We start from the raw sequence: 72,089 nt of genomic DNA, 5'->3' as shown, positions 1-72,089 counted from the left end.
TTTCTGGTTTTACTTATATTTTTGTTTGTTTGTTTTCAAAAATAATTCTGGCTTTAGGGAATTTGCATTAGGGCATCAGCTCAAAGACACACGTTCAATTGCTGGCTTTGTGACAGTGGGTCATTCTCTCTGAGCATCGATTTGTCGTCTGGAACAGAAACCTCGCATACAGCCTTTCTTCTGCCCCTATAGGACATCATGAGGACCAAATGTGCTGAATGGATGTGCTGGTAAGAGTTTTAAAAATGTAAACTTTGTGCAAATGTAAAGAAGGGAGTTGGTGCCCCAGGATACTCTCTGAGATAGCACACTACAGTTGTAGGGACACAGGCGTTGGATTTCAGATGTGCAGTTGTCCCTCGCACACAACAGGTTTCAGCTGCACTTACACGCGCGTTCCTTCCCAGGAAATGGTACTTTTCTCCCCCTCCGGTTTTACATCTGCAGGTTCGATCACCTGCCAGAAACTCTGGTGGAGAATATGAAAATATTGGATCCACAGATGGTTGAATTTGGGGGTGCCAAGGGCCAGCTCTAGTTTAGTTAGGGGGGGTGTTGGAAGTTACACATGGACTTCTGACTATGCAAGTGTTGGCGTCCCAATTCTCATGTTGTTCAACAGCCAAATGTATTTGGGTTCGAATCCTGCCATTGCCATGTGTTAGCTGTGCAAACCTGGTTGAGAAATTGAACTTTCTGAATCTCATTGCCTTCATCTCTGTCATGGATCGTTTGAGGATTGGTTGAGACTCCGTATATAAAGGGCTAGTGCATTAGCAAGCTCTTAGCTCACTAAGCTCTTTTTATTAACCATTCTTTATACTGCAGTTTGGCTAAGAATGCCCTACAGTAATCAAATGAAGAAGCAATCTTGTGCCTAAAATTTACTCCAAAGGGTCACAGCAGAAGAGAAAAACCACCCATGTTTGTATTTGTGTCCCTGGCTTAGCAAGATGATTTGAGGACAGCTTGAAATGTTAAAGTACAGACAAACAATATAAAAAGGCAGAATTACCCCAAATTGTGCCCGCAACATATGCAGAAAGCAGATAAGCCTTATCACTTAACATTTAAAAGGGAAGATTTATTAAGTTAGATAAGGATCTAGAAATTATAATAAATTCTCTTTGTGTTTCTTACCCAACCCGTTTTATGTTTTTGATAATTTACACCTTTTAAGTTACATGGGCCAGTAACACTTTCCTACCACCGAGTCTCCCCTTTCAGAAGACACCTAACAAATTGCAAGGTCTTGCAGACACCCAGAAACAATAGCAGGAAGCCGGAGAATTTGCCTAAAAATTGAAGGTGAGTCAAATAGGAAAAAGCCTTTGTAACCAAGAGCAACCAGACAGCGTCTAATGTGACTTTACCACATAAAAGACTCTGTTATAACAAAAAAACCACCAGTATCCTAAGATGTAGAGTTTTGCCAAAAACACACATGAAAACACATTTCCTGTCTGTCACTGAACTACCTAGTTGCTATAGCATTATGTCTCTGGTGTGACTTTCAGTATAGGTAAACAATTTTACTTTCTTTTCAAAGACAACACTACCAACAGGATATTAAGGGCTGAAAATCTGGTTATTTTGTTATTGAATATTTATTGAAATGTTACATTTTGTTATAATTGACCTCTCTTTTACATATGCATATGGATATATGTATGTGTATGTATGTATATGTATACCCAAACATACACATGTTAAGTAGAAAGAATTCTAGACCAACAGAGCTAGAAGAAAACTTAATGGTGACATAGACCCACCCTATCTTTTAATAGATGCAAATACCAAGCCTGAAAGAAGGCAATAATTTGCTAAAGAGTTCACAGTTAGAGGTAGAACTTGGATGACCAGATCTTTTTATTTCTATAACTTTTTACCTTTCTGCTATCTAATGCAGCCTTTAAAAAATAAAGCCATCAAGAAAAGTGAAAAATAGAAACAAATACCTGAGTGCTGGAACACTAATGCTAGGGACATCACATGTCCTAGTTTGCAAAAAATAGACCAGGTTTGCACCTGTTGCTCTGTTGTAAGAATCAACAGTGCCCCCATTCACTTTCACAAATGCACGGTTTGGAAGATAATTTATATGGTCCCCTTAGTTAAAGCACAAGTTTCATGTTGAATGTAAAGATCCACATTTTATCTGGGAAGAATCTGAATTCTAAATTGGCTTCCTGTAAGGAAATATATAAAAATTATCTTAAAAGTTCTGAATTCAGTAGCAAGGTGGGGGGTAAGGGGGACAGGAGACTATGTACTTGAAAATAAGCGAGATCGCATGCACTGGCCACAGTAGAGCTAACCCCTTGCCAGAAAGACCCAAGCACGTATGTGTGGCTTTACAAGATATCTTCAACGAGAATCTTGGTTCAGTTTTTATTTTTGTTGGTTTTTAACCAACAAAAATGAAAGTACACAAAAAAGTAAAACTATGTTGTGGCTGAAGAAACCGAATGAGTAGCTGAGGCCCAAATTCATGTCTTAGCAAAGTGTAACCTGAGGTTATCTCAGGGTTTTATCACTTCTATCATCTATAAATTAAAGGGATTGAATGAGATTACCTTTGTTTCTTTCCAGCTCTAATTTTTGACTCCTATAGACTTGTTAATAAATTTCCATAATGTTACCCTTTCCCAGGAGAATGTATTACCTACCCCTACCCCCACCAATTCATCCCAAGTTCTCAATGATGCAAAGTATTTCCTCAGAGATTTCAGAAGGTAAGAGAAATGGGCACTATAAACAATTTCTCCTCCTGGAATTGGCCTCAGGCATTAGTATGATACAATCCAACAACATAAGGTCAAACAATAAAGGTCCATCTCTCCATTCCAGTGTCCTGGCTGGAAAAGATGGCACTTGCTTATCTCACATTCTTATTTTATTAGCTCAGTGGCAAAAACTTAAGACTCTGCCTGTATGTATGGAATAGATCAAATGCATCATGGTCAATCAGCTCGATGCTGCTTTTTCCCTCAGCTGAGACCACAGCCTAGCAACTCATGTTGACAATAAAGCTTAAAACAGTGGGATTAGATATGCTATAATCCTATTTGATGGCATGAATAGATCCAGCTTCATTTTTCCAGCCCCAATTGCTAGTTTTAATGAGAAGTCCAAAGGTCAATTACTTTTTGAAGGCATGTCTGAAGAGAAAACTGATAGCTAGGGAAAGTTGATTGTATTATTCACTCCCTGCACACATAGCAAATTGGCTTCTATTTATGGAGAACGTTTTTAATTAGTGCTCAAATTCTGCATTAAAATCAGGCATGTATAAATACTTAACAGATGTGGTATTTCATACCTTAAGATTGAAAACTTTCCCCCCCCTCATCTGATGAATTCTAACCCATAGCTCTCTGTTTACATGTTTGCTATTTTGGTTCTGTGTAATTCTAGAAATAACTAGTTTCAGACAGTTATGGTTTAGTGAACGCAGGGAATTGCTTTAGCTAAAATTGTTGTTGCTTGTTTCTAAAACTCCTACAGAATAAATCTACAGTCTTCGGAAAAGCAGAAATTATTTCCAATGACACATACTATTTGCTGAAAACTTACGGTAGATTGACTCATGCATCTTTGCATTGTACTTAGATTAAAATACTATAGCTTTGGTTGAGGGCTGGATGTGTCAGTGGCCTCGCTGTGGCTTAACGGTTTGTTTTGATAGGGCAGAGAAAGTTTACCTAATTATAGGAGGCTCATTATTTGTTCTGAAGGAGGAAAAAAGTCATCTCAACATTGATTTCTCCTGGAAATGAATCATGCTGTTGTATAACTTTTAGCACTGCTGTCTGTCTCCAGCAATGATCGTCTTCTTTTTCTCTTGTAGTTAATGTGAAGTTTGTCATTTCAAATAATGTCTGATGTCTGGCCCCAGGCTATTTGTAGATTTATCCAACCCAACATGTGTCACTCATCTTTGTTTAGAATCTTCAACCTTCATCCTAGCAACCTCTTTTTAGTTTCTCCTTGCTTTTGCTTCATCGGCGGCTATGTACAGATTATAATGGCCTCTCTCAGTAAGAGTGTGATTAATGGTGGGTATCATAAGTCCATAGATGTAGAGTAAATTGAAGTTCTTGACATGAATTTATCATCCAGATAAATATTGACTGCATCTTGTTTCAACAGTTGCTTCGCCCATATTTTATGAGGGCCAGCCCATCCTTGTAATGGTGCCTCTTAAAGAAACAATAGAAAGTTCAAACAGTTGACCCCACACATCTCATCTCTAAATTGAAGCTCGGGATATCAGAATTCTTCCTTCCAAAGATGGAAAAAAGCTTGATTCGTTGAACAATTGTAATTTTTATTTTAGCCTTTTATGACTTCTATGTGATATTTGCTTTAATGGTTTGTAAACAGCAAATAAAAAATGGATTCCAAGATGTTGCCTACTTAGGAATCAAGTTTCTTTTCATTTGAACCTAATCCTGAACCATAGACTATTTTCCTAAGGCTTCATGGGCTAATTAGTGACCTCACACATATTGAACCATAGGATTTTCTACCTCACTTTTAGCATTAGTATGAAATGATGGCATGAAGTTGAACATAAAGAAGTCAGCTAAGAATGTGATGAGTCCTTAGGAACAGCATTTCTGGGGAAGCCCCTAAATGCTGACTTGCTCTTCTAAGTATCAAGCATGCTTACCTTGGGTTCTATTCAAAAATGTATTTTGGGGGGAAATACATACCAACAGATGTTAATAAATCCCATCACAAAGGAGCAGCCACCTTCAAGTAAAAAAGAATATGGATCAATGTACAAGGTAAACATTTTGGATACATTTAAGCCTTGGTGAGGCTGGTTTACCACTTTGGCTCACTTGCCACATGGGTAGTGGATCAGGCAGCCAGAAAATCATGGAATAATTTCAGCCTCGGAAGTTCAGGGCACAACTCCAAGCCAAAAGCGTGGCCCTGGCCAGCTGTCTCAAGCCTCTGTGTGTACTCAGTAACCAATAGTATGTTACAACATATGCTGTGTCAAATCCAGCCATTAGCCTTCTAGATCAAGTTAGGAGAATCCTTCTTTCATTTGGTGCACCAGCAAGGAAGCATCCGTTGAATTATAGGGATCAGGAAGTAGAAAGGCAGAGTAGCTAAAGATCAAAAGGCAATTTGGGCTTTGATTTTCAGGCTCTTAATAGTAGTCAACCCACTTTTATTTCCTTATAGAACTAACATATATGTGCTATGTACATGTAGATTTTCTAACACTCTCCCCATCAGTTGGAGTGCTAAAGAGGTTTATTTCTGAAAACTGTGGGAAAATTGGGTATATTTACTCTTTCAAGCATAAACTTCAAAGAGGTATTTGTATATTTCTGTACTGACACTCTCCAGTTTTCAATATTTTTCCGTAGGGATATAATTGCCTACTAAAGAAAATGTAAAAACTACGAGGATAAAACAAATGGTGTTCAATATCAAGGATGCCATGCAAATTACAGTAAAAAGCTTAATTAAAGCACAGCTCTCAGCAACAATGCAAATAAGTGGAATGTCTGAATTTCCTTCTTTTATTAAAAATAAAAGAAATATCAGGAAAATAAATTTATGTCATAAATGTTAGAAAAGTATGATTTTCAAGATAAATTCTGGAGTTTGAACACATGTAATCTATCTCCATACATATACCTATCTATTACAGGATAAGAGGCATCATTCCACATGAGAATCCCCAATCCTTGGGTGCTCAAAGAAAGATATTAATTTTTAACATACTTATTTACTAAGGCACAAGAATAACAAAATAGTATTCAAGTTTTGTCTCTTTTATTGATTGGTTCTTAACAAAAAGGGATACTCAAGATGAGTGGATTAAAAGCTGTAATATTTTTACACAACAGAATACTACCTGGCCATAAAAGGAAGGAACTCTTACCCTTTGGGACAGCAGGGATGGACCTGGAGATTATTATGCTAAGTGAAATAAGCAAGTCAGAGAAAGATAAATACTATATAATTTCACTTAAATGTGTAATTTAATGAACAAAATAAGCTAGCAAAATAGAATCAGACTCATAGATACTGAGTTCAGACTAACTCTCATTCATTATACTATCTCCAGTGATTAGGTTAAGTACATGGCACAGAGTAGGTACTCATAAATTCCTGTTGAATCAAAGAAAATTTCTTTTAAAACCAATTATAGGAGAGTATATAACTGGTTCTGAAAAAGAAACAAAAAGTCTTTCAGCACTGATTGTACATGGAAAAGAACCACACTATAACTTCTAGCACTACTCTCTGTCCCCATCAATAATCTGAGAATTCAATTACCTAAAAATTTGATTTCCTCCATTTTTCAGAGAATACACTATTAATATTGCTGAACCAGCTTTTGCCAAGAGAAGCAGCATGACTTTCAAGGCTGAAGTTGAGACTCTTGACAAATCATGGTCACTCGCCATGGAAGCCACCTAAATACCTGCTTCCTGGTAAGAAGAATGCCTGCCTTCCTGGCTTTTTGTGAGAATCTTGTTCATATATATAAAGCACTTGTAAAAGTGAATGTTCCCTAGCACTTCATAAGCCTTGGCTAGTCTATTTTTTATGCGATTACTAAAAGTAAAGCATTTGATTTTAAAGCTCTTGTCATGTATAATTTTGAAGTATTTCTATAGTAACTTAAAGAATAACGGATTTTCACAGTTACCTCTTGAAGTCATCTTATGGTAGCCTTAAAGTGATGTGATTTCTTCAGAAGTTTGTCAGTGAAGATCTTTTCTCTCCAAGAGAATCTTATAAATCATTACAGGCTGCAAGAAACCGTATATACACATTTACAGTCCAATTAAATGTCTAGATATTTTTTCTTAGGAAAAAAATTTTTTTTTGGCTTGGTAATTTATTTTACTTTAATAAGGCTGATAACTTTTAAGACAATGCAAAATTAAATAAAATGACCATATGATTCTAACACCCATGTGAGGAAAAAACAAAACAACAACTTTTGTAGATTAAAAGGCCAATAAATCAGTCTATATCCTTGTCACCGATGTGAAGGAATTCACGACGACTGTGAGAGCACATCTGAGTGATTCTGTCCTGGATTCACTGACTTGTTTATAGATAAAAATGACAACTCTTTCCCTTAGCCACATCATTATCTCATTTAATTTGAAAGCTACCACAGCTATTATTACTGACCTTCATTTCTAAGACCTGAACTCGCTTATTAGTTATACAAATGTGTTATGTCACGTAAAGTCCTTGTGTCTTCATTTCCTCACAGTCAGTGAGAATCTCAGATTAATATAATAGCTCTGGGAACAGATTATAAATAGCGAAGCGAGCCAATTCTCTCTCCCAAGGTTACTTAATGTTGTTTTTGTGCACATTCCATTCTCAGAGGAGAGAAAAATAACTATATTTACATTTTAATTTAATGAAAGTAATGTTGCTGATGGCAATGAGCATTTGAAGGGGAAAAAACGGTCCTTGATTTTAGAAATTATTGGGCAAATTTAGTGGAGGGCACACAGCAAAAATACCCACGAAATGAAAACAGAACAAAAAATTATTTTGAAGCTCATTGGGTGGCCCAAGAAAGAGGGAGAGTGAAGGCACCTGGGATCAAGAAGGAGGACCAGAGGTAAAATTCTAGAGAAACATGTTGAGAAGAGAAGGCCTGAGAGAAGACAGCAAGAGGGAAGTCCTACTATGTGATTGGCTAGACATCTTGGAAGAAGAGCAATGCCTAAGACTCGGTTCTAAGTGGTTGGATGTGCTCTTGAAATAATCACCCTCTTATCCTCAGCATTTCAGTAGAAAAAATGTGGCATATAACTAACTACCTTGTGTTGGAAATCAAAGAAAAGGACTAGGTTCTATATGTGGTGAAACGGGACACAGCTACAGGGGCCAGAGGCAAGAGGCTTAAAGAGACAGCAGCAGCAGTTCAGGGAGCAATGAGAGACTGAGAAGGGCCGACCTCTGGAATCCTCAACCGTTTCCCTGAGGCAATAAGGCTGGTGGAGTTTGCAAGATGGAGGCTCACAACATTATTTTAAGCATTAAAGAACACTGTGACCCCCACAAAGGAGGTAAACGTGAGGCCCTTCAGGTGGCTGATTTCTAGGCTCCATATTTAATACCCACAGTAGGACAAATCACGCCTGAGCCAGCGTGCAATTGTTCTCAGCAGGCGCTTTGCAGTCAACAGTCAGGGTTTGAACCCTGACTCCACCACTTTTCCCTGAAACTTTAGGGAAGGTGCTAAACCTTTCTAAAGTCAACCTCCTGTTTGTAAAGCACAGATAACTATCCACCACTTAGGACTGCAGGTCATAAAAATGAAATAAAGGTCCCTCTGATGATGGCTTATACACACTTGAACTTACAGAGCGGGATCTATTCTTTCCTTTAGTCTTAATTTAATGGGTGAACTGCAAATAATTTATTTCAAGAATGCAACTTGATCTTTTGGAAGAAAAAGTAACTATATGAGCAAAAGAGACAGCAATAGCTATGCATGTTATGAAGTACAAATTTTAGAATCACTTTTTGAAACTTAGAAACTGAAGGGTATGTTTTTGATAATTAAATTTAGATCCCTTCAAAAGTATTTGAGGGAACTATGTTTTGAGAATTATATATGATGTAAGGGACCAAACTTCATGATATGAAGTCTAAAACATAAACAGACCATTAAAAAGAAAAGCGTATCATTTATTAGGCAATGCTTCCCAGCAGAGCTGGAATAAATATTTATCTCCATAGTTCAGAAAATCTTTTCCCAGGAAGGGCTTGTATTCTGTGTTTCATCAGTTATACACCCGCCTGATAGCCATCCTTAACTCTTCTGTGCTGGGTGTCAGCCAAGGATGGCAGGTCAACCACATACACTTCTGTCTGTGTGCAAACCCTGCTGCTTCAGGCTTCTCAGAGGAAGAAGTAAAGTGAGTGTGGGCAGTAGAAATGACCTTGAAGAATACTCATTCCAGACTTCCAGGTACAGCAAGAAGTGAGGCAAAGAGGTCCTTTAGTAACTCAACCTTATCTAGTTGGTGTCTGTCTCCCAGATCATAGGTATCATGAATCGTTTTTTGACCCCTCTCCACAAGAAAAGCATGAATCTTGGTCTCCATATTTGAGAAACAGAGAGCCATGATGTAGAACAAGTAAATAATCTTCCCAGAGGCAAAAAAAAAAAAAAACTGTGAGGGAATATAAAGTTGAACTCAGGCCTCTTAAATGTCAAGTCACAACTAGTGTTTAACACAGTTTCTATTAAACATATTCAATTTAATCATCTATTTGTCCTAGAGAGCATAAAGCAATTTAAAAGAGATCATGTATTAGAACTAACTACAAAGAATAAAAATGCCTTGTCAAAAAGAAAAAAAAAAGTGCTATGAAGCATTAATTTCCTTTTTGTGCTGCCAAAAGCATCAAAGAATCTCCCAGTTATAAAATGTGAACTTTCTTTCTCTGCACAGATTTGACTTATCAAACTGTACTGATTCTTCCTTAAAAAATACCTTGACTTTTTTCTTCACAATTTTTATTCTTTCAAGATCTCATCCATTCCAATAGCTTTAATTATAACCTATGTGTGAATGACTTTCTAATCTTTGCCTTGGCTGAGATTTCTTTTCAGCCACCAGATACCTCTGCTTGAATATTCCAGAAGGATGTTGAACTTAACATATCCCAAATTTAATTAATCATCTTATCCCCCAAATTAGCATTTCTTTTGCTCAATAAAAGGCACATGGGGATTACCCTGACTCCTTCCTCTCTCTTGCCTTCTATTCTCCAACAATCAACAAGTTCTTATTACTTCTGCTTTTTAAAAAATCCTTTTGCTTCTCTGTTTTTCCATTGCCACTGCTAAAGTTCAAGGCACTCATAGAATGAGGCAAAACAGTTTGCCTATTTAATATTTTTACTTCCAAAGCCCCAATTTACCAATTAAATATTCGATCCCTTAGTCTCCTTTGCAGCTAGCAGAGGACATGATCCTGGCCAAGGAGATGTAAATGGATTTTACCCCAGAAGTTTTCTAGGAAGATTCTTTTAAAAGGTGACTTGATTAAGTTAGCTGTCTTGTTTTCTTAGTCCTTTATCTACAGCCATTTCCTTCATCCCATCTAGAATGGAGGTGCAGTGTTTGAAACTGTAGCAGCCCTTTTGTGACAATGAGGAGAAAAGCCACACGTGAAATATGGTGAGGCCAGAAAGTGGAAGTCTTGGTCCCTGGTTATAACATGGTTCTACTATGTTAAGATTCTCTGTCTACAGATTTCTTATTATCTCAAAAAACAAACAAAGCATGTCTTATTTCATTAAGCCAGCAAGTCACTATTGCTGGGTTTCTATTACACAAGGGTAGTTAAGTTTTATCTCTGCCATAGCTCTCATATTGTGATTCAGGTCTAATAGTGACCTTCCCTTTCTTAAAATCCTTCATGAGCTCCCATCACCCTTAGAATATTTTTCAGCTCCTATGCAGCACATGAAATGCCCTTTGGAGCTAGTCCTTACCTTCAGCTTATGCCTTGTCTATTCCATCAAGTTCCAAACTTGAGCATTGGTGGTCAATTTTCAGTTCCCCACACACATCATTCTTTCTCTCAGCAAGACTTTGCATATGCTGCTGATCTGTTTTTGTGAAATATCTTCCTTTGATTCCTTTTCAACTTGATTTGCCTAATTTGAACAGGTTTTGGAAAACACTGCTAGGAAACAACCCCTAAGGCAGTGGTTCTCAACCTTCCTAATGCCGCGACCCTTTAATACAGTTCCTCCTCTTGTGGTGACCCCTAACCATAAAATTATTTTTGTTGCTACTTCATAACTATAATTTTGCTACTGTTATGAGTCGTAATGTAAATATCTGGCATGCAGGATGTATTTTCATTGTTACAAACTGAACATAATTAAAGCATAGTGATTAATCACAAAAACAATAGGTAATTATATATGTGTTTTCTGATAGTCTTAGGTGACCCCTGTGAAAGGGTCGTTCGACCCCGAAAGGGATTGGAACCCACAGGTTGAGAACCGCTGCCCTAAGGGAAATGTTTCCTGAGTCAGGCACCTCTCCTCTAGGTCCTCATGAGAACTGGATATCTGGTATTTATTTCTAGTAGAATGGCAAAAAAAAAAAAAAAAGAAGAAGAGAAAGGAAAAGAAAAGGAAGGAAGGAAAGAAGGAAGAAAGGAAGGAAGGAAGGAAGGAAGGAAGGAAGGAAATAAGGAAGGAAGGAAAAAAGGAGGAAGGAAGAAGAGAACTAAATAATGGCAGCTACTTTTAAACTTCTCTGTCTTCTCAACAGATGATGATAAATTCCTTAAGGAAAAGACTGTATCTAATGAACTATCGCAATTTCAGATATTGTACCACAATACCTGATAAGTAATATATAGTTGTTGAATGGGTAGATGAATGAATGCATTTTCATCACACATTTCTATCATTTAATCTCAAACTCCCATTATTATGTGCCTATACAATTATTCATTCTAATTCATCCAATATTATTCAAAATATTGCTATATATAATTAATCACAGAGCAAAAATAATGAAAATCAAGTATTTGCCACTAACTCTGTTAGGGTCAGAAGATGGTATTGATTCCTTAGTAAGTAAAAAAGTTGAGGATATCTGGGCTCTTTAATATAATTAATTTTGTAATTAAATTTATACTTAGATTTTTAAAAATAACAGTTATGTATCTATATTAATATTTTTTTATTTTCTCTGGTAATTTTCTACTTATTGCTTTAACTGAAAAATCCTCATATCAAGACATTCCTCAGGTATACTAAACCAATACATAGTGAATTGGAAACAATCTTAAGATTAATGAATTATTGAATCTACAAAGACTGCTTTCCAAAGTAGAGGCAAAATCATCTCTGCCTAATGATTTCCAGGCTTATGAAGTCTTCTAGAGAATTAAAATATTCCCAGAGTTTTGGAATGCAATTTTAATGTTAGGTGTTTTATACAGTTTTGTGGAGGTATAAATTATATGCCATACCATTAACCAATTATAGGTAAAGACTTGGATTGTTTAGTATATGCCTATGGTTGTCCAACCATCACTGTCACCAGTTTTATAACACAACCATCACCCCAAAGATCCACTGTGCCCATGTGCAATCAACCCTGGCTTCCACTCCCAGCCCCAGGCAGCCACTCATGTCCTTTCTGTCTTTAGAATCTTGCCTTTGCTAGAGATTTCACATAAAGGGAATTATATAATCTGTAATCATTTGTTTCTGGTTTCTTTAATTTAGCATAATTTGGAGAGAAGACATCATCCATGTTGCATGTATAGTTTTTTCTTTTATAATAGAATCATACTCCACTGTATGGACAAAATCCACTCACCACTTGATGGATATTTGTATGGTTCTCAATAAATCCACTCACCACTTGATGGATATTTGTATGGTTCTCAATTTTTGATTATTATAAATAACACTATTGTGAACATTTATGTAGAGATATTTATATGAACACATGTTTTAATTTCTCTTGGGTAGATATTTAAAAGTTGAATCACTAGGGTGTATTTCTGTTTATACTTAAATTTTTAAGAAACTGCCAACTGTTTTCCAAAGTGACTGTACCATTTTACATCCATATCAGCAATGAATGAGGATTCCAGTATATTACATTCTAGTCAATATTTACTACTGTCACATGTTCCATTATTATGGTAGTCTTTTCTGTGTGTGGTGGTATCTCAATGGAATTTAATGAATAATGACATTGGGCACCTTTTTATGCATATATTAGCTGTTTTGTCTTTGTAAATATCTCCAAGTAATTAGCTTATGTTTTTATTTAGTTATTTGTGTTCTTAATATTCAATTGGGTGCAAGTTGTCTATTGATACATGACTTATAAATATATTTTTTTCAGTCTGTGACTTGTCTGTTTATTGTCTTAAGGATGTGTTTTTGTTGTTGTTGTTGTTGAAGCACAAATGTTTTAAATTTTGAAGTAGTATAATTTATCAATTTTTTTATAAACCATGACTTTGGTATAAAATCTAAGAAATTTTTGCCTAACCCAAGTTCACAAAGATCTTCTCTTATGTTTGCTTCTAGAAGTTTTATAGCTTTGTCTCTGTAATCTTTGATCCATTCTGACTTACTTTTTGTATATAATGTGAGGAATGGTTCTAAGTTCATTTGTTTTCATGTGGTGATCAAGTTTTCTGGAGGCACCATTTGTCGAAAGCCTACCATTTCCGCCATTGAATTGCCTTGATACCTTTGTCAAAAATCAATGTGAGGATTTATTTCTGTACTCATCAGTCAGTTACATTAACCTGTTAACGTGTTTCCACACCCCGCTGCATATTGAGTCAGCCAATGGCAGCAAAGCTGCTGGATTTTGTGACCATCCTTGTGCTCATAACACTGCTATTCTCACTTACCTCTGAGATGGGGAGAGGAATGTGTGGCTTCGTGCATGAAGGCCTCATATTTCCCTGTTTTTACAAATAGCTATGGCATCTTTCACGAACTTATTGTTTGCTTTGGTCAATTGCCAGAAACTTGAAATGGATATTTTTAATATTTTTAATAATTTTTGTCTGGTTTTATTTATGTTATATAGAAAGAATGCTCTGACCTATTCACATCACCATACCTGGAACTACTTCTCCAAGAGTCATGTTTAGGGGAATGAATAGGAATGTTGAACCTCATCTTACCACATGTACACACGAGTTGTTTGAAACTATATTGAAAGGTGATCTTTGGAATATCTGAGTCAATATAGTGGATTGAATCTACATGTTTATGCTCTGTTCCCTCAAGAATATCACCAAAATAAATAACAATAATGATCTACAATGACAGAGAGGAAAGAAGAAGCAACAGAAAAGTAACTACAGATAGTCCAATGTAGTGAATGCAAAAAAAAAAAGCCAATATTAAGGACACATTACTAAACTTTCAGAAAATAAGCTATAAAGAATGCTCCTAAAAGCTTTCAGAGAGAGGAAAGAAAATTTCTGTGCAAAGTGTAGAGAATTTAAATGACATTGAACTTCTCAACAGCAGCACTGGAATCTAGAAGAAAATAGAACGACATTCTTACATCATAAAGTGAAAATTATTTTCAACCTGGGATTCTATACCCAGCCAAAATATTATATAATTTGGAGGTAGCAATATTTATTACATGTTTAGATATGCAATGTCTGAAAAATGTATCTGCAGCTTCATTATCTTTCAGAAAATTACTGAAGGAAATACTACAAAAAAAAAAAAGAGGAATGGAACCAAGAAAGAAAGAAAGAAAAGATGTGATTACAGGAAAAGGAGTTGTAATCCAGATTCCCAGACTATGGTAAAGACAAGTCCTAAGAGAGTATCTCTACACAAGCCTGAAAAATACCGGATCTACTTGGACTGAGAAGCCTGAGAGTTGCAGAAGAGAGATTTCTAAGAAAAGCAATGGAAAATAATTAAACATTTTATGTTTTCCACAGAACTGACAGATCTCAAAGAATTAGTAGTTATGATGGAGTTTGCTCATAGAACACTATGCAAAAGGAAACAATACAATTATTAAACCTTGTGAAAACAAAATAAGTACAAGAAACAAAATGTAATTATAATGTCTATGTGAGTCAGCTATAAATTATCTTTATAGCATCATTATAATATAAACATTGACTTGTATTAAAATGATAGTATTATTAAATTGCAAAGAGAAATAAAGAAAATGTGTAAGGAGGGGAATGCAGGACTAGGGATGAAAGAGAAAGAAATAACCGTCATTCACATTAAGGAGTCAATGATTATCTAAATTGAAAAAATTAAAGTCAAGAACATGAGTATAAATTTATTACATAAAAATATGGAAGAGATAAAAGAAGCACTAAATTATTGAAATAGTTTCCTTATGTGAGTAAAAGTCAGAAATAGGGTGGGAACAGCAGGAGGATTCTATTTAATCTCATATGCCTGTTAAAACCATTTAATTTTTTAATAAATATGCTTTTATAACTATGTAACTTAAAACAGAAAATAGAATTTTATGAGTGTGTTTGTTACCATGTTGCTTTCTAAATATGTGTCATTTTAAAAGCCATCCTACAAATTTGCAGTTTTTACAAACTGCATTTATTTAAATTAACTCACAAAAGAGAACTTTAATCCAATAAAATACTTAACGTGCATGGACAGAGACAAAACCAAGGCCAAAATGGAGTTATATCAATTTGTCAAGAAATTCCTTCAGGAGGTGAGGCTGTTGTTTTGCAGCTGTACTGTTTTAACTGGTAAACACTTTTGCCTTAGGAAACGCTTGTTTCATGTCCTCTACTTTATTTCCCTCCAGATATCTTCTAAGCAGGATGCATAATAATTACAACGCACAAGAACAGATGCTGCTGGGCCTCCATCAGGCACTAAGTTTTTTGATGTGTCATTCCTTCCAGTAACTGCGTAAGTATCAGAAGAACGGTGTATTAGTTTCCCAGGGCTGTCGCAACAAATCACCACTAATTCCGTGGCTTAGAACAACAGAAATTTATTATCTCACAATTCGGAAGGCTGCAAGTACCAAATCAAGGTGTCAGCAGGCCTGAGCTCCTTCTGAAAGCTCAAGAAAAGATCCATCTTTGTCTCTTTTAGTTTCTTGTGGCTTCAGGTATCCCCTAGCTTGTGGCTGCATGGCTTCAACTTCTGCATCTGTCTTCATATGACCTTTTCCTGTTATCCCCATGTTTCTCCTTTTGGTGTCACTTACAAGGATACTTGTCATTACATTTAGGGCCAATCTAAATAATCCAAGATTATTTTATCTTGAGATCCTTAGCTTAATTATGACTGTGGAGACATATATGATCACAGTCACATGTTCCAGTACTTAGAATGTAAACACATCTTTTATGGAGCCACCCCTCAGCACATGAATAATGGGTAGAGGAGTAACAGGGGTGGGGAATGTCACTTGTTATTCACTTTAGTGGCATGTCATCTTTGGACAAATGCAAGCTAAGTTTGGAATTTCAATGCCTTAGAAATGGAAAATTTTTAAAATTCAGAAAAATGTGAAATTGCAGAGACAATTTCATAAACCAGTCAGTGATTCTTGTCTTTTTAGATTTACCATTAACCTCTTCCAATTTTACACTAGCTGAAAACTTGGTTGGCTTATTTTCTATTTCAAATTTTTTTAAAAGAAAAATTATATTGGTTTATTGTCTATTTAAAAATTGTGCTTTAAAGAGTAATCTTGTAGTTCTTAACTACTTCATTTTCTAGATAACTTTTAAGTCTCAATAGAAATCTATCTGGTGGGCATTCAATGTTTTCCACATACTGAGAATAATACATTTAACATAATGTGACAACTTCCTTTTATTTATTCCATTATCTCTCCTATTTTAAAGTTTATGTTATTTACTTGTTCTATCTCATATTTATTGGGATATGAAGAAACCTCTACAAATTTTTTAAATAACAGCAGCAGGTTCACAATTTTTATCCCTATATACCACCTCTCCCATGAGACACAGATAGGGTTTTATTAATATTTTCTTTACCTTGTATTTCTTTTCTTTATCAATATATTTCTTAAAAAACTAGTCTCATTTCCATTGTCTCTCTGGCCATGCCATTCAATTTTAACTGCACCCTAGTTTAAACACTTAAGGAGATATATAGCACCACTCTAGGTACTGATCATAAGTAAGTGAGACTTAGGTCAATAAAAGTATGTTATTATTAATTTTTAAAAAATTATTGTGATTGTTCAATACTGACTTTCCCAGTGAACATAGGACTGTCACACCTTTCCTCTTACCTTTATGAAATCTCTCCCTCTCTTTCATTCTTAAGGTTCTACTTAAAAATTATTGACTCCTAAATCCCATGATTTGTTCTTCACCATCATTTTATGCTTTCATGGATTAATTGGCACTGATTAGATGTTTAAACTTTCTTGTCTTTTTGTTACTAGTCCAAAGTTGGTGTGCTCGATGCTTTCAGAAAGCCAAAACTCAACAGAGTTTGGAGAAAGCACAGGTTTGAGAAGGCAGCAACTTAGAAGATGGGAAACCTAACCCTCAAATCCATCTTACCAAAGTACAAGTTCAGGCTTCTTTTATGTCAATGGAAGGGGAAATGGGAGGGGCATGAGGTGACTGACCACTGCAGACCTCTGGATGCCAGCAGGGATCCAGCAGGGATCTGAGGAAGACTGTGCTAGTTGATATGAGTCCTATCTTGAGAGGTTCCTGCAAATCTTTGATAAACAATACATACTTCCCTTATCTCCTCAAGCTACCAGCAGAATTCCTCTAATGATTAGCATGTCTATGTGCAAGACTAAGAGAAGGTATTAACCTGAAGGCCATGGGAACAGAGCAGGCTTGAACAAGATGGAGTCAGAGAGATAAGACTTGGAGTATTGCACTGTGACACTTTGGCTTCCAAGACCTTTGGATCCCTCTCTGATTTATTTGCTAGTTCTTTCTTCACCTCCGAGCCCCTGAATATAGACTCTCTCAACAATTATAGTCTTGAACTTCTTTTCTCACTCAACATTCTACTTTTACTTATACTCTTCATTCCTATGACTTTCAAATAGAAATCTCAGCTTGTAGATTTTCCCCTAGAATCAAGCCCTGCATTCCAATCTGCCCGACTATAATCTCCATCCTGTTATTTCCCTGACCCTTAAATTCACCCAGCCTCATTATTTCCCCCTCAAAACTAGTTTTTTCTTGAATCAGAGTTTCTTATTTGGCAATGGTATTTTTCTAATCATCTAGATTGAAACTGAAAAGTGATTTTTAAGATCACATTACTCCGTAAATCTTAGCTAAAAGTAGAGCAGTCCTCTATAATCTATGAAAATACTCATCTTTGAATATCTACCTATTTATAAACTCCCCATTAGTGTGGAAGAGAGGGAACTGTAGTTTCTAAGCCAGATGAGGGGAAAAAATCAACCTTAGAGATCATGGTCTCCTGAAAAATGAGAGCACAATACAACTACAATATTTGAGTTATTTTTTAAAGTTTCTTTTTTATCTGTTGCCCTCAACATTCGGTGAGTTACCAAGCAATATACATTTGTTTTCTTCAATGCTCAGAAAGAATGGGCACATAGATTGACCTCTAAAGTTTTTCATCACAGCTTTATTTATATTAATAATATTAGAAAACTTAAATTCCCAACAATAGAGCATTGTTTGATTAAGTAATGTTTTACATATAAAATATGTGATGAATAATCTATAGCAATTTAAACTTTGGTATAAATGTCTATTCATTAATTTAGAAAGCTATTTATATCCATTGTTGAGTTTTTTTAACCAGTTGAAAAGAACAGTAACAGGAAGCCCAAAGATAAATACCAAAGACTATTATTTCCTTCAAACTGTTACCAGTGGATTTCTATGTATAAATATAATTGATATATTTTCATCATGTGCCAGGGAATGCTTTAAAAAATAAATGAAAGAAGTGACATAGATTTAGAATAGTCTAAACAACTAAAAGAATACCTATTTTCAAAGAATTGTAGAATTCAAATGTCCAGTGAATATCAAGTCCCAATTCAGTTTGTATATTCTGTGGCAATTGAAGTTGAGTGATTTGCTCTAGATTATATACCTGGTTATGACAGATGTGGAATTTGAGGCTTCTAACACCATTCTACTGATTTTCACTATTTTCCTATCACTGTTAACATGACAAATGCATCTACTTGGGACATTTTAAGCATGTGTAAATATTAATACATCCTTAAAACTTGAGAATATTGACCTTTATGGGAACCAAATAACATTTTAAAGCAGAACTTTTTGAAATATATGATTTGTACTCAAATTGCTTTTTGTCCCTTTTTTGATGGGTAACTATAGGTCAGGATTCTGCAGAGAAACAAAACTAACAGGATATATCTATATCCATATCAATATATATTTCTATCTGTCTCTATAAACCTGTATCTATATCATCTACCTAGAAGGAGAAAGATTTATTTTAAGGACTTGGCTCACATGATAATAGAGGCTGTGAAGTCCCATGATCTGCAAACTGGAGCCCAGGAAAGCTGGTGGCATACCTTCAGTTCTAGCTCGAAGGCCTGAAATAAAGCAAAGCAATAGTGTGAGTCTCAGTCCAAGTTTAAAAGCCCCCAAACTAGGGGAGATGATGCTGTAATCTCCATTTCAGGTACCTTGGAAGACAGAAGTCTCAGTTCCATAGTCAGGCAGAGAGCAAATTGTTCCTTTTTCTGCATTTTTGTGCTATTCAGGCCTTCAAAAGATTGGAAGAGGCCTACTCACATTGGGGAGGCCTATCTACTTTACTCAGTCTATCAATTCAAAAGCTGCTCTCATCCGGAAAGGCCTTCACAGACATGCCCAGAAATAATGTTTAGCCAAATATTTGACACCCTGTGATTCACTCAAGTGGACATAAAATTAGCCATTACAATGCCCTTAAGTCAATTACTTAACTTTTGTGAGCCTTGGGTACTTTGTCTGAAAATTGTGGGGATGACTATCTATTCCACAGTGCTAGCACCTTCAGAAGCAGCGTGGACCTGCCAACACCCTGATCTCTACTTCTTGCTTCCAGAGTGTGAGATGATACATTTTTCTCGTTTAAGCCACTCAGTTTGTGGGCCTTTGTTACAGAAGCCCTAGGAATCAAGTACACCTGTATTTCTTTGATGGAACAGTATATCTCCTAGGGATAATTATTTACTAGGCCTTACCATGGTCAGTAAAGTCCTATACTTTGGAAAGTAGGTCCAAAACTACTCTGGCCCAACTCCTTGTTAACATGCCTCTTCAGGAATTGAGAAGGTGAGGCATCTCCCTACTATATGTGATTCTAGTTCTGGTTTTTCAGTATCTTACTACACTTAAGCTATTCATACAGGTGATGGGTTGATGGAACAGATAAGTATGAGGATGGATGGATAAAGAGAGAAAAATCTATTTCTATCATGATATATATACACCTGTATCTGTAGCTATCTTATCTATATCTACCATGCTTTTTAATAAACACAATACCACAAGCTTTGTTCCCATTTTATTAAAAACTTGCTACAAACATTATTTCAATAAATTGTCATGTTGTGCTCTCTCATGTTTGCATTTACTAAGATTTTCCAACCATTACTGTATTTTTAGGCAATCAATGCTCCTTCCCCTTTTGGTTACATCTTTTCAAATAAAGCTTTTTCAACATTTCAGAATATGTTTTTTTTTAAGATAGTGTACCAGTAGGTCAATTACTATGCCAAAAGCTATAAACATTTTTAATGTTCTTGGTACTTAATGCCAAATTATTCTTTCCTTTGGGGTTAAATCTCAAGAAAGTTATTTGTTGCGAGAGAAGGAAATAAGGTCATGGAGAGCAGTGAGTTTTGCTTTTTTACTGCCATAAACTAGTAATGAATATTTCCTTATGAAAAAGCTCAAAGCCGTGCATACTGCTTACATAATATGAAGGTAATTCAATAAATTGCTGGCTTAATCTTTCTGGAACCCCAGGATTTAAATGCAATATAGAATTACAACTGATACCACAGAAATACAAAGGATTGTAAGAAATTACTATGAACTATATGCCAAGAAATTTGACAACCTGGGCAAAATGGACAAATTTCTAGACACATATAATCTTCTAAAACTGAATCAAGAAGAAGCAGAAAGCCTGAATAGACCAATAACAACTAGTGAAGTTGAAGCAGTAATCAAAAAACTCCCAGCACACAAAAGCCCCGGACTGGATGGCTTCACTGGCAAATTTACCAAATATTTAGGGAAGAGTTAACTCCTATCCTTCTCAAAATATTCCAAAAAATTCAAGAAGCGAGAAGACTCCTAAACTTTTTTATGAGGTCACTATTATCCTAATTCCAAAACCATGTAAAGACTCAACAAAGACAAAACTGCAGGCCAACATTGCTGATGAATATAGATGCTAAAATCCTCAATAAAATATTGGCAATCTATATCCAACAATACATTAAAAAGATCACACACCATAATCAAGCAAGATTCATCCTAGGGATGTGAGGATGGTATATTTGCAAATCAATAAACATAATACACCACATAAACAAAATGAAAGACAAAAATCGCATGATCATATCAATAGATACTGAAAAAGCATTTGATATAGTACATCACCCATTTATGATAAAAATGCTCAGCAAAGTAAGAATAGAGAGAGCATACCTCAACATAATAAAGCCCATATAGGAGAAACCTATAGCCAACATCATACTCAATGGGCAAAAACTAAAAGCCTTCCCTCTGAGATCAGGGACAAGACAAGGGTGTCCACTTTCACCACTTTTATTCAACTTAGCATTGGAAGTTCTAGCCACAACAATGAGACAAGAAAAAGAAATAAAAGCCATCCAAATTGGAAAGGAGGAAATAAAATTATCATTATCTGCAGATGACATGATAGTGCACATAGAAAACCCTATAGGCTCCAACAAAAATATACTCGACCTAGTAAGTGAATTTGGCAAAATAGTGAGATACAAAGTCAATATTCAGAAATTGAAGGCATTTTTGTACACCAACAATGAAATATCAGACAAAAACTAGGAAAAATATCTCATTTACTATAGCAACAAGAAAAATAAAATACCTAGGAATAAACTAAACCAAGGTGGTAAAAGACCTGTACTTGGAAAACTACAGAACGCTGAAGAAAGAAATTAAGGGAGACACAAAAAAATGGAAGAATATACCATGTTCATGAACTGGAGGAATTAACATCATTGAAATGTCCATACTACCTAAAGCAATCTATAGATTCAATATAATCCCTATTAAAATAACAATGACATATTTCACAGATTTAGAACAAATATTTCAAAAATTTATATGAAACCAGAAAAAGACCCCAAATAGCCTCAACAATCTTAAGAAAGAGCAAAGTAGGAGGAATCACAATACCTGATATCAAACTGTACTACAAGCCCACTATAATAAAAACAGTCTGGTATTGGCTTAAGAACAGACACATAGATTAACGAAACAGAATAGAGAACCCAGAAATAAACCTGTGTCTCTATGGTCAATTAGAATTTCACAAAGGGAACAGGAGCATAAAATGGAGTAAAAATAGTCTCTTCAACAAATGGTATTGGGAGAACTGAAATGGTACATGAAGGAGAAGAAGACGAAGACGAAGACGAAGAAGACGAAGAAGACGAAGACGACGACGATGACGACGACGACGAAGAAGAAGAAGAAGAAAGAAACTAGACCACCAACTTACATCATACACCAGAATCAAGTCAAAATGGATAAAAGACTTAAATGTAAGCTGTGACACCGTAAAAGTTCTAGAGGAAAACATATGCAGTAAAATCTTATTTATCCCACACAGCAATATTTATGCCAATATATCCTCTAGGACAAGGGAAATAAAGGAAAGAAAAAACAAATAGGACTGCATCAAATTAAAAAGTTTCTGCTCTGCTAAAGAAAACATCAGCAAAATGAAAAGGGAACCAACTGTATAGGAAAATATATCTGCCAATGATATCTTGGACAAGGGTTTGAGCTCCAAAATATATAAAGAATTCATACAACTCAACAACAGGAAGACAAACAATTCAATTAAAAAATGAGCAAAGGGAATGAACAGACACTTCTCCAAGGAGGACATACAGAGGGCCCATAGACATATGATAGGATTTTCAACATCACTAGCCAGGAGAGAGATGCAAATTAAAGTCACAATGAGATACCATCAGAATGGCCATCATTAACAAATTAACAAACAACAAGTGCTGGTGAGGATACGGAGAAAAGGGAACCCTAATGCACTGTTGGTGGGAATGCAGACTGGTGCAGCCACTGTGGAAAACTGTATGAAAATTCCTCAAAATATTAAAAATGGAAATGCCTTTTGACCCAGTGATTCCACTGCTGGGATTCGTCGGCAGCCGTCCGTCTCGAGAGACGATGGTGTAGCTTCTTAAGAGTCTATCTGCACCGCGGAGAATGGTTGTGCGGTCCGACTCGGGAGTGACATGGTATCTGTCTCCTCCCATGTTGAATCGACATCTTGCGATGACACTGGAGTGTCCTCTCCAGTGAAGCTGAAGCTACAGAGCCTGGGCAGGGTGATATGGAGGGTCTGCTGTTGCCCATGCAGCAGAACCCCCCTCTCTTCGCAGCTGAAGGGTCCAAGGGAAAGACGGAGTCAATACAGCTTGGCTTCAGGTGCGCCGCAGGAGTTGCCAGTGTTGACTACAACGTCAAACCGCCTTAGGGACTCCGGCTCCGGATTTTCTGTCGGGGTTTACTCCCTTAGCCTTTCCCCTGAGGAGGTATGCCGCAAGGCAGCGGAGGTTTTTTGGAGTCAGAGTTTTCCTTCTCTGATGTGCCCTGACTGGAAGATCGAACCAGCGACACTTAGCTCGCAGGCCGACACTCAATCCACTGAGCCAAACCAGCCAGGGGAAACTGCTGGGATTATACCCTAAGAATCCTGAAACACCAATTCAAAAGGACCTATGCACCCCTATGTTCATAGCAGCACTGTTTATAACAGCCAAGTGCTGTAAAGAGCCTAAGTGCCCATCAGTAAGTCAGTGGATCAAAAAACTGTGGTACATTTACACATGGAATACTATGCAGCAGAAAGAAAGAAGGAACTCCTTTCGTGACGGTATAGCTGGAACTGGAGAGTATTATGCTTAGCGAAATAAGCCAGGCAGCATAAAACAAATATCATGTGATCTCACCTATAAGAGGAACCTAATGAACAAAACAAACAAATGAGCAAAATAGAACCAGAGGCATGGAAACAAGGAACAGACTGATAGTGACCAGTGGGGAAAGGGGAGGGGAATAAGTGGGAAAAGAAGGGGAAGGGACTAGCCAAGGAACATGAATAAAGGACCTATGGACATGGACAAGAGGGTGGGGACTGACTGTGGGAGAGGGGGTGGAGGGTGGGCAGGGGAGAGCAAAGGGAAAAATTGGGACAACTGTAATAGAACAACAAAAAAATTTTCAGTAAGAATAAATAAATATTAAATTTTCAACTCATGTACTGCTCAGAAGGCACCTCTATTGTCTCTGTTCTCTGGAATGTTTCTACTGACCTGCACACTTGGTTGTTAAGTTCAGAGATAATTTTCAATAAACTGTTGTCACTTGAAACTAAACAGTCTGGATAATGTATGGTCCATTTGGAATACTGGGAAAATAAACAAGCTGGGATGTGTCTTCCTGTCTTTGCAGGTCATTTTGGAATCTGTGCTCCAGAGACTTGACTTTCCTCCCCAGAGCAGAAGATTTGATTTCAAGTAAAGCTATTTATTTGGCACTTCTGGGCAACCATTTTTTTTTTTTTTTTAAGAACCACAGCGATGGGCAGCTTTGGAGTCTCCCTTCGAAGACATGAGTTCATCCTTCTGGTGTTCTTCCTTCTGCAAATTCAGAGCCTGAGTCTGGATGTGGATAGTCATCCTACCACTGAAGTCTGTGCCACACACACTATTTCACCAGGACCCAAAGGTGAGGAAAGGAAAATAGAATTCTCATATCTAATAAGTAAGTTCTCTTCCATCATCTTTCAACCCCGTGCTAGCTCCCAATGACTTTCTCTCCACCTGTCCGTAGTTCCTCCCACTTTGCTTCTGTTTTGGAAATTTGATGGCCTATCACTTATTTTTAAATCTCCCTTGACATGAGGTAAGGAGAGAGTGGAAAGCTAGCGAAGGGATGTGATAGAACTGGTACGGGGCAGGAGGAAATCTCCTTTTCCATGCTGCGCTCGAGGGCGACACACAAACAAGACATTACTCGTCAGGAATCCTTCCCTTTAAAGCATCTCGGGCTGTTTTTATCCCAACTCCTTTCCCATACTGTTTCTGCTAAAGCTCAGTTAAGTAAATATTAAACCTTCCGTGTATTTCATAGATGAATGGGCTGCTGGGTTCCAATGCAGAGAAGTTTTGTCAAGGATTGGAGGCAGTATACAGATGAACATTTCTTTATTTGAAAGGAAAGTCTTTGGGCCAAGTGCCTTTAGCTGAAGGATAATAGAACACTGCAAAAATTTTTCAAGTGGAGCCAAGGTCTAAATGTGCTTCAAGCAACTGGTTGATAAAAGATGCTGCTATTTTCCTGGTTTCAGCTCTGACCCTTTTGTTCTGAAAGTGGTCGCTGCAGTACAAATTGGTGCTCCCTCATTAGTAATTCATGCTGTTTCTCCGGGCTATGGGGGTGGAAGAATTACAGCTGCTTAAAATGTAAGTAGAAAAGGAGTCTTTCCAAAAAAAATACACCCTAGGAATATATCACCTTATGCTTGTCAGTTATTTAAATGTGTATTGCTTAAAGTGCATTTTTCTTAATCAGTGAATTAATTTCCTCATAAGATTGCAATCCAAGTTTTAACCTTTGATACCACAAAATAAATGCAGGCAGAACAACGAGACCTTGGGGCTTCCTAATAATTTCTTGGGTGAATAAATGAATAATGTGAGGGCAAATGTTTAGAAAAGAAAAGTTTTCAGGAGAAATAAAGTGTTTACTTAAAACCATTACTGGACTTTCCATAGATTGTAGGAAATCTTGGATTATTCTTTGGATTATTCCTAAAGTATTATGGAGAATGCCCAAAATTAAAGTTTTCCCTGTTCCTGCAAATAGGAGAATCCATTTGAAAACAGCACTGTTAAAACAATTTTTCTTGCAGAGAAACTGTAATTTGCAAACTGGAAGAAGAATGGACAAAGCGTTGTTAAAATAATATCCAAAATATAATGTTCAACAATTCTAATTCGTTCCAATTCAGCGAACATATATTGCATGCTTCCTAAGTGCCAAGCACTGTTGTAGCACTAGATATGCATTAAATAATATATATTAATGGCATGAGCAATGGAAAGAGAAATGATTTAGGAGGGAGAACAGAGGGCATTTAATATGTGTTAGATGCTAGCATAGTGTCCATCATGAGTCTTCCTACCCTCCTTTCTTTGCTCAACAAAAAGCTTTTACCTTCCCATTGGAAACCCTCTTAAGCTTCCGAACCATGGAATCCTCTTTAACTCTCTTCCTGAGCCTGGGTAGAAATCAGGAGATGATTTCAAACCAGAAATGTGACAGAGTGAAGAAGTGCGTGCTCCTGGGGAAGACTGGGGAGTTCTCAAGAACCCCGGGCTCCAGAACTCCGTCTGTTATGAATCTAGTATTTATTTTTCTTCCCCCAGAGCTTGGGGACTTGCCATGCAATGGATTCTAAGTTCCTTTTTCATTAAAGAGATTCCACGATTCTGGAATGTACTGACTACCTGCTAAATCTCAAGCAGCATGTGAGATGCAAAAAGTTTCCAGCTAAGGAAGAATTTGTCCTAGAATTTAAATCTACATTTCCAGCTGGGGATTAGATTGCAACTCCTGGGGGCAGGGCCCATTTGGCTCATTCTTTTTGTCTTTGCAAACTTCCTGTCTGTGCCCCAGGTGCAATTTAAGCATATTCCCCGCTGCCTGGCCTCTGCCTTAGGCGCTGGGCGTACAATGAAAAGCAAGATACTGTTTGTCTTCTCTCAAGATATAAGGGGCCATCAACCCTCCCTAACTCCTACTTGAGCATGATGACAGCCACTCCCCACCCCGGAACAAGGCAGATTTGTATATTTCGCTTTACAAAATGAGAAAAACAAAAACACAAAGCTTGATGGCCAGGTAAACATTTTCAAAAACGGTTGCTTCTGTTCAATTTTTTTTTTTTCTAAGACGATGCTGGTCTATACTTTTCTCCATGACTAATCATCACAATATCGTATTTACTAGCCCTGTGCTCAGAAATTTCTAGATACTCTGAGAAATAGATAATAGAAGGAGTTTTCCTTAAATTCATCTGGGAGACTGGGAATTAAAGAAATTATTTAGAGTTGCAGGTGCCACACTAGTTATGTTAAGCCATCATAAAATATGTTGTCCACTGTAGTTTTCTGCCTTATATCCCAAGCTTGACTTAGAAGAAAGACATTAGATTCAATCTGTTTGATTTTCACTATATTATTACATCTATTTATGCCTCAGTGTTTTGTTTTTGTTTTTATGTTGTTGTTTTGTAAAATGAGACTTAATCATAGGCCTGTTTTAAAAATAATATAAGATAATCAATATAAATGTTAGGCTGTGTCGTCGTCGGCAGCCGTCCGTCTCGAGAGACGATGGTGTAGCTTCTTAAGAGTCTATCTGCACCGCCGAGAATGGCTGTGCAGTCCGACTCGGGAGTGACACGGTATCTGTCTCCTCCCGTGTTGAATCGACATCTTGCGATGACGCTGGAGTGTCCTCTCCAGTGAAGCTGAAGCTACAGAGCCTGGGCAGGGTGATATGGAGGGTCTGCTGTTGCCCATGCAGCAGACCCCCCCTCTCTTCGCAGCTGAAGGGTCCAAGGGAAAGACGGAGTCAATACAGCTTGGCTTCAGGTGCGCCGCAGGAGTTGCCGGTGTTGACTACAACGTCAAACCGCCTTAGGGACTCCGGCTCCGGAAAATCACAAATAGGTACTTAAACTCTATTTATCTTTCCTTCCTCTCCCTATTTAAGTCTGGTGGGTAACAATTTTGACAATAAGCATTGTTCCAGTTATCAAAACTTCTTTGTGTAAAGCTACCTTTATTTTTCTTTCTTTGCCTTAAATTTATTATTTTATTCTGCTTTTTTTTCCCTCCCTACCTTAAGGAAATTGTTCTTTAAGCAATTTGTGTGAAATTCTGACCTCTAGTGGTTTTACTTAAAAACAACAAGAAATTTTAACAAGATGTGTTAAAAAGAATTTTTAAACCGATAAGAAACATTGAGGTGATGCTTAACAATTTCTAATGACTTTTGAAATACACTATCTTGTTTAATTTTCATGATTGCCCTATTTATTAGAAACTACTCTAAACTTAAAGATAAAGAAACAGTATTAAGGAGGCCTAGTGGAGTGCCCAAGTTCCTTTAAGTAAATACAGCACAGTCATGCACTTGAACTATACCCCTACCCTCGTGGCTGTGGGTCCACTGTCATTCCATGGCATCCACTGGTTTCTATTAGAATCAAGTTCGAAAATACTGTCCACTGACCCTTTTTTAATAAGATATGGATAAGGTAGTGCCTAAGAACATGGAGTTCATATTAACCTCCCAGACCAACATTGTACTAGGTACCAAAACATGCTCAAGTGACGACATGCCTCCTCTTTCATAATCAACTCCCCAATTTCACCAGTTTCTTTGCAAATTCATGATATCTTACCCTCTTGCTTATTTTGGCTTCTGCCAGCTTTCTCATTGAGGAGCTCTTTCTTTCAATGACATTTGTGCGTCCTTTGTCAAACCCCTTTTCCACTTGCAGTTTGCTCCTGGCATTCTTGCTTTGTCTCTCATTTCTGACCCAGGAACTTTGCCCTTGACATTCCCTCCATGTGGCGTAATCTTACCGCAGGTCTTCCAAAGGATAGTAGTCTTCATTCAGTCAGGTTTTAGCTCAAAAGCCATCCGCACAGGGTGGCCCTGCCTGACGACCCTGTCACTCCCTGTCATAGTTCCCCAGGCAGTTTATTATTTTCAAGGACTTACTCCTAAATGAAACATCTCTTGTGTATTTATATATTTATAGTCCCTCCTAGAATGAAATCTTCTGGAATGTAAGGACCCTGTCCATCTTGCTGAATGTGGTTTCGTACTGCCTAGAAGAGTTGCTGACACCTAGCAGGTACTCGGTAAATATTGTTGGTTAAACAAATGAACCCCAATTATCAAAGATCCCCCAATATCTTAGCTGATGGCTCTGACCTATTCATATAGTCCCTTGAAAATGCTCTCCATGTCTGTCCTGCACGTTTAAAGACAGGACTGCTCCTTTCATGCAGATGATTCCACCACCAGTGGCCACCAATTTTCTGTAAGTGCAGAGTGCCAAGGCTTCCCTGATGCCCTGTCTCAGCCTAGCCTGACCGCTGACTCACACGACTTCACTCGGGAAGGAAGGCTTTCCATTCACTGCTTCTGAGGTGACCGCAACTCCTACAGGTCGTGCTCATGACTCCTTCACACACGTGGCCTGTGATGAGCTCACGGGACCAGAACAGCCTCTCTTCCATTCAGCATGACTCTAGTGAAAACCTCACTCAGAGCAGTAGGGACAGTAATGCCAACACATTGAACAGTTGCCATTTGCCTTTACACTGTGTGAGTGTTTCACAGCCATTTTTAAATTTAATTACCTCAACAGACGCATTAAAAATACACTATAATTATCATTTGACAGATGAAGAACTGAGGTTCAGAACTATTAAGTCACTAGCAGAAGTCCACACAGTGAGAAGGTGGCAGGTTGGAACTTCATCCTGTTTTACAGTCGTTGGACTCCCTGCCCTAATCAGCCCACTCAACCCTCAAATCAGCCAGAGTGGGCCCTAGGCAGTGTTGACAGCCCGACAGCATCTTATGGGTTTGCTTAAAGCTCCTGTTGGTCCCGATGGGGCTCACGCATAGGTAGAGCAGGTGACACACGCGAGGGCCAGACGACAGGAGGTGCACATGGCTTTGCCATGAGGGAAGCGTTATAGAACTCCCCTCTGTCTTCTGAAACAATTTCTTCCTCAGCAAACCCCTTAGCCTCCAGAAGATGGACTTCTATCTGGCCACCCAGCTTATTGCTGTTCATGCTCTGGACCCCAGCAACTGACATAACCTGCATTATTTCCCCGGAGTCCTCTCAGCCTCCAAACAGGGCCTCTTGTGATGTCCCCAGACGGACGGCTACACAGGCCCAGATGTATCTGGTTCACATTCACACGCACATCAAGAGTCTCTCTACCTGTCAATGAACTCTCAGAGATAACTTGGTCTCACCCCAATTATTTTTATGTTTGTGAAAATTAAAGCCCAGAGAAGTAAAATAACATGTTCTATCTACATCACACAGCCACTAATTGGAGGCAGGGCTAGATCTAGAGCTCATGTCCCGGATTCTCCAGCCAATCATTGTTCCCTTCCACCATGTTATAACGCTGTTCTCATGGGTTTTTTTGTTTGTTTGTTTGTTTTTTAATTTTTTTAAAATATTCTTTTTTATTTATTAACTGATTTAGAGAGAGGGGAAAGGAGAAAGAGAAGGAGAGAGACATCACTGTGTGGTTGCCTCTCACGCGCCCCCAACTGGGGACCTGAAGTGCAACCTAGACATGTTCCCTGACTGGGAATCTAACCAGTGACACTTGGTTCGCAGGCTGACACTCAATCCACTGAGCCACAGCAGCCAGGGCTTCTGTTCTCATGTGTTAGCATTCTCACTAAGTGAAATGACCCTTCCTTCAGTTTTATAAATTAACATTAGAAAAGAAGTTCTGTGAGGTCAATGTATAAACATGCTAGAGCTGTTTTAACTCGGTCACCTTGTTATAAATTAAGCTTCTAATTTCTTTCTGGTGCCTTTATCATAGAGGTTAAGTAAGTAGGTATTTCCCCAAAACCTTTATATTAATTGTAGTAACTGACTGGATTCTTTCATTATGAGTTTTAATACGCATTTAATGCGTAAGGACAGACCAAAATTTTAAGTGGCTTGTCTTACTTTAACTTTATATTTCAGTGTGTGGGTGCTCTGAATCATTTTCCCCTCTTCTTTTCCTTTTGGATAGATGCCAAAAAACATTTCAAAGTTATGTCAGAAGAGGAAGATTAAAGCTCTAGTCAAAGTGTGGGCAAAGAAGAGTCAGGAGGTACTGGATGGTAAATACACAAAAAAATTAGCTTGTTTCATTTAGAAATGTCATTTCTGTCTTTTACATAATAATTTCACTACATATCAGTTGGTACTAAGGACCATACGAATAGGAACGTGCAGGTCATGAGCCTTGGAGACAAAGCGTATGGTTCTGAATTTGAGCTCTGCCACTTCCTCTCTGTGTGATCTTAAGCTGTAATGTCCTTATTTATTAAATGATGGCAATAATATTGCTCCTCTCAAATGCTTATTTTGAGAATTATAACATGTTTACCATATAGATTGGCTATCATTGTTTTGCTTTTGTTTGTTTCATTAGCTTCCATTGCTATTACTGGTGACCATAAGCTTCCTCTATCCCCACCTACCTAAAGAAAGGCTCATTGATCGTAAAGATGACTCGACAAATAGAAATCTCCCAGGGAACTGTTCCTTGCTGCAATTTCCTGACTATTTTTAGTCTCACTGCAAAGTCAACTTGTATTCATCGAAGGCTCACACACTTGAGAACACCCCTTCTCTTTATTAACGTTGCCTTCTTTTTGTGGCTCTACAACTGAGCCTGGTGTTCCTTATCAGTAAAATGGGAACAATAACCTTATCAATACCGCTAGGGATGTAATCAGATTAAGTGAGTTAAGACACACAAAACCAAGCCTCAGTTTTCTCATAGTAATATGAGATGATAATATAGCAGGACTACTTCATAGAGTTGCGGGGAGGAAAAATGAGTCAAGCCACATAAAGTACTAAACACTGTCCTCAACACATTGTCAAGGAGTCTTTCAATATCAGCAAACCAGACATTAGCAAAATCCAAGGGAGAATGAGAATATTTTTCCTGGTTTTTTGTTCCTGCTATTGTTGTTGTTATTCTTCCTTAAGGAATATTTCCCTTTAGCTACTGTCTGTGCCCCAGGCAGACAGTTCTGTTGTCCTTGGGTCGTTAACAATATGTGTAGATGCCTCTCGCTCTTTGAATTTGTGTTTATGAAATTCCACTTCTGGAAGCTATCTCAATTCTGTTAGAAATGATTTTATTTGGCCTCTCCTCATCTTTTTAGGATATTCCAACCCATAACCAGCCTGTCTGGTTTTTATACCACATATTTGATTTGCAATACCCTATAATTTTATAAAATTCTTTACATTGTATTTTATAGCTTTCTCAGCTTTATAAAAGAGATGTAAATATGCACAGTAAAAATCTGACACTCAAGTGAAGTAGCATCTAAATAGTTCCATTGTTTTCAAATTATTTATCATGATTGTTCTTGATTTGAAAACCCTGGAAGCACCATTTCAGGTCTCTTGTGGCCACTTGGCAATACCTTTATCTGTTAAACAAATTGTACAAATACCCATCTTTAGAATTTACAAAGGGTTTATCCATTATTTTGCTTTAGTTCCACTGACATGCTATAGGAATTATTATCCCTGTTTAAAGAGAAAGAAACTAAAGTACACTACTCTTGCGTGTGATCTGACTGCACAGCTATGAGCAAGTATTCTGAGGATACGTCCTCTTCCCATTCTACTTTTCTAACCATGGAGGAAGTAGCCCTAATCCAACTCAGCCAATGAGAGGAGCTAAGGTCCCTTAAACAAGACATCATCTCAGGCAACATCAGCCTTGCCTTAATAAGACAGGTTAGACACACTGATAAAACCAAATTCCTTAAAGAGGTGCCTCTTACCGTTCTCTGTATTTGAAGAACTACTAGATTCTGGGGGTCATTTGTTTGACCTCACTCAGAGAGGAGTATGTGTGCAAAACATTTATAATATTGGATGCAGTCAGGAGTAGTTTAAATGGCATTGTTTTGTTTTGCCTGGCCTGAGAGGACAAATACCCAGAAAAGAATTGATATTCATAGCCAGAAGCTGACAAAGATGTCAACTTTCTCCCCTGAGACCACCTGCTGAGTGACCAAATGACAGGATAACCAAAAGGCGGAGGCCTGAATGTCCAATGAGAAGTTGGGAAATGAAGTGTGGTAATAAGTGTGACAATATGCTCCAGACCAAAATGAAAGTCCTCAAAGAGCCTGGGAGACTTTGATATACCTTAGAGGAGGGTCTTTAGAACTGATGATATCAAAATGGTTTATAGCAGCTGAAGGGCAAGGCTGGACCGTGCCGCCAGTGGTCATGGGGCAGAGCTTGTACTAGACCACAGACACAGGCCAGATACACTGGAACAAACCTCACACAGAGTGTTCAAAGGTAAGGGATATGACCTGCTTTCCTAGATTGGAGCACCTCTAAGGCGATGTTCTATTTTTCAAAGTAAAATGGGCTCAGAATTTTGGTTAACTTTATATATGTATAATCTTTTCATGATCAGGAAAGCCGTGTTGTTATTAGTCTATTGTGGCCCAACCATATGCAACTTCCTCTTGCTCCCTCTTTCTGATTCTATAATATTGTAAGTCTGAACAGATGAGTGCATGCAAAACAAAAATTTCCAGCATTTTCTGCTGCCATTGTATTCCTGTACCTGCCTATAAGTCTTTACTAGTGGAAAATGGATCTCCCCAAATGCATCATATCACTGCCTGTTCTCCTACATCTCTTCCTGTCCAGCTTTTTTGGAATTAGCAATATGGGTGGGGTGGGGGCTTAGGACACAGTATTCTGCAAGGTCAAAAACCATCATTCGTGCAGCAAAGTTATTGACTCAATTATCTGGTCAGTACAGACTGAGTCTTAGAGCAGGGTTGTCCAATGGAAAAGGAACTGTTATTCTACCTTCCTTTAGGTAAATAGAAGTGATCTTCTAATAAGGTAGAGCGTAGACTTATTTTCCCTATTCTAGCTCTAATGGCTTTAATGTAAATAGAAACTCAATACACTTTGTTATCCCAGTTTTCATCGTACCTTGGGCTTTCTTTTCTTCTTCTTTTTCTTCTTCATCTCCTTTTTCTTCTTTCTCTTCCTCTTCTCCTCTCCCTTCTCCTTCTTCTTTTCAGTTTTCACAGCTATTTTACAGAAGTTGAGAGATTGTATCAGGTCTGACCAACCAAATGATAGTTTAAACCAAAGAAGCCAAAGAAAAGTTTTTGAGTAGGAGAATGAAATAATGAGATTGCTTTTCTGGCAAAATAAATCTTTTGGCAGAGTTGAAGATAGACTGAAGGATGTGAGAAGCTCCTGGTATGACATGAATTAAAAACAAGAGATAGGGAGGAGGTAAGGACATGATTAGAGGGATATTTCAGAAACAAAATTGGTAGGTTATAATGAGTTCTAAATCTTGTTTGAGCTGCCTATAAACATTCAGATGGGAAAGTCCATTAGCAATTGGAAATATTTCCATAAATAAATATTTCTGAGGCATTTCTTCTCTATAAAAGCTAATCATACAATCTATAGTCTTGATCCATAGTTTTTCTATTTTATGACAGTCATCAGTCAGGACACTTCCATTCTCACTGAGTGTTGGGATGTCCATGGATTGGGATATGAGTGTACACTTATATTTAATAACAATACTACTCTTTTTGAAAAAAATCTAAATAGTTCCATTGTTTTCAAATTATTTATCATGATTGTTCTTGATTTGAAAACTCTGGAAGCATCATTTCAGGTCTCTTCTGGCCACTTGGCAATACCTTTATCTGTTAAACAAATTGTACAAATACCCATCTTTAGAATTTACAAAGGGTTTATCCATTATTTTGCTTTAGTTCCACTGACATGCTATAGGAATTATTATCCCTGTTTAAAGAGAAAGAAACTAAAGTACACTACTCCTGCATGTGATCTGACTGCACAGCTATGAGCCAAGGTATGGGCTAAAAGAGGCATGGCTTCCATGGGCTTCTTTTTTTATCCCTTTGATTTTGAGTGACTAGAAATTTTAAGTAGCCTGTTGGATGGTATGGTCATAACACAATGTTTCTGAAGCATGCACTGCATGCTAGGCACTGTTCAACCCTCCATCTGCTCCTCTCAACAGCATCCTGAGGGAGGTATTTCACTATTCTGAATTTTTGGTGGAGAAACCAAGGCTTAGAGAATTTAAATAGTTACTAAAGTCTCTCAGCCAGTGAGTAATGGAGCCAGGTCTTGAAGTGAACACCACAATCCCAGGTCCCATGCTCCTAACCACTGCATTATATTGCAGAAGCATGCCACTTAGCCCCAGATGGATAGATTTTTCCTTGCATTTGTTTCTACTGACTTGGCTGCGAATGCATCTTAATAATGAATGATATGTAAAGGCAGAAGAAAATCTGCCCAACAAAACTTAGTGTTGTATTTTTCATTAAGTACAATGTTAGTTGTTTTTTTTTTTTCCCTTCCCTGTTACTCAGACATGCAGTGACTGCAAAAGGCTTGCAGGCCCGAAGTACTGATTCTTTTTAAACCAAGTAAGCCTGAAGACAAAGAGCAGGTGCTTTGTAATTTAAATAGGAAAGATTGTAGGATTCTTGAAATCTACACTTCTTTTGCAAGGTTGCACAGGGAAAAGTTGAAGGGCAAATGAAGTTCGTGTATCCCTAGAATTGAATGGGCACAAATAAGGAATTGGTTGACATCATGGTCATGCACATGAATGACCCAGCTTGGGTCATAGTAAGCACCCGACAAATATTAACTGTTACCATTATTGACAGTGATATCACTGTTAGAAAAATCAATCACAATGTATCTCCTTACAGATTGTATCTTCTTGCATTTGCTTAGCGCATTAATATTGAAAAAGTACTTTCATTTTATCTCCTTATTTGAGATGCTATCTTGTCATCTGAGAAGACATGAGTAAAAGCCTAGTCTTTTCAGCCTCACATCCACTGATACTTCCAAAGCTCACCTTGTAGACACAATGAAACATACGGCAATATCCCTTTTGAAACACTCATGGCATCGATAAGATCTTGTTTGGTGCTTCCTTCCTGCAAACTTTTAGGCTTAGATCATGTCTTATGGGATATATGTAGTGCCATGTCCCTAGAACCCAACCAGAACTTGATAGCTAGTAGAAACTTGACAAATATTTGTTCAAGGAATGAATAAGTGAGCAAACTGTGAAGTTTTGAACAGGCCTTAGGAATAAATAATGCGCAGAATATTTGCCCTTACCACAACTCTAACTAGTTGGAATTAATACCAAAAATTACACAACGATGCATTTTTAAATAATGCTTTAAAGCAGCAGTTAGGAAGCAGTCACGAGGACCCATATGGTGACTTGCCAAGAAAATAATTCTGTCAATAAATTCAGAGAGTTTAGACTCATGGGTAGTATTTATAAGGAGAAAGAAGAACACAGTTTCTTTATATAATTTATGATTTCTATTTTTTACTTGTAAGAATATTTCATGCTTGTTGTAACACATAACATTTATAAATATGTATAAAATATATACAAAGACAAAACTAATTATCTCTCTTTTCACTAGAACCACCCCCCTTTCCAGACACACTTCTTTCCTGTAACTGTCATGAATAGCCTGTTATTAACACTTATCTCTATATTTATTCTGCTTACTTATTCTTTGTTCTAAATGGGATCATACGCATGTCATTCTGTAAGAGAAGGTCTTTTACATAGTATAACATGGAGCTCACTCTTCATCCAAAGATTTTTCTCTAACTCATCTCATTAATTTTAGTAGCTGCATAATATTTCTCCTTGTATTTTTATTGTTCCCATGGTGACACACTTTAAGGTTCTTAACAGTTTTTGTTTTTGCCACTACAAACAAATATTCTCATATATACATTGGTTCTTACAGTTATTCCCATAAAGTAGGTTCCCTAAAGTAAAATACGGTATGTGATTTTTACTTTAATCATTACTGGCATTTGATTATTTTCCAGAATTATTGTACCATGTATATTGCTAAAAATAATGACCAAGTGATTTCTGTATATATAGCATATTTGGATACAATTAGTCTTATAAAGTTATTAATAAATCTGATGGAAAACTACAACAGACATGACATATATATGTATTTTTCTGAGCCTGGGAATTTTTCATCTCTCATTGTTTATACTTGCATTGCATTTTTAATTTCATTTATTATCTTTCTGCAAAGTGACTTAAAAAAGCTCTTTGCATATTACAAATATTTATCATTTTTATTTCTTAGTGTTTGAATTTTTTTGGTTATCATATATTTGTTTATAAACTTTATCAGGGTGGAAAAACAGTCGGTTTACAGTTGTTCATATGGAAAATAATATAATAACTAATAACTAATAGTACAATTATAAACTCTATGTTTCACATACAACTGTAAACCTACTTTTGTCCTACCCTATATGTTTATGCAACATCTTTTATCATGTGAAAGACATTTCTCATGTGGTCACATATGTCTATCTCTTCTTTTATGACTTCTGGTTTCTTTTTTCTCTGAGGAGATGACTTTTTTTCAATGGAGGTGCAAATATAAAGACATTTTAATGAACAATGAATAAAAAGGTCAGACAAGAATAGATGGTTATGCAGGTCACCATCAGAAAATAATGCCAGGAATTTATGGGTCTAAATGCTAGACTAATTAGTTTGGACTTGGCCTGTAGACACAGAAGAAATGCTAAAATGTTTTGAACAGGGCAGTTTTATGATGAATACATGACTTTATAAAGATCAGTTTGCAACATGCTTTGGAAAAGTGAAATTCGGATCCAAAGAAACCAATATGTCGGCAGCTATTTATTGAACAGACACTCTCCTGGGCACCTGGAGTCAGCAGTGTATAAAATGCCATTGAGACCATTTAGGCATCACCTGCAAGAAACAGAGGTTACAGTAAGGGGACTAAAAAAGGTAAAATAAAGGCAGCAGGGATGGGAGGAAAAGAAAAGATGGACAAAAGAAAAAAATGAGACTAAAGAGGGGAGCGAAGAAGGAGGAACCGTCAAAGCTGGTTTGGGAATCGAGCCTGAGAGATGAGAGCTCACAGCAGTGCCATCGGTAGGTAGACTCGGGCAAACCAAAAGAGGAACCAAAAAGTCCAGGGTGGAGGGAGCAGTAGAGACAGAGGTTTGTGTATCTGCCTGCGCTGTCTTACTAGATTCTAAGCCATCACTACAGCTGTCCTAGCAAACTAAAGTCGACTCATTAATCAATCAGCTGTTATTGAGAATGACATTTCAATCAATTGCTAATTTATTTGACTGTATGGTCATTAAGCTCACATTTATCCATCTTGTCTTTAAGAATATCATTCCTTTTATTTGGAAAACCTTTACTGAGAAAGCCCCTATTGCATCTCAGAACCTGTACCAAGTGCCAGGGAGACAGAAAAAAATCATGTATCATCCCTGATCTGTCCCATCATTTATGACACAATATGGTGGATGCTGTGAAGAGTGAGGGGAGGTCCCTTCAGAGGATGAGCTTAATTCTGACCCTTGAAGAGCAAGATGGGGGCAGGAAAGTCTGTACTGAGAAGATTCCTGGGCAAAGGAGGTGACTCAAGAGTTGAACATACAGGGGGCATGGAGATGAAGAGAAGATAAAAAACCATGTGGACTTTTATTGATGAGGACATTTTAGTACTAGCCTGACCAAATAGAATGACAACTTCATATTTGAGCTCATTCTCTTTTTCACCTACCTCCTCTTGTGGAGCTCAGTACAAGAGATCCTATTTATTTCTTCCTGAGAAAGAATTGGGGAGAGTTTTAGGTGTGGGTGGGTAAAGTGAGTGTTTCCTTCTTTATGCTCCCATAATAGCTTCACTTTCAGCATTTGGCACAATAATTATAGGATCACATGCCCATCCTCTCATGCCCATAATAGGGAGGGATTCAAGCTGAGCTATACACAGGTTCGAGTGAGAAGTTGAGGACTCAGTCTTCACACCTTGGTTCTGCTTTTCTGTACGAAGACTTCATGTTAAGGAAGGCTCACCCTTTGTAGTGCTTCATTAATGAGGTCTCTTCGGAGTGATACTCCAATAACAGTCTATCCTTCTGCCATCCATGCAGATAGAGCAAGTCTCCATTTTTCAAAGTTAAACTACTTGAGTTACTGAGAAGACTTACCTATAAATTGAGACTTATTGGCTTTTATTAAACTGATTACTGTGGCTAAGGTTCAAACCATGTGGACTGAGAATAAGCAAGTGTGGTTTCCTATGGGAAATTGTGGTGCTGTTACCAGAAGCACAGGTAGAGGATACCAGATAAGCACAAGCAATAGATGCCCACTGTACAGTCAAAATTTAGTAGATCAATAAGGACACAGTTGATGTCAGGAACTCCCCTATGAATTTCACCATCCATAATATCACTTAATCTTCAGGTAACTCTATGAAAAACTAATATCTCAATTTTCCAAAATAATAACCAGAAGCACAGGAAGAAATTATTTGTATAACATAAAAGAGCTGTTACTGTAAATTACTTCGCTAGGACTGCCACAACAAAATACCACAGACTGGGTGGCTTAAACAACAAAAATTTATTGTCTTACAGTTCTGGAGCCTGAAAGTCCAAGGTCAAGGAGTTGGCAGATTTGGTCTCTCTTAGCTAAGACCTCTCTCTTGGCTTGCATATAGTTGCCTTCTCACTGTGTCCTCATGTGGCCTTTCCAAGGATGTGTGTACACATCCCTTGTGTCTCTTTGTGTATCCAAGTTTGCTCTTCTCATAGGGACAACAGTCAGATTGAATTAGGATGGCCCTCACAGACACAATTTAACCTAATCACCTCTTTAAAGGCCTAATCTTTAAATATAGTCACATTCTGAAGTCCTGGGGATTAAGGCTTCAACACATGAATTTGGGGGGAGAGGACATTATTCAACCCATAACAGACTATAAAACTGTTTGTCCATTGTACCAAGCTTCTGGAGAGAGCTTGAATGAGTGTCCTGTCACTCATTCAAGTTGAATAGGCCAGGGGTTCTGAAGGCTGAGACCCTTGGCAAGTGGTATCCTGGTTAACAGCTGCTATCTTTTGCATAAGCTTATTCCTAGGACAGCCTTTCTCCTTCAAGGCATGCAGTGTCCTATTGACTAAGATGAACTTGTGTGTGTGTGTTGTAATCATATCCATACTGTAGAATCAAAATAAACAACATTTTGTGAATGTATAAATGTTTTTTCTATTCATGAGAAGCATATTGTTTATTGTTCTTAAACAAGTTTGGCCAGGGTCAAGAGCTCCCTTGTCCACAGATAGGCCACCTCAGGACAATGATGGTGGCAAGCTTAATCATTCCTCATTTAGAGCTATGCTTGCTTGCTTTTCATTCTTTCTTTTTTTTTTTTGACTTATTATTTTTTTATTCTTTTATTAAAAGAAATATGAAGAAAACTTCCCCCTCAGTTCTCAAATGAGGAAAGAGGGCTATGATAAAGTGTCACTATGAGTCTGTAATCTATCTGCAGTGCACACCCACTGCTACCTCCGGGGGCCAGTGATCCAGGCTCACAGAAGCCTGGTTTTAAATTCCAGATTGCCTTTTTCTGTTGGTTTCCATTAACCAAGTGATCAATGCAAGTTTTAGGTATAGGACCATTTAGACAGTGAAGAATTCCACCTTCAGGCAGTGGGCAAGAGCAGTAAGGTGACACTAGCCTTTAGTTGGCAATATGTTTGACAGTAAATAAGGAAGTGAGAAACCTTTTTATTGATGTCTTCTTCTACCTACAATTTTCATCACAAAACCATTAAAATAAATCAAAGTATCGTGGGTCTCAGTATAAGAAAACAGCCCTCAATCTGGGAGATTTTAGAATTGGTAGACTACTTATTTGTAGTCATAGATAAAACAGAGACTTTGAGAGGTTAAATATCACACTTAAGTTCACAAAGCTAGAAAGCAATATAATTAGGACTTGAATTCAGGCTATTAAGAGTGGAGCCCAAGGTCTTCATCAATATATCATCCCAAATTACCAGCAGCTACTGTCTTCTGTGAGCGACCAATGGCAATTTGTCTTCTTCCAGCAACTCTGGTCTTGGCAGTTGCTTGATGCATTGGTAGTCCTTTCAGAAGAGGAAATAGAATTATTTGTCATTATTTGTTTTCAGATAACCTAGGTTCACTCCTCTGAATGTCTACTTCTCTTTCTTAGTGCTAGCAGAGCAGTAGGTACTCAAGATAAAACAGATCACAGAACTCTATGAAGGTGACTTCAGCAAACCCTATAGTCCAATGAAAAGTAAGATTGATAAAATGATATTGTATTTACATAGGAGAATGTTTCTACCTTTTAGAGACCCTTGCTGAAATATTTAAGGAAGCTTTATCATGATGTCTATAATTTACTTTTTTAAAAAAATCAGTAAAAGTAAATATACGAAGCAAGGACAACAGGTTAATTGTTAAATCTCAGTAATGCATTTATATTTATCTCTGTGTATCATTAATTATGTAAAATGTTTATAGTAAATATTAAAATACAAAGTTGAATAAAAAGTAAGCAATGAATATAGGATAAAGAATGAGGTACTGAACACAAAGTAGGTTTAAAAGAAGATGTCATAGACTTCTGGCCAAGATGAAGGTATAGGTAGACATGCTTCACCATCCTCCAAAGCAATAAGAAGATATGCAACTACCTCAAAACTAAAAACAACCAGAACTACCAGAAAATTGAACTGCATGGAAGTCCAACAAACGAAGATATAAAAAAGCAATACTCATCCAAACAGGTAGGAGGGGTGGAGAAAGGGCAGAGAGTATGCAGTACGGTGGTAGTGGCGGTGGCAGCAAGGTAATGGCTCTAGCCAGCCAGTGCAAAGAGCAGTCACACATTATAAAAGTTGAAAGGGACACCTGGAGAACGATCCTAACCCAGATCAGGCCACATAGCTCATGGCTCCAGTACCAGGGAAAATAAAGCCTCGTTGCTTCTGACTGTGAAAACCAGTGGGGGTTGAGGTGGCAGAACAAAATGCAAACCCTCCCACTCTGGGAACCTATCTGGCAACAGCTAGAACGGCGCTAGTCCCACACAGGAAGTGGGAGAAGTGCCTGGAAAGAGGGAAAGTGCTGAGCAAGCAGTATTGTTCCCTTTTGACTCCTCCCCCACATACAAGTTGCCCACACTGATGAATACCTGAGGCTTCGCCCCTGACAACATAACAGGTGTAACAGCTCTACTTAAGATACAGGCAGACACAGGAGGTGGTCAAGTTCAGGAAGCAGAGAAGTATGGCCCAAAAGAGGAAGCAGATCAAGGTTCCAGTGGATGAATTAAGCAATGAGGAGATAGCCAACCCAACAAATGTAGAGTTCAAAACACTGGTGATAATGATGCTCACAGACTTGACAGATAAGATTAAATATGACAAATGCATAAGGGAAGAAATGAAAGCTATACTAAGTGAAACAAAGGAAAATCCACATAAAACCAATGGTGAAACGAAGGAAGCCAGGGTTAAAATCAATGATTTGGAACATAAGGAAGAAATAAATAGTCAACTAGTACAGAATGAGGAAACCAGAATTGAAAAAAACGAGGAGAGGCTTAGAAACAAACCTCTGGGACAGCTTTTAAATGTGCCAATGTTTAAGAAGAGGAAGGACAAGAAGTTAAAAACTTATGTGAAAAAATAATGAAGAAAAACTTTCCTAATTTGGCAAAGGAAATAGACATAAAAATCCAGGAAGCACAGAGAGTCTCAAACAAGCTAAGTCCAAAGAAGACCATACCAAGGTACATTATAATTAAAATGCCAAAGGTTAAAGATAAAGACAGAATCTTAAAAGCAGCAAGAGAAAAGAAGAGAGTTACCTACAAAGGGGTTCCTCATAAGACTTATCAGCTGATTTCTCAAAAGAAACTTTGCAAGCAAGAAAGGACTGGCAAGAAGCATTCAAAGCAATAAAAAGCAAGGACCTACAACCAAGATTACTGTATCCAACAAAGCTATCATTAAGAATGGAAGGGCAGATAAAGTGCTTCCCAGTCAAGGTAAAGCTGAAGGAGTTCATCATCACCAAGTCATTATATGGAATGTCAAAAGGACTTATTTAAGAAAAAGAAGATCAAAACTATGAACATTAAAATGGCAACAAACTCAGAATCAGCAACAACACAACCTAAAAATCAAAAACAAACTAAGCAAACAACCAGAATAGAAACAGAATCATAGGTATGGGAATCATTTGGAGGGTTATCAGCTGGCAGGGGGAAGGGGGAGAAATGGGGAAAAGGTATTGGGATTAAGAAGTATAATTGGTAGGTACAAAATATACAGGGGGGTGTTAAGAATAGTGTAGGAAAGGGAGAAGCCAAAGAACATACAGGCATGACCTATGGACATGAACTAAGGGGGGTGGGACTGCTGGAGGGAAGGGGATATTGGGTGGAGGGAAGCAAAGGGGAAAAAATTGGGACATCTGTAACAGCATAATCAATAAAATATACTTAAAAAAAGATGTCATTGCTGGTGATGATGATGATGACAATAATAATCCTTAAAACAGGAACAGATGAGATTACCAAGCACTAGGCACTGTGCCAAACACTTGTCATGCATTCTCTCTTTCTTCATACCAGTCCTATGAAGTAGGATGATTTTCTCCATTTTATGAATAAACAGAGACTCGGAGAAATGAAGTCACTTGCTCCAGAGCTGTCTTCACCAATTTCATATATTCCTTTTTCCATAAGGAGAACTGTGAGGCGGTGACCAAGTTGAAAGAATACCAGATGGGTGGGGAGGCAGGTGAGGACACAGAGGGACTGATAAACTTGAGGAATGGAGAGAAGGCAACAATAGCAAGTCCCAGGGAGGCCTGGATATTTAAGGGAGGTTGTGTCTGGGGCAGGGAACGTGCTGGAAGGTGATCCACTTTAAGACTGTACTAGTGTATCTGGTATACATGAGAGGCCTGGGGAATAACTGATGACTATTGAAATTTCCAACAACGAGGATGCAATGGACATATATGGAGAAGGATGTAAGCAGGGATGAGAAGGATATATTTTAAGCAGGAGTCTGGCCACGTTGACAAAGGACACTATACTACGTATCTCACTCGATTCTAAGGCTGATTAGAAGAATGATTGCTAACAACTTCCCCCAGTCCATAAGATTATTTTGACAGTGGGAAAAGAATAGTTTCCAGTGAATTTTCTTTAGCATTTCCAAAAACCAATTCACTAATTTTTAGTAATTACTGTCTTTGAGCAGGCGTACTGACCGAGGTTCAGCCATTTGATTTCAAACTAGATTTAATTTTAAGACTTTGTGCTTCTTGAGGGGATAAAAATGCTGCCTAGAAAATACGGTCAACTATGTGTTCTGCTGGAATTCTGCTGGAGAGATTATCACAGCAAGCTGCTGGTCTGAAGGGGCTAAGGACACCATGTCTGTGAAATTGAAATTAGTTTATTCTAGTGGGTAGATTTTTATTTGATTTTAAAATATAAGTAGGTGTTTTTAAAAGAAGAAAAGGAAGTCTAAATTGCTCTACTAATCCAATGAAATATTGCCAAGAGGATAAAAGCAGAAAACTGTGAGCCACGTGGGGGATCCTTTCCAAAGCCTGCTTTTATACTTCTCTTCTGTTCTCATTAAAGCAAGTCCCAAAGATCAAATGAACCGGGGACCCAGGCTGAAGGCAAGGGCACAAGTTGTTTGCTTCATCTCTGCCAGCAATCTGCTCACCACCAGGCTGGGATGCAGGCACACAGGTCAGAAGAATAATAAATCCTATTTTTACCTCCCCGGTCTCCATCAGGAGCCACCAGGGAGCAGCAGATGACCAAGTCACTCATCTGATGGCCTCCAGTTACATACTTGCTTGAAAATAAATGGAAAAGCTTATAAGAAGGGGGAGAAGGATCAGAAATAATAATGGCACCAATAATTCACATTCCTGTGGTTTTAGGATCCACAAAGTGCTTCAGATACACGCCTGCCTTTCATCTTGCCTTTTGCTGAGCATCTTTAGTCCTATTGTACAGAATAGCAATTCTAAACCCAGAAATATTTAGACAGGAATTTACTCCCAATCATATAGCTTGTTCAGAACATGAACTTTGATTACGAATGCCTCGGTTTGAATCCTTGCTTTATTAGTTATGAGCTATGTGACCCTATGAAAATTACTTAACAACTTCTCTTGGACCCCACGTTCTCATCTGTAAAATGGAGCTAAGAATATTATCCATTGCAGAGGTGGCTGTGGGGATCAAATGATAGGATGCAGGTCAACTAGTAGGAACCCTCTGGCATATAGTATTCAATAAATATTATCATTATATTTAGAAAACATTTTATGGCTCACAAAATATATTCGGTTCAACTGTATTTATTAGACACCAGAGCCAAATACTGTGCTCAATTCTGGGGATGCTAGAATAAACCACTCCTGATCCCAGCCATCATGCAGCTGGGTAAGCACAGGCACACCCTCAGCACAAAGTGGTATTTTAAACAATGAAGGTAATTAGGGGGAGAACTGAGCCTGGCCTAAGGGTGTTAGAAAGGGCTTCCTGAAGGACGACACTTTTCTGGCTTTACTTTTACTAAAACCCTCTGGAAAAAAAAAAAAAAAAAAGTATTATTTTCGTCCAGTCTACAAATGAGTGAAACAAGCCTCAAAAAATGTCGAGAACTTCCCAAATTCCTTCAGCAGGTTAGTGGTAAAGCCAGGTCTCTGTTATGCTAAACTACCTCAAGGGTATATTCTCTGTGAATTAAGTCATTGAGATAATGGCTGTTGTTCCCCTCCTCCCCCACTACTTCTGTTGTTTAAAAGGAAACTGTCATTCTTTCTGAATCTCTCCTTTTTTCTCTCAAAAATTTAGCACAGTGCCAAGTTCTCTAACACAGATAACCTGCTAAGAGTTACAGAAGCTTAGAAGGGGCAGGGCAGAGGGTCCAATCCTTTACATGCAGGGATCTGGGGGGGCAGAGACATATGTGGTTGAATCTTACTTCTGCCTCTCATAAGCTCTGTGCCAGTAAGGCAGGCAAGTTAACCTCGTTGAGTCTGTTTTTTTCATTCATAAAATGGAACAATAATAATTTTCACCTCCTAGAATTGCCATGATGGTTACATTAGCACAGTGCTTGGCACACATAATAACTGCTCAATAAACTTGCACTGTTAACTTTAGAGAAATGCCAATTAGTGCACCCACTTCAGCCCTTTGTTCCGGTCACACAAATCATCTGTGCATTGTATTTTGAAAGCCTTTCCCAGTGGAGATTCTGGAGCTCCATGTGTGCAATGTTCCAATGCTTGACCAATCTCACTACCTGAAATCCAACTCTTCTGTATATTGCTCATGCTTTCATTAATATTATTAACATTCTGTTCTCAGGAAAAACAAAACAAAACCGAGGAAGGCTGGTCATGCTTTTTCTGGATAAATAAATGAACATCTCAACACTCTCTGTCCCAGTGTCTAATCCCAGAACTTAATTTTTTGTCTTTAGAAGTCTTTTATTCACTTCCTTCCACTGGTGATGGGCAGGACCCCTCATGTCCTGAGGCTGGTGTGCTGATAATGCAGGTAGTTGCTCATAATGTTGTGTGTGCTGTGCTTTTTATTTTCAAAGCACATTCCATGCTTACCTTGTTGATCCTAAAACAACTGAGAGAGGTCAGGGAGACACATACTAGCCCCGGGTTAAGGATGAGGAAACTTAACTATAAAGGAGGAACTAAAATTAGCCACCATGGCTAAGCACTGATTAGGTCCCAGGTCTTTTATGCACAGTATCTTAAACTTCTTAAGAGCCCTTTCTAATAGGTGTTTCTAGTAGTTCATTTTGCCGGACAGGAAAATGAGACCCAGAAAGGGAAGTCAGGTATCCAACTTTCTCCAAACAGTAAATGGTAAAGCTGAATCTCAAGGCCAGATCTGTCTTACTGCAAAGCTAACAAGTTCAATCACCAGCTTTTAAAGTTTTGCTCGACCCATCGGTGACTGCCATGATATTAAAATCAAGAACTCCTGATTCACAGCCCAGGGCACCTTTCATTTAAACCACTCATTCAGTCCTTCTTGACTGGGTGAGATGGAGGAGCTGGACACACCTGTGGCTCAGACAGCTGCTGCTCACACAGAATGCTTTGCACCTGTCCCATTCCCAGCTGGTCTTCTGTTCATAGCTTCCTGGCCCATGCCTATAACGTTGGGGTTCCCAGGCATTCAGTCAGAAAGTAATAAATTTATATGCCTATACTTCTATAATTTAAAAAATGTAATTTATATTATTATATTAAATAATATACTGAGGTAATATATTATATATACAGTAGTCCCTCTCTATATGGCAGTTCACTTATCGCAGCCTCACTGTATCATGGGATTTTTAAAAATATTATATTTAATTCTTTATTGCTATGTTGTGGGATTTTGCGGTACTGTATATGTATGTTGTTAGTATGGTGTTAAAGTTACGTAGATTTAAGAGTGCAGAATATGTTTAAGAACATAAGTAGTGTTTATAAAAGTGTGGAAAAGGTCAATAAGGGAGTGGGAAAGGTTAATAAGGGACTGGGAATGGTTTATAAGTGTGTGGGAAGGGTTTATAAAGCCTTAAAATATATATAAATACTAAAATAAATGTAAGGTTCCTACTCCATGGATTTTCACCTGTTGTAGGGGGGTCTAGAATGTAATACCCACGATAAGTGAGGGAATACTATAATGTTATATTATATAATATTAATGAAGCAATAACCATTATATTATTACAATTATATTATATATAATTTACATTATTTATGTATAAAACAATATATTATTATATGTAGTGTTAGGTATTTATATAATTTTTATATTTATATTAGACATATATGTTATATGGGACATAATGTATACAACATATAAATACATATATAACATATAAACATGTTTATATATGATATGTCTCTATCTACTGCATGTATTTAATGTTTATATATATAAATGCTTTCAACATTTGCCAGATTCTCCAGCAAAAATATAGGTTTGTCAGGCCAAACAAATTTATCCAAAATTTACCAGCAGGATATTTCTTTAAACATAGAGCTGGACATGGAGAAAAGTGAAAAAGAAAAGGCACTGGGAGTTTCTTCTCTTCCCATGAATGTCCAATGCAGGTGGAGATATATATGTTATATGAAACTCACATGAAGGTGGTAGACAAGCTCTGAGCTAAGAGATGGGTTCCAACCATGTTCACCTTATCATGGGGAGTGTGTCCTTATGTTACTACTTGAGCTGCTTCACTCATTCATTTTCCATTTCATAAGGAGATGATGGTGAAAAAGGAGATCCAGGAGAGGAGGGGAAGCTTGGCAAAGTGGGACGCATGGGGCCAAAAGGTAGGTAAAATGGTATGAACTTGACCCTGTGATGTTAGAATTGCTCTTCTCTTTCTCCTGGACTTGCCCTAAGAATCAGCAGCTTTCATAACAACCTCTGCCCCACAGATGCCTAAAATGTATTTCAGATTCAAATTTACTGGCCGCAAGAGAGTTCTTATCAGATCGCCTGTCAACAAGGCTCAGACACATTTCTCAAATTTCATCCTTAGGGTCCCCTGGAGTGGGACACCCTGGGAGACCCAGGGAATAGAAATCTCTAAGAATATCTAAGAAACTGAATTTTGGAAATGCAGCTGTGTTCATAGCTGGGTCTTCCCTTAGCAGCCAACGCAAAGCAACTCTTTTTTGGCTGGCCTAGAGCTTAAGGAGGAAGATAAGAAGGAGCAGGAAGTTGTTTGGTCCTTTGACTTACTGACCTTTCTCCATCATCTGGTGGGTGTGGAAAGAGTAGGAGCAAAGAAGGAGAGAACAACACACAGACTATTAGAGAATGTTTGTACTCACAAGACCAGAAGTAAGTCTCACCAAAATAGCTTCTGGATTGAGATTCGCAAACATGTGTCCTCTGAGCACTAGAAATAGTCCCTGCCAACCGTTTACAAAGTGATGGCTCTCGACCACTGATTTTTAAATCTTCATAATTTAAAAAAAGAAAAACAAAGGCCTCTGAGACCTCATTTTGAGAAATTCCAATTTAAAATCTTCTTATAATATAAATATGTATACTATTCTATACATCTGGAAAATCAGTTGAGAAATTATTATCACAAAAATATAGACTATCATAGAGAAAAGTTAATAACAATTCTGGAGGAACTTAGTGATCCCCGATCTTGTTCTTGGAGAAAAACTCAGTGGGACAATATTTGATGTTCCTTTGATGACTAGGTTTTATGACTGTACATTTCCTCCCCCTTTTTAAAGAGCTAAGATAGTCAAATCTGGTTTGTAAAACAGGGGAGAAATAGATTCCCAAAGTGAAGCTGAAATAGATTAACGAGAACAGAATTAGAATAAAATGCAAGAATTCTTTCACTCAGCCCCTTATCTGACCTTTAGATTAAACATCCTTTTAGAAATATCATATCGATAAGCATTTTAATATCACCAGGTTCAGGACTGTCATTAATTTTAATGAATACATTATAATGCTATTAAAATAGATAATATAGCACAGGATTTATAAATATACCAGATAGGAGAATGCACTTTTTGCTATTTCCTTCAAGTGGATATCATATATTGGCCACATCTTTCAAGGGAAGATAAAATGTTAGGATATAAAGTTGACATGCTTTGCTTTTCAGGGATTAAGGGAGACCTGGGTGATATGGGAGACCAGGGCAACATTGGCAAGACTGGGCCCATTGGCAAGAAGGGTAAGCCACATTTTCCTATTCTCCATCAGCAATTTCAAGCAAATTGAGCACCTCTTCGATATATTTGAAAGGTTCTATAGCATTAAAATGATTTCTTTCTTTTCTTTTAAAATACAAGTTTTTTTTCGTATCTTGGCTGTTCACTAGTAGAAAATAATTATTCATAAAACCCAAGGTAGCAAAGGACAATATAATTTTATTTCTTAATTTGAGTGGAATAATTGTAATTCTATGTCAGGGATCTTTTAACAGGATGGGAACATCTTTTTGTTTTCAGTCCTATCCTGATCCTGTGCACAATTACCCTTTCAATACTGCAAACACCTTTGTTACACAGATAGAGGTAATAGTCTTTTTCTTACCTAAGCATTGTTTTCCTATCTCCTCATAAAGCCCCACAATGGTAGAAGGCTCTCATTGCTTCTATATTCAGTAATTCATACAAGCATTGTTCCATCTTGTTCGAAGATACAAAGCTTAACGTGAATCAAAAGTTTATTGCAAGAAACTCACAGACCATTTAGAAGCCATTTTTCAGAAAGAATTAAAATACTGAATACTCTATGGCTCCTTTAGGAACCATCTGGGGGAGTAGACAAGATTGACAGGAAGCCTTGACCTAGGTCTGGAAGAACAGTGAGGTGTTTCTGGGAATGGGGAGAGGCATTTGGGGGAGACACAGGAGATCGTTGTGCAAAGGTACAGGTCGGGGGAAGCTCAGTGCCGCAGCTGATCGGATTCTGCAGCCTTGTTGTACCCGCCAGCATTCCACACGTCCTTGCCCAGCTGCGTTAACTACACATGTGCCTCACGGTGGCCACGCTGTGTTCCTGTGACCCGGCTGACAGATGAGGTCTGAGCTGAGGTCCTGGCCCCTCTCCTGCTCCCTGCGCTCCAGTACTTCTCTCCTTACCCTTGTCCAACTCATTCCTTTGAGGGCAGGGATGGGGGGCAGTGCACTGTAAAGAAATTGCTCTGTTTATGTTGATGCGGTGGCTTATGGTACATTCACCTGTGGTTGAAATCGTCACAGCTGAGGAAGAGCTGCATGGACTGCTCAGAGTTCGTGAGTCCTGCTGCAGAATGTGCCTGTGGTGGCTTTACCGTGAAGCTCATGAAGCTTTGGCTTCAGAGCCTGCACTTGTTTGGGTCCGTCCCAAAACCCCAAGAGGATTCTTAGTGATAGGTGCACATGTCTCGGTAAAATTGAAAAGTAAGATATTTTAACCTCAACTGGTTAAAATATTGCCTCTCAACATCTTCAAAAACTAGTGCTCCACCTCCAACAAAATTTTTTAGACGTATTGCTCCCTAACAAGACTTTTAGACATATTTTTCTTAATTCCCCCCACCCATGAAATTTTAATATCACCTATGGGCAATATATTTGTTATGGACTGTGTTTAGAGTAAGGTTTTATTTCCTCTTAAGAACTGACCGCTGCATCCTTGAGGTGATATTGTCCTCGTTGGGAATGCATAGGTTAACATTACGCTCTCCTTTTGCTCCAGTTTCTCTCCATCATACTTCTTGTAGTAGGTGGTTTTGGGAGTGGACGTTAAGTATTTGGAGAGCTAGCTAAGAAGAACTTGAGTGAGAGAAATATTTAGTTTGAACTTATTTATGTAGTTTGCAGTTAATTTCATGTACAGCTAACAATTCCAATGAAGGAAGAGCTCCCAGGATTGTGCCTACCATTTATTGTCCAGATCTATCCAAAGTCATCTTGAAAACATTGATGGGGCCAGGGGGAAGAGACCAAGTCATCATATGAATGTGTCCTGTGCCACCCAGCACAAGAAATGTGTGGATTGTGGAAAAGAAACAAGTTTTGAAATGTGTAGGGCCAGAGCTAGTCCGTAGAAAAAATTTCCAAATCTAACAGCCTCTATATGAAAATGACTTTATAGAAGTGTTCTTATATTTTGAGAGAATTGCTTGCATTAATCCTTCTGATAAGAATGACTAGCTGTGTCCAAAAAATAAATAAATAAATAAAAAGGCCCCAAACCTACTTAAAAGCAGGAGTAAGCTGCCAAATCAAATAGGACTTCAGCGTCCACGATCTGGAGGAGAAGGGAACCACTCCAATGTAAGCTGTACACTCTATACCTACTACTTTTCTTCTCAAATCATTCACCAGTTCATAAGTAAGGAAGCACCAGGAGTCTGAAAGCCGGGTCAGAAAGTCGCTCAAACTGCATTGGAGGCTGCCAGAGAAGGCTGGCCTTGGAAAACGCCACTTCTTTTTTATTTCAAAAATGGAAATTTCCAGTCAGAACTCCAGAAAATTCTGAAAAACATTTCATTAAGAATATACTCATTCATGTTTCAAAAATCTCAGCAAACTAGGAACAGATATTAAATATTAAATTTAATATTTAAAGAAGTATCAACATCAACAACAATAAGAGATTATTTAAAAATCATATTTAACAATAAAATATTGAACACTTCTCTCATGAGATTGAGAATAATGAGCACAGCCCTCATCACTAATTATAATCAACATTATAGAAGACATTCTAGCCAGACCAAAAATGCAAGAACAAGAGATAAAAATCATAATAGTTGGAAATTAAGGAACAAAAGAATCATTATTTGCAGATGATATGATGGCAGCCCAGAAAATACAAAACAATCTAGAGATTAGCTATTTGTATTGTTAAGTTTCATAGACAGCTTAATAGACAAAAATAAATTTGGTTTCTATATACCAGAAACAATTTTTAAATGAAGTTAAAAAGATGCCATTTATTATAGCATCAAAGTTATCAAATATCTAGGAATAAATTTTATAAGCTGTGTAAGTCCTGTACAACAAATGCTACATAATGATAATGAGAGAAATTAAAGACTATCTGAGAAAATGGAGGTAAAATTACATTCACAGATTGGAAGACTCGATATTGTTAAGATATCAATTCTCCCTAAATGAATATATAGATTCAATGCTATCTCAATCAACATCCCAGAAATACTTCTTTTGAAGTTTAATAAGCCAATGCAAAATTTGTGTGGAAATGAAAAGGAACAAGATTACCCAAAGAAGCTCTTGAAGATAAATGAAGTTGGATGACTTACATCACCGAGTTTGAACATTTATTATAAAGCTACAACTATGAAGATAGTATTGATTTAGTGCAGAGACAAATAGATCAATGGAAAGGACTGGAGCATGCAGAAACAGACTCCCAAACTTGGCTTTTGCAAAGCTGACATTACTTTACAATGGAAAATGATGAGCCTCTCAATAATAGTGCTAGGTCACTTAGATATTCATGAATGCAGCCAAACAGATTCAGCCCTTCATGTATGAAAGGAGAATTATAGCAGCACAAAATTCATTTATTAATTAAAATGTTATGATTTTCAGTGTAGCTTGTAATGGGTTGTCTGTTTTTAAAACGTAGTGATTTGTTTTTATTTTTATTTTTTAAGTATTCATTTATAGAACCCCTTTTCCAAAGACAATTTGGTATTATATCTCCTAATGAGAGCTCCTCAAAGCTTTAGATAAAGTTCATCCTGGATCTGTTCCTGACTCCATCAGCTTCACTGCACAATGGGTTAAAGGGCAAGAAAGATGTAACCAAATAGTGGAATGTTGGACTTCAAGATCTCTGAGATGCTTCCATGGTAGATGAGGTTAAGATCCCAAGTACTGTCCTGGAAACCGGCAGAAGTGGAGGAGGCAGGTAATTACTGCCATGAACACATCCAGAATTCAAGAACTTCATTTTCCAATGAGTTATTCAAGATGTTCCAAGATCCTAGATTAGAAGTGTCAAATCTAGATAAAACTCCAATTAAGAAAGATGGAGTTAATGATCCTGAGCCAAGTCTTAATCCTTGCATCGATTAAGACTAGGTAACTTGGGAAGGTGGTAGATGACAAAGACAAGGAAGGGTCAAGAGTTTTAGCATAACTTTCTGAGTGTGCAAGTGGCTGAACTTCCACAAATGTTGGCCAGGTAATTCTGGACATGATAAACTAACCGTATCCTCCTCAAGACAATTCTTCACTCACGCTCAGGTGCACACGCTCCGAGTGCGTTCCTCTCACTTTGCTCATTGCCTTGCCTTATTAGCGTGTCTGCTTTGCCCTGCAGACTATGAACTTCTAGAGGGAACAAATGAACAAAAGATTTTGGGGGTCAATTTGCTTACATAAATATAACCTGTATGAGGGTACCCTACTTTTTAATCATTTTATCCTAGTGCTTATTATATAGTAGAAACTTTTAAATGTTAGTTGCATTAAGGATGAAAAAAATGATAAATATATTATCTCTTATAGTGTTGCTCCTTTTTCTACCCTTTATTTCTTTAAGTACCGCTTCCCCTTAACATCAGTTTCCACCACTGACTAAGATTTCTTTCTTCTCCAGAGATATGCCATCAAAATTTATGAGCATGTCCTGAAATTTCAAAAAAATGGAGGTTCAGTGTTCTGGCTCACCGGGATTAATTTCATTTTTAATCTGTACTTTGAAATTTATTGTCCTCATTTTGTCAATGGCCCTTCTAAACTTTTCACTGACTCAGATTAATCTCAACTTTCTGAACTGACCTTAATGTCACTTGCATGGACAGGTAGGTTTCCGGATGTCAATATTTCATTTCACGAATAAGAAAGAATAATTTATTATAGGTAAATTAAATCTCATAGCAAAATAAATGTTTTTACTTAAGGTCACTAATCTTTTTACAGTGAAAGCATTATGATTTTTTATTTGTTTAAATGCAACCTCTAATTCTTCAACTTTAAGACAGTTATTACAAACATGTTTCCACTCGTGGATCAAAATAGGGCTTTGTGTATGGCTTTACACCATCATTTGTTTGGGGAAAATGAACATTATAAGTTTACATCCTCCATCAAGTGGCTACGTACTTGCTATACTTACCCTTACCATTACTCTGATTTAGAAGGCAGGAGCTAACATTGCTTGAGCATCTTCTGTGAGTCAAGCACAGAGATAACCCCATGATAAAATAATATTATCTGATCTATCCTCTTTAATGATCTTAGATATTAGTTATCCTTATTTCCACTTTAAAAATAAGAAATAGAAGCTTAAAGAAATGAAGTAACCTGTTCACATTCAACTAGTAAGTGACAGAGCCAAGATTCATGTCCTTGTTGTTCCGACGGTTAGAGTCTTTCACTCCAACACACTGCTTTGCTTTTCCATCTGTTAAAAAGGGAAAGAATTCATGTCAAAATACTGAAAAGTCATCACCATGCTTACATTTTCTCAGAAACAAAACTTATGAATTCAGGACTTGTTTTCCACACTGTTATGATTTAGCTAAAAGCTCTCACTTCAGCGAAGCCTTCTCTACTCCGATCCACAGCCATCTTTGCCTTCTCCAAGTACTTACACAACATTTTCTTTATCTTCCTCTGTTAGTACATGATAGGAATAGTGCGCCATCTCCTTGGTCCCTGATGAGTGCTTCGTTTTCCTTAAAAACAAACAAACATAATTTTCCAGAGCAAATATGCTGTCTGTGCTTCTTTTATATTCGTCATTGGGCTTAGGCCAGAGCTAGGATCAGTTTTCAGCCTGTGTTAAATGGAAAGGGATTTACACAGAAGGAAATACACTTTTAAAATAATTAAAATATTAAACCATATTTATATGAACTTTCAAGTCTATATTGTTTTTGGTGGTGCTAAGGACTGGTATTCCTTTTACCTTTTGATAACAGTTTTCAAATACTTTAATTTCTTTCATTAAATCATTGGTTAACTCACTTAGGAAGCACTCTGAACTGGAGAGTCAGAAATGACAGGGCTTCAGTACCAGAAGTGTCATCGAATTGCTGGATGTCCTTGAGCAACTTAGTTTGCCTCTCAGATCCTCAATTCCTGCAATGGTAAAATACAGATAATGATATAGTACCTAGCTCATTGGATTTAATATGACTACATCTATCAAGTATCCAGAACAGTACTTGACCAATGATTGGCCCTTAGCAAATCTATATTTCCTCTCTTTCATTAATGTCTTCTCAAAAAATCTATTCTTATCTTTTCCAATTTACATGTAAAGAATGTGGAATTTGCAGGACACAGCTTAGGTGGGAGTAGATCAGTCTTCCCTATCAGGGTGCTGGCATTTCCATGCTTCTTTCCCCACCTGCACCTCTGCTGGACATTGTCGCCTATCTTGCTCCCATATTCACTTGCTAAAGTTTCATAACCAAGCACCTATACCATCTTTTCAAGAGAGCCTCCCTTCATCCTTCCAGCCAGAGCACCATTTCTTCTAGCTCTCTCTCCCGAGTATGACCTCTGTTCAAGGTCTCTCTGACAGTATTAACAGCATTCTTCTGTCATACCTTTCACCATCTCTCATCTCTAACAAGGACAAGCTCTGAGGTGTATCCTCCCACACACTAAACTGCATTCTGGGTTTCAAAGATCACCTCCTTCTGTTTGGCAAGCTCATACGTGACTGGCATCGCTGTAGAGAAGAGTGCTCACATGGGTCAACTTGGAAAGACTCAACAAATCCTTTTGGCCCAGCACGTGTGCCTTTTGGGATGATCAACAGTCAATATGTGCAGGACTATTAATAAAAAGCACTGAGCAAAAGTGTCTGATGCCACAGTTACTAGTGACATGTGATTTTTGAGCATTTGAAATATGGCTAGTCCGAACTGAGGTGTGCTTTAAGTGTAAAATATATATCAAATTCTGAAGACTTAATACCAAAAAATGCAAACTATTTCATTAATATGTATATTGATTACTTGTTGAAATGACAATATTTTGGACATATGGGTTAAGTAATATATATTATTCGACTTTTTTAAAGCACTAAGCAAACAGGGAGGAAGAGAATAGCTAATGAGCAGGGAACACAGGACACCCTTTGGGTTTTGAAAAGGCTCCCACATTTTCCCTTTTGATGGAAAAGGATGGGTTAGGCAAAGCCTCAATGCTGGCTTTGTTCCCCTCACACTGCCATATACCCAATTCCCTGCCATACTAAATGCCTACAAAGGTAAGCCGCATACTCTTTTCTAGCCCGGATGACCTTTGTCCTGTATTTTTGCCTTCAGGGTCCTTTTTTCTGTTTCCAAATCACCATTGAAGCATAAACACTATTTTATTTCTATCAGGGTCTTCTCTTTTAATTTTCAAGGAGTTCAGTCAAACATTTCCTCTTGAAAATCAAAGCTTTTGCTTTCAATTATTGTGTCTGATGTGGCCTTAAGAGTTTACTTTGAAGTAAAAAAAAAAAAAGAAAGAAAATCAACATTTTTTTCCCTCTCTTCTTTAATAATCTTGATGCTCTGAGAATTATTTTGTGGCTGCCTCTGACTGGATAAGAAAATGGTTCACATGCAAAGAAGAGCAGAAGGGAAAATTATGAAGGTTGATATTTCAGTTTAACGTATTTGCCACAACTTTATTTATAGATATTTGCATACATCACATCTCTTCTAAAAATGTATAAACTCTTTCAGATCAGAAGTTTAATTTTGTCTTTTTATATCCTCTCAATGTACCAAGTGTTTTGTCTTGCATAGAGTAAGTAAATAGTAAATATTTGTTGAATTAATTTGAAGAAGCCCAATACATGTTTTTGAAAATCCAAGGGCAAAGCCACATGGAAGAACTTCGGTGCTTAATAACTAGACACTGCAACTTGTTAATCAAACGATCCATATATACAAAACAACAGCACTTCTAAAATTAAAAACATGCAGAGAATTGTATTGGCCTCGGCCAGAAGGCCACATTATAAACACACGTTTGTAGGATAGGTGACACAAATTTAAATGTTTCTTATACATCCTACTGGGATTCTATATTCAATATAAATCAGTTATGACTGGTTTGATTAGCTCTACCTGCACAGTCAACTAAAAATCAAATTATTTGTATAAAACCAAGGAATCCAGGTGGGAGATATTGCAAATTAAATTTTAAAACCGTGTCCTCTGATTGTAGCTGCAGAAGAGATTGTCCAAGATGATTCATTATTTTAAATGTTCTTTGGGGGGCTGTTGTTTCTATTCAGGTGACAAAGGGGAGAAGGGTCTGCCTGGGATTCCTGGAGGAAAAGGCAAAACAGGTATGATTGCTAGTCTTTCTCCTCAATTTCTGGCATTATTCCAAATGTACTTATCTCAAAAAGTATAGATTCGGTTTTTATGAAAAAACAAGAATCTTTTTAGTGTACCTAACTTGATTTTACTTGGGGTAGAGGAGAGGGAAGAAGGGAACTTTCCTCTATATCACTGGTGACTTTCCAAGCCCCGGGGAGGAGATGATGGCACATTCCACCCTGTCACGCTTGCTGTGGGGAAGCAAATCCAGTGCGTCAGGAAGCAACCTGCCTCTCCCAGCCCAAGAGGAAAATCCACAATGGCCTCAGCCCTAGAACTGCCTCAGCATACCGCACATTCCACTAACATCTCAACCAAACACTGGCCAGCAGTTGGCCAGAAGCAAATTGGCCTCATCCAGAAAGGCCGCGCGGTTACAGGGCTTGTCTTCAATGGTCATGGACCTTCTCCCCGAGTACTGAGACCTTTATTTCCAGTGCTCCATGCAGGGAAAGAAAGCAAATTGTTTGGGAGGCTTCATTTGTTTCTGTCGACAGGGGTATGGGAAAGAGTAATTCCAAGAACTCTTTAATTCCTTTTATTTAACTGATAGTATAGAGAAATAAAGCCACAGAATTTTCCCCCTTTAGCTAATAAGCTTTTTATTTTTCAACTGCATAAAAAAAGCAAATAGGAATGTTTATATGAATCAGCTATCAAGTAAAAAAAGAATAGACTAATTTGAATTTCACATCATTTTCTTTACAATACCTCTCTGCCACGGTATCAGTAGGTAATCGAAAAGATAAATGAGTACAGGGGAATAAATGGCAGAAGTTAAAATAATAATTAACCCACAAGTACAACAACTGGTTCTTGAAATAAGTTGGAACTATTCACAAGAATCAAACTTAGTCCTCAAAACGTTCAAGCTACACTCCAATGGATCATCAGAATTTACATTTGATTTCATCGTGAATGGTTTCTCCTGTCCTTGAGAAAGTGAGTGAATGATGCAATCACAGAAAAGAAGGCTGGCTAGAAGTATGTATTAAGAAAGCTGTAAAGATTTTATTCTGAAATTGGAGAGGCATAAAAATGCCACATGGTCCACAATATGTGTGCAGTGGTTTGTCATGTTTACTCTTCTTTTTAAAAAGATGGTTTAGAACTGTGTTTTAACTCATTCAAAAGATGTTAAAAGATACATTCTGAACTCCCAAAGGCAGTGTAAATTAGAAACCTTATTTTTAATAAAAGTTTAAAAGTGTAGCTACTCCCAGAGAAACATAGTAAACTAGAAAAAGGCAGTCGGTACTGGGAAGAGAGCAATGGCCCCTCTCAGCTGATCTGCATGTATTTCAATGTGAATTCAGTTCCTGTCATTTAAAAGGTACTGTCTGTGATTGTGGAAGATACCGGAAAGTGGTTGGACAGCTGGACATTAGTGTTGCTCGCCTCAAGACGTCTATGAAGTTCGTCAAGAATGGTGAGCATATTCTGTTTTGCTTTGTGCTACTTATGGATTTAGTCTCTTTCAATCTTACAGTCCTAGTATTTCTAGCAGGAAATACCTTGGGTTTGGCAAAGTACGACTGAGATAGATTCACCAGTTTAAAGGTCCCTCCGGATACTAGTAATTCACTCCCGCTCCAGGACACTTCAAGTCCACTGCATATATTTGTACAAATCACATTAACTGTGGGTAGGAAAAGTTATTTCTGGAGAGAGGGATGGTGAAAAGTTCAGAGTTTGGCAAGTCATGCCTTAAGAATAAAAAGGGACAGCCAGATTCAGACAGAACTATCATCTCAAAAAAACAAACAAACAAAAAAAAACAGAACAATGAAAACAATAGCTGTTTTCTTGAGTATTTGGAATATTGATAATTATGATGTAAGTGCTATGATTAAGGTGAAGCTTAGAAAGAGGACTTTGCCCATACATACAGAGCTGATGAACTGTGGAGCAGGGATTTGAATACAAATCAATAAGAACATTGTGTGTTTCTTTAAATTTCACAATTTTTTTACATTAGTCATTTTTGTTAACCCTTGTCCACTTCCCCATTATGGTTAGCAGTTAATCCCTTAAAGTGGGGCTTATGTGTTCTCTTCTGTGACAGTATGAATGAGGAAACTGCTGTTGTTAGAGTTACAATTGGTTTCCTTTTGTTGTACTTTCATTTACTGCAATCCAGCTATATTTGTTGTACATTGTCAGAAGCACACCATCTTGTGTTCATCTTCATCTTGTAATACTAGGGGCACCAGAAATGCTCAATATTAACTAATGACCCTAATTATAGTTGTGATTATAACCTATACACAAGATGCTGTCTCTGACGTCACTTGGACACTCATGAAGAAACCAAACCCCAGAGGTTCAACATGCAGCAATAGTTCTTAACATTTGAGTGGTCACAGATTTCTTTGTGAGTTTTAATTATGAACCCTAAAAAGTATATGTTGATGCCCCTGAAGCCCAAAACATTTATACCACACTAAGAGCTCAAAATGATTCTGAGACCCTAATTCTGTCTCAAAGCTTACTCAGTAGCTCAGTTTACTTCATCTACCTGGAGAGAAGTATAAGCAGTCTTAATAGATACACATGTTCACAGCCCAGAATTTGTCCAAAAGTGAAAAAACTTCTGAATTATTCCCAAGTCAGTTTAATAAACTACTTTCACCATTTGCAATGTCAGAAGCACCAAGGCTGCAGAATGACAAAGACATGGTCATTATTCTCAAGATATCCACTGTTTAGTAGAAGAGACACACAAACAACTAGACTAGACTGTGTTGCATATAATGAAGTCGAGACATAGGAGACAATAGTCCCCAGTGTCTGTGCAGGGAAAGGCTCCTATGGGATAAAACCCTGCCACTGAGACCTAAAGGATGTGTAGGAGTTTCCCAGCTAGAGAAGCCATGAGAAGAATTCTCAGGCATGAAAAGCATAGAAACGGAAGAGAAAAGGACATGTTCATGGGACTATAAGTTTGGCAAAAGCGTAAACTAGGATGGTAAAAATAGTCTGAGATGAGCTGGGTGGCAGTTCATATAACAAGTCTGTGTCAGAATAGCTCTCTGCGTCACAGTTGTGTGGGAAGTTAGAAAGGAATGAAAGCAAGGACAACTGGTAGGAGTTCTTTCTCCACTTCATAACCAGAGAGGTGGAGAAAATATTAAACAAGTGCCAACCTCATGATAGGGTCTTGCAAAATAATTGTAGAATCTTGAAGAAATGAATTTAAATCCAGAAATATTATATAACTGCCTTTTCTCTTTTTGAGACGCATAATTACACTCTTCCTCTCTGCAAAGTCATAGCAGGGATTAGGGAAACGGATGAGAAATTCTACTACATTGTGCAAGAGGAGAAGAGCTACAGGGAATCCCTGACCCACTGCAGGATCCGAGGTGGCATGCTAGCCATGCCCAAGGATGAAGCTGCCAACACACTCATCGCCGACTATGTTGCCAAGAGTGGCTTCTTTCGGGTCTTCATTGGGGTGAATGACCTTGAGAGGGAGGGACAGTATGTGTTCACAGACAACACTCCACTGCAGAACTACAGCAACTGGAAGGAGGGGGAGCCCAGCGACCCCTACGGTCAAGAGGACTGTGTGGAAATGCTGAGCTCAGGCAGATGGAATGACACAGAGTGCCATCTTACCATGTACTTTGTCTGTGAGTTTGCCAAGAAGAAAAAGTAACTTCCCTTGTGCTACACATTGATTATTCCCTGTGACTACCATTGCTGTTCTTTTTATTCATCCTTTTCTTCCTAGTTACACTAAATTTGTTCTAACTCAGGACAAGTGGGAAATGCTAAATTGAGGTTTTGGAATCTCTACCGCACTGGGTTCTTTGGTGACAATTTTAAACATTTTCATATGTGGTATATTATTGAGCCAAAAGCTCACAAACTTACATGGGTCTCGAGAGAGAGTATGACTAATTAGCTGTGCAGGAGGTGGTTGCTTATGCCTCAAATAAAATGTTCCCTTGGCTTTTGCTCTGTTCCTTCTCCCCAGAGCCCTAAAACACTCTCTACCTTGCCTAGTGAGTAATTGGACAATTGATTGGTGAAGAGTAGGATAATCTGACATTGCCGAAAATCAGACAGAAGGGTCTTCTGTTTTCTAGAAATCCCAATAGGGTATCTGTCTTTGAATCTGAGATCCCCAGTTCTCTGATCAGTCATCCATCATAGCTATACACACACTTGCAGGTTCTCTTGTTCATACAAACATAGAAACAGTTCAACCCCAACCTCTATATTAGAAACTTATAGCCCAGTGACCTGTTCCAGGCCTTATGGAATCACATAGACCACTTTTGTGCTTCTAATCTAGAATCTTCACTGAAAAATATTAGGCAGTTGTCTTGGCTCCCTTTCTGTGGGCCCACAACTTAATCCCAGACCCCCAGATAATTAACTCTGATTTGAGGAAAAGGGAACTTTTCCCAAACAATATTATTTATAGTCCTCCTACTAAATTGCCCCCTGCTATTAATATGGCTCCATCTTTCCTTGTCTTAGGTTGACTTATATCAACTTTCCTCCATTAAGCATGGAAAATGATGGATGGGGTTTGTGAAGCTTTCAGAAAACTCTAGAAGCTTCCCGGTGTTACCAACATCAAGTCTTTAAGTCCCCTTCTCTCTCCCTCTAATACGTGGTGACATTTTGTGGAAGGACCTTTACTTTTCACAACTAGATTCGCTTTCTAGTACCCTGACATCGCAGGAATGTGTCAGGCATGGAGTTGGAACATACCCGGGACTCACATTTACTGAGTTGATGTAATGCTACTTTGAACTATAGATCAAACCTCTAAGGAGCTTTCATTTGGAATCTAAAAATAAAGAGTTCAACAAAACTCTAGGTTATTCCCTGTTAAACTGTAGCTCCACTGATGTAGTTCGTGACATGTGATTAGGTTGTTTAAAATGCTGGCAAAATGGTTAATGAACTTAGAGAAACAGATCAACAACATATGTTCACCTTAAACCATCTGTTCATGATTTCACCCATGGCTAACTGGTTATGAGACAGGATTTAATTAGGTTATTTCTGTGGGTTTAATAAGGGTCACAAACTCAAGTACTAGCGGGGCCATACAGATGACATAAATAAATGAAGTAGAACAGGTGGGGATCCCAGACACTGAAAACAGCTTGCCCATCTAAAGGAACCAGCTGTTCCTCAGTGGCTGCTATTTTTGCCATGGAGGACCCAATGTCACTCCATGTTCTGATATTTCAAGAGATATCAGAGAGCTGAAACTTTAGAAGATATCTTTATAATTTTTAAAGTTGGCATCTAATCCATTTTTAACCCACAGTTAAATCAGGACCTTTCTACTTCTCACTTCTTGGGGGAAGTTCTAAAGGTTCTAACCATATTGAATGTCGTTAGGGTACTGTGACATCAAAGTCACGATCTCCCATTAATATCTCATACAGTTCAGCTCCGTCCCAGGAATGTCTTCAATGTTTGCCACTCGTCAAGTTAATAAACCACTTACTTATTCAGACTTTTGAGACTGTGGCATAGGAATGTTGAAGGTGGGGCAGTTTAATAACATTTACAAAGAGAACACTCTATCAAAACCCTTATCTTTGGGCTGAATGCCAGCCAAGAACATGAGGAACAAGAATCTAGAAACACTTGGAGGAAAAGAAAGGGAAAAGCAGAGAAGGAATGGACAGGAAACCTTGTCTAGGATCTCCACTGGGAGCCACATTCTGATTTGTTCGAAGACCCCCAAATATGACCATTTGTTGTATGTATTATAAATGCTATTATTACTTCTATTATGATTATTATAATAATAGCAACATTTTTTTTATCCATGGCTCTTCTTTGCTGCCAATGTTTCCAAGAGAAGACAACAGAGCTCCAAAGAATAGGATTTATCCTTCCACCTAGCCTGGAAAAAATGTTGAAGGCTCCATACACTTAATTAGATTTATTATGAAATCTGCCTAGTGCTTTACAAAATAAACATCTTCACATATCATATCTCATGTGATTTTGATAAATTGTGGGAAGTGGAAAGGGCAGACATTTTTACTATCATTTTCCCAATAAAGATAATTGAGGCCTGAGAAAGCTCCCCACTTACCAAAATTAAGTCATTTGAGAGAAAAGCAGGACTCCAGCCTGCTGACTGAAACTGCCAAGCCAGTTTCAGTTTAAGTTTCTGTTTATTGTTCTTATATTGAATGGAAGTTCATCCACAATTCCCTCATGATAGCAGAGGCTCAAATAATGTCTCTTGATTACCTTCCCAAGTTAAAAATTAGAGTCAATGAACAGAGATGTCAGGGATTCTGAAATTTGCCTTACAAAGATGGTGTTCACTGGTCTACGTTTTTATTCACAAATGTCTATGTGTGGCATTGGCAACAGGCAGCTGACTCAGTACAGCCTCTACAACTTTGCAGGTAACTACAGCTATAGGGAAAGCAGGGCAAATATATAAAAATCAAAATTTAGCCCAAATAAAAACAAGCATGTGATTTTTTGCCCCATAAGAGAGTTCTCTAGAGAATTCCCTTAAGTAATAAGCATTTAAAATTGATTTTATTCTCAAAAGTTGAATTTATATTAAACTTTTCAGGAGCATATCTGGGTACTTCCCAAGGATGACATAAAGTTCCCAGGGGAACAAAATTTTTTTAAAAATTTTTTTACAGTCTCAGAACACTGCCATTATCGAAGCAGCATGTTCTACAACCAGACAGAGAAAACAGTTCATGCCCAAGGTCATAGCCTAAACACTGGAGAGGTGTATATTCTGTTTTGAGAGCAATATAACAATCACTTGATTATACTTTAGACAACTCACCCATAAAAACAGCTGGAATTTTTTAAATGTATTTTTAAATCTCTACTTAGATCTGCATTTCCCAAATACGAGTTGCTTTGATTATTAACAAATTAACTTTCAGCTCTCTAGACTACATTTCTTAAGACATAAAATGTTTTTGGAACAGAAAAAGTGAACTAAACAGTAGCACCACTGCATCAACCACAGATTGAGATAAAAGGTCTTCTGGGAACCATGGTTTGGTCCCATGCAGGATAACATGGGTTTGAGTGTCTCACTTGGAAATTCAAAATCTAGGTCTGGTGTCATGATTGCCCTGATTTTTAGTGCCAACTCTGCCACTTATTAGCCCTAGTAGGGAAATATTTTTTACACTCTAAACCTTGTTTTCCTAATCTATATAGTTCCTCCTCACCAAGTGTTGTGATGATTTAAGGAGGTAATATATAATGAGGCCAGACATGTTATATGGATACAATAAAGCAGCCATTGCTACCAGCTACATGTTGAAAAGGAACCAGCCATATTTTAAGTTACATAAAAAATTACCTAAGTAAAAAAATATGTATACAGTGTATATATATGTGTGTGTGTGTGTGTGTGTGTGTGTGTATAGAAAGGTCAATTTTTATCTTCAGGGCAGTAAATAAGCTGCCAAGTGTTGTGATGCCGAAGTGAACCAGAGCTGAGATTCATAACTAAATTTGATTGATTCTCAAACCATCTATACTTTTTCTAAGACACGGTTCATCTGAACCTATGTTTATTACATACAAGTAACTTCTTTAAATTTAAAAATAAAATCATTGACTTGTATTACCTTGAGATCATAAGACCTTCATAGTCAAGCCAAGTCCCTTAAAATCTGAGGGGGAAAAACAAAGTCATGTCATTTTGAATGGAGATTAAAGGAAAGGATGAAATTTGCCATGAATTTTGTACACGCAGACCTTTCATAAATACCACACTTCATGGGCGGTAATGCAGTCCATATTTGAATGCTTTTGGTAATTTGCTAACATCACTAGAAATGTTTTCCTTAGAGTGAGCTTCTCTTCAATTTCTACCCATTGTCCTGCCTTTTGCTATTGATCACTTTAATAAAAGTATAAATGGGTTAGCGAACATTGTCCTCATCATGGGACTGGTTACTTGGGGGGCTATCCAGTTATATTCACTTCACTAAACCTAAATGGTATGGGCCACATCCACTGAATTCAAATTTTGAACTTACAAAGACATGAGAGGCACAGATGTAGAGTACGAACACTATTCAAAGTCATAGAGGACATCCGGAGTCACAGAGGAGGAGGCTGTTAGGAAGTAGATGGTTTGGCAAGGCCCCACTGAGAGGGTTCAGGGCAGGTGTCCGGGCCCAGTGGGAATGTAAGGTCAAAGCCAGAATCCGGGTACATGAAGTCTGTAGGGTGAACAACTGGCCTAGGTAGATAGTAGAGTTCATGAACTCACTAATTCATCAGATACATTTGTGAAGCATTTAAGATGTGTTAAGAGACAGCATGATAAGGGCTGGAGGCACAATGGAAAAGAAGACTGATCAGGTTTCTAGCCGTGTGGGCAGAACTCCCCTTAGGTTCATTGAATATCAAGCCCACCACACTGAAACCCAAGATTTAATCTATTATGGAGATGGGATCTATAAACCTATTCTATTTTTACACCTTTTTCCTCTCCAACACAACAGCTCTTCAAAGATATACTGACATAAGTTGGACAAAGGAATTTTTTGTAAGGGTGCGATGTTACCCTTTCTTGAAGAGGAACTCTGACGCATCTCTTCATGTACATTTATACATCCATTTTGGCTGACTCATTGTGATGTGACAAAGAGTTCCTACATCAGCATGCATGCCCACCCACACCACTTCCTCGCAAGAGAATATATTCTTGTGCTTGTGCATGAGTGAGCTTTGACACCTGGCAAATATTCCCTTGCCTTATTTGTACTGGTGACACCTGATATTCAGTAAAACCCAGATTTGCCATAGATTGTCACTTTTATAATGAAATGAGGACAGGTAGGAAGAGAAGAGATGTGATTCAAACATTTTATAACTTATTAAAATATGAAGACAGTAATCCCACATTCATTATCATGTTGGTGTGTACAGTTAGGAGATAGTGCAGATTAATGTATGTCTGTACAATTTTAAAGCTATATCACCATTTTATATCTGCATTTTTCACTTAGAACCCTTAAAGAGACTAATTTATCAATAGTTCAGCTTTATTCTGTGTATGCCTGGTTGATGGGCCTTTGGGAGAGGGATGGAGAAAAGGACAGGCTACAATCCACCCCTTGATATATTGATAGAAAATCAATCCCAGGGAAGAGTTCTCATAAGCTCTGTTATGATGTATAAAAAGGCCAGGTATTTTCCAAGTCTTGAGAAAATAAAGTAAGGGGAGATGTTATTGCAAATCACATTCAGTTTAAATCCAGAAAGTCTAGGTGAATATATTTTCACAGGGACGTATAGTTGGCAGAATATCAAACTGGGAGATTTCCCCAACAGATCACAATTTCACAGGGATATTTCCTGAATCAACTTGGAGCAGATGATTCTGGAGAAAGCTTACCAGGGAAGCAAATACCTTGTGGAAGTGGGTGCTTTTTGGAAATGTTTATGTTTAATTAGCTACGTTTTCCTTAAAGAGGCCTCGTGGGCATTGGGGTTTCTTCTTGTGCCCTCGTCACCTGTATAATCAATCAACAATTCCATCTACCACCCCTTTGATTGCTGATGCTATCCAGGGACTTGTGGGCCTCTCTTTCCTGTTTCTGCTCAGTACCAAGGTCAACAAAAACAAAGATAAGATCATACGAAATAGGACAGTTCAGGAAGAACATTATCCTGTCCTTCCTCTCTGCTAAACCTGCTCTCTCTAAATATGGTAGGACAATAAAGAGGAGGTAGTTTCTAATCTACGTTCTTTGGAATCCATCATCATAAATGTCTCTTTTTCTTTCATTAATGGAATGTGCCCAATAAGCCTTTGATTCTTTTACTGCCATATACCAGGCTGAGCATTAACCCACTCTGACGTGAGTGGAGTGCTGTATTATCCTTGTTTCCTTCCCTCCCACATAAACTGTTAGATCCTTTTTAACATCCTGCTCATGATATTAAACATCTCATATTAAATCAAAAAAACCAGGGGTGAATCAAGGACTGAAGAACTAAAACTCATCATTTCTTTATTAATAATCAAGAGTGATATCTACCAAATGATATATCTGGGCAAGTTTCCTTCTATTTGTCCCCAGAATTCACTCCAAATAGTGGTTATACTCAGCACCCTAGATGAGGTGAGTAACATAGGTCAGAGAAGTCCCGAGCAGCCACGTGCCCTTATATCTAAAATGTCTTGTCAGAGACAACTTACACTACCATATAAGACACTAATTCTGCAACTCAACAAGCCATGTCATATATGTTTAAAGACCATGTTCCAGGAATTGAAATTCCTCTGTGCTGGCAACTTTTCAATTTCACTTTACTTGAGTCTGTGTACTAAGACATGGACGCTTCCTGTTTCTGTTTTTTAGAGACTTTTTATGGGCAGTCCTGGCTCGTTCAGAACACAGCAATCATGAGGGTAGAGATCAAATCTGAAGGTACAGAAATGGGTGGGCTTGCTCAGGGTAAAAATGTTGAGTGAGGAGACAAGATATCCCAGGTCTGAGATCTGAGTTATTCTAATATTTGAAGGTTGAGAAGAAGTAAAGGGGTGGGTTTCCTAAGGGACATTGATCAAGAGTGATGAGAGAAGTAGTAATGGGATCAGAAATGTTTCCAGAAGAAGGGAGCAGTCAGCTTTATTGAATGCCTCTGAGAGTTCAAGTAAGAACAACAATTAAAAAGCACCTATTGGTTTTGCCAACATGAAGTGATCAAAGAACTTGACTAAAGAAGTCTCAGTAGTACTGAGGGAGGCAGAAGACGAGTAGAGCTGGGTGGATGGGGACATGGGGTGCAGTAGAAGGAGAGATGGTATACATAGATAACATTTCTTCATTTTTACTGTTGACACTATTGCAAATGTCCCCCCCCCCTTTGCCCTCTTCCTCCCAGCCCCCACCCCCCTTTCCCTCTAGCTATCCCCACACTGTTGTCTGTGTCTATGGGTCATGCATATATGTTCTTTGGCTGATTCCTTAACCTTCTTTTATCCAGTCCCTTCTCCCCCATTCCCTCTGACAGCTGGCAGTCTGCTCCGTGAATCCATACCTCTGTTTCTATTTTGTTCATCAGTTTATGTCATTCATTAGGGCCCACTTACAAGCAAGATCATATGGTATTTGTCTCTTCTCTGATTGGCTTATTTCACTTAGCATCATACTCTCCAGGTCCATCCATGCTGTCACAAAAGGTAAGATTTCACTTTTTATGGCCACATATCATTCCATTGTGTACTACTGCCCTTTTATCCACTCATCTACTGGTGTACACTTGGGCTGCTTCCAGATCTTGGCTGTTGTAAATAATGCTGCTATGAACGTAGGAGTGCACAGATTCTTTCAAATTGGTACTTCTGGATTCTTAGGATATATTCCCGGAAGTGGAATCTCTTCAGGAAGCTTGCCCACAAAGGAGAGTTAAAACAATATGATCAAGAATGGAGTTTAGGTATTGTCAATCAAAATGATAGTAATAACTGATATAACTTGAGTACTGTGCTAAGCAAGCATTTTATAGGTGGTTTTGATTAAATCCACAAGTCAACCCTATGTGGCCCATGTGGTTATTATCTCCATTTTACCTGTGAGCACACTGAGGCACAGCGACTAAGTAACATCGCTGAAGCCAGACTGCTGGGATCCAGTCCAGTCAGTCCAGTGACTGCATTGCTAACCACTGCACTGGCCCATCACACCATCTGATGACAGGCATATTTGGAAGTTCCAGAGTTTCTGCTCTGTCTTGCTACTCAACGTTCCATGTGACCTCTCACAACTCAGCTTCCTTGAGCTTAAATTGCTTTGTGTACCACACACACATTGATGGATGGATGTAAAAGATGAAAACCTGTACAAGCACATTACTGTTTCACAGCACCTCCGGCGACACGTTTGAAATTTAGGAAGATTTCATCTATTTCTCACAAGGAGCAAATAGATATTTCAAGAATCACCCCCCCCCACCCCCCGTCCCTCAGAAGTCAAGGAAAAATATAGCTTCACATAAAGGAAACAATTCTAGTAGAGACAGTGTTCAGGGAGCCTCTGTTGGAAAACACTTAAAGTCAACATGATGAAGTTTTTGAAAAGAATCTTGAGAAGCACCTGCTCTGGCTGAGAGAAGGAAAAATGACATAATGGGGTCCCCTGGGCTGGAGTGGAGGGACACTGGGACAGAGTATGACAGGAAGATGGAGAGCGTAGGGTCCTCCTCTTGAAGGACATGTGAGGACTCCTGGAGAGATGCATAGCTGGAGGTCCCACTGGGAAGCACAGCAAGTCCTTTTCTGGGGATTCTGAGTGCATTCAGGTCCCTGTGCCATACAGATAGTATTCTAGGCTGAAAAGCTACACCCCAGCAACTTTAAAATAACTCCTTCTTCCAGTCTTATTTCTGTGATCTATGTAACAGTATATGCTGTTTATATTTAATTTAAGAAGATGACATGTTCCATGATGACAATCATCTCCTAACTTTTGCCATTGTAGAGTCATAGAACCCTCGCCTCCGGTCCTGTTTCTTACTCCTATGGTCCTACACAGCAAAGCTACAAGTTCATAATGTAACACATTGCGAGACCTAGAGGAAGGAATCTGCATTCTTCATACTGTGGCTTCTGCCTCCATTTTCAACATACGCTGTCCCCTTCCTGGTCCACACTTCCCCATCCACACCTATACGAGAACTTTCCACAACATGTTCATCTTTCTGATTTGTGTATGTTGCCTTCATGTATTGTTTCATGCGGTCTGCTTAGCAGCCTTTCACTCATCCAACGGAATACAGTTCACATCTCTCAGCTTCCCAAAGGTCCTCAGAAGTGTTTTTTCCCCTGGCTCAGTCTCAGCACAGATCTACATGTCCCTGTCGTGTCATTTCCTGTTGAGGACAAGGATCATACATATTCATCTTTGTAGCATGAAGGCCAAGGCCAAGTGTCCAGGACATGGTAAGCAATCAAGGTCACCTGGTGCTCCCCTGTCCCACCATGTGCAGGGAAGCATTCTGGGAACTGAGAGTGTTTTAATCAGGGCCCTTACCAGGAAGAGATGGCCCATGTAAATGAGGTCATTGAGAAAAGTCGAACAGAGAAACTTTGTGAAGGTGTAGGCAGAGTTAAAGAGTGATGACACATGGGGGTGAGGTGCAGGCGGCAATAACAGTAGGGCCTGTACGGCCAATGAATGGTAAGAGTGAGTTACCAAACCTGGCGAGAGCTACACATGACAGCTCCCTGACAGGAGCTATGGCCTTAGAAGTAAGTAAACAGCCCTTGTGCCGGCCAGGGACAGCAACCAAGGGATCATTAGCTGACTCATGTCTCCACTACCGTCTGTTTTCCCACTAGTGCTTCCCATTGGCCAACCTCAACTGGAATCCACAAGGTAAAGGATCCACTTACTATAGTCAATATAATACAGCTTTCTGAGCCCCTGAACATAGTGGAGCCAGACAGAGATGGAACTGAAGGGCAAACCACACTACACAGCACAGAAACCGAAGTCCAATGCCCTTCTTCAGCAGGCAGAGGCCGATGCTGCTCTCCTGGGGCTTTGGGGAAGGAAGACAAATAAGGAAGTTGGAAAAGCTTCAAAATTGGAAAGACAGCAAGCTTTGAACATCAAGAATTAATATGGGAAGACTTTTAAAGCCTTAGAGTAAAAATGCCAGGCAGAATGATGGAAACCAGATATGAGGCAATGGAACATGAACCCAGGATTGAACAGGAGAGTTTTGACAAAAAATAGAAAGTGGGGTCAGGAGAAATTTTGACAACCGAGTTGGTTGTAGGGACCTTTTTATAAAATATCTACAAATGTATTCCTAGGCAGAGAAGGAGCTGCCAAGTCTTCAGAGATGGTTCTGGCAGATACCTAGAGAGGACTGAGATGTGATTCCCAACTTTAGGAGCTTTCTAAATTGCTAAAGCAAAAAGACCAGGTGTAATTCAAGAGTGTAGGCCACCCCTTAGCATATCCTGGCATCTCAGGTCTTTGAGGACTCTCCTGTGATATATACAAAATAAATTTTTATAATTAATATAATTATTAATAATTATATATTATATATACCATCTAATGATATAATTATGATGTTAATTATATTTTCATGTTCTTCAAAAAATTACCAGTAAGTTGGTTTTTGCAAGTCTTTAAATTCTAATCAAATTTCAAAGCATAGGGCATGACTCAGAATTTTAGTCTTAAGTCACAGAAAAATGTCATTTTCACAAGTGGTGGTTACTATAGAAATGCACCTCCCCATTCTGCCCACACCACCCCACCAGTTCTGGGCTTATAGCTCTTCTGTAGCACTGCCTCAACCCAGAACCTGTGAATGGCAAGAAACAGAAACTCAACTCAGACTAATTGAAGCAGTGAAAGAAACTGGGTATCATGGGGCTACAGATTGTAGCTCATCTGAATCCAGGGCTGAAAGGGCTCTGCCTTTTCTGGGTTCTCTTTGCCTTTGTTTGGTTACTTCCTATAGACTCATACTCCATGATAGGGAGCATGGTCACCTGCAAGCCCAGATCCTCATTCTTCCACTTTACTAACTCCAGGCAAAATAGT

At 38.1% G+C, this 72,089-nt stretch overlaps 1 protein-coding gene across 1 annotated transcript; it reads left to right on the top strand.

Annotated features, from left to right (window-relative positions):
* The first annotated feature begins 24,293 nt into the window (after positions 1-24,293).
* On the top strand, positions 24,294-63,499 carry COLEC10 (collectin subfamily member 10). Its single transcript, XM_090282744.1, has 6 exons — positions 24,294-24,536; positions 47,942-48,013; positions 49,324-49,395; positions 57,438-57,491; positions 58,859-58,954; positions 60,795-63,499. The coding sequence occupies exons 1-6, from the start codon at positions 24,389-24,391 to the stop codon at positions 61,184-61,186; spliced, it is 834 nt and encodes a 277-aa protein (XP_090138870.1). The 5' UTR covers positions 24,294-24,388; the 3' UTR covers positions 61,187-63,499.
* Positions 63,500-72,089: the final 8,590 nt, after the last annotated feature.

The sequence above is a fragment of the Furipterus horrens genome, unplaced genomic scaffold, assembly GCF_987537825.1.
Source record: "Furipterus horrens unplaced genomic scaffold, mFurHor1.1.pri manual_scaffold_7, whole genome shotgun sequence".
NCBI lineage: Eukaryota > Metazoa > Chordata > Mammalia > Chiroptera > Furipteridae > Furipterus > Furipterus horrens.
Note: the sequence above shows the minus strand (reverse complement) of the source record. Positions and strands in the feature narration are given on the sequence as shown.

Excerpts from the sequence above, each read along its gene's own strand:
- COLEC10 (XM_090282744.1), top strand. The coding sequence starts at position 24,389 with ATGGGCAGCTTTGGAGTCTCCCTTCGAAGACATGAGTTCATCCTTCTG. Across the intron at positions 24,537-47,941 it reads TATTTCACCAGGACCCAAAG|GAGATGATGGTGAAAAAGGA; the intron begins GTGAGGAAAGGA and ends CCATTTCATAAG. Across the intron at positions 48,014-49,323 it reads GGGACGCATGGGGCCAAAAG|GGATTAAGGGAGACCTGGGT; the intron begins GTAGGTAAAATG and ends TTTGCTTTTCAG.